The 72,089-nt window shown below is 29.0% G+C and overlaps 4 protein-coding genes across 5 annotated transcripts; 1 reads left to right on the top strand and 3 right to left on the bottom strand.

The window, feature by feature from the left end:
* Positions 1-36,341: 36,341 nt before the first annotated feature.
* Positions 36,342-39,771, bottom strand: LOC119671551 (cytosol aminopeptidase-like). 2 transcript variants are annotated; one of them, XM_038082245.1, is made up of 9 exons: positions 39,553-39,771; positions 39,361-39,482; positions 39,132-39,267; positions 37,817-38,322; positions 37,529-37,748; positions 37,224-37,473; positions 36,927-37,000; positions 36,680-36,854; positions 36,342-36,618 (listed from the first exon to the last, which is right to left on the bottom strand). In XM_038082245.1, the coding sequence occupies exons 1-8, from the start codon at positions 39,673-39,675 to the stop codon at positions 36,681-36,683; spliced, it is 1,605 nt and encodes a 534-aa protein (XP_037938173.1). In that variant the 5' UTR covers positions 39,676-39,771; the 3' UTR covers positions 36,342-36,618; position 36,680. The 2 variants fall into 2 exon arrangements, with proteins under 2 accessions (XP_037938173.1, XP_037938172.1); XM_038082244.1 differs by having other exon boundaries at positions 36,612-36,624.
* Positions 39,772-50,302: 10,531 nt separating this feature from the next.
* On the bottom strand, positions 50,303-50,818 carry LOC119667134 (corepressor interacting with RBPJ 1-like). The gene has a single exon (XM_038076422.1). The coding sequence runs from the start codon at positions 50,816-50,818 to the stop codon at positions 50,303-50,305; it is 516 nt and encodes a 171-aa protein (XP_037932350.1).
* Positions 50,819-66,643: 15,825 nt separating this feature from the next.
* LOC119667133 (serine/arginine-rich splicing factor 4-like) lies at positions 66,644-67,369 on the bottom strand. Its single transcript, XM_038076421.1, has one exon. The coding sequence runs from the start codon at positions 67,367-67,369 to the stop codon at positions 66,644-66,646; it is 726 nt and encodes a 241-aa protein (XP_037932349.1).
* Positions 67,370-70,622: 3,253 nt separating this feature from the next.
* Positions 70,623-71,972, top strand: LOC119671549 (pre-mRNA-splicing factor 38B-like). The gene has a single exon (XM_038082242.1). It carries the CDS (start codon positions 70,772-70,774, stop codon positions 71,873-71,875), a length of 1,104 nt encoding a protein of 367 aa, XP_037938170.1. The 5' UTR covers positions 70,623-70,771; the 3' UTR covers positions 71,876-71,972.
* The last annotated feature ends 117 nt before the right edge of the window (positions 71,973-72,089 follow it).

Genomic DNA, 72,089 nt, shown 5'->3' with positions numbered 1-72,089 from the left:
CAAAATATCAACCATAGTCGCAGTGCACCGCTCCGTTGGAAACTGATACACCGTTTAATCGTATTGCTATGATAAGATACTTTTGACAAATCCAAAAAAATAATAATAAATGTAAAAGTATATGTGCTGTTTTAATGAATTTCCACTCTAAGAAACTAGTATAAAAAACTATCACATAATATATTATAACTCATAATCACTGGAAAGAGCTATATAAAGTGCACTAAAAAAATTACTTAAAGGTGAAGTTCCACACCATGATTTTCATCACATGATGGAAATGGCTTAAAGCTGGTTTTCTTAACCAATTGTACATCAAATATCAGTTAAAGACAGTAAAGATTCTGACTTTTTCGAAAACATAAAACTAATATCATGAGAAAAAATAGCAGATCGCTAAACAATAGGCACAATTCAATGGTATTTTCTTAATAAAACAATATTAGAGGAAATGAATTCCTATCTCGCATTAACATATCACATACCTATATGACTACATCGAAACTTAGATAAGTATCACCATTTCTGCTATCACATGCAAGTCCCAAAACCGTCCTTACCACTTGTGGTTGAGAGAGTGCAATTAAAACCCTTAGCCCCACAAAAATTTAGCATAGAAAATAACTCCTGCGTTGATATATTATTGAACAATCTATTATCTTCATAGCAATCCTTACTATTCAGTATAAATGTTCAGAAACATATTTTCTAAAACAAAAGAAAAAGATTCCTATTGACAGACGACAGAAACGCAAAACTGTACAATAAGTGAACTTCAAATAAACTTTAAACAATTAACTGTTTATACCAGATTAACTCGATTAGCGTTCAATTATGGTACTGTACGATAATACAGTAGTATTATAAAATATGTAAGAAATTTAATTTAAAAATTAAAAAATTAAAAATAAAATACTTTAAAATTCAATTGAACTTAACAGAACTCTGGTAAGTATTTTATTTTTGTTGATTAATGAATATTTCTGAAAATTATTCGTTCCTTTGAATTGAACTTGCCTTTTCGTGGGGTTTGGCATCATATTTACCATTTTTATTTTTCTATTTATTTTCATTAAAATTTGCAACTTAATTTAAATATTTCATTTTTTTTTCTATCATCAGAGTTCAATTATTTAATTATTGTCATTTAATACTCATCACTGCCGTCAATTAAAATTTTTAATACAATTTTTGTTTAATTAAGCTTCTGATTACTGACTCATATTAAATAAAAATTCTCTACAGGTTACAGTAATTATTTTTTAAAAATATGTAAATTGAAACTCTTTGTCTTTACCCTACTGTTAAGCTCTGGCTCATATATCTGAATTATTACACAAATTTTTATCTGCCGCGCAACAAGCCGCCTCACTTGTTGTCGCTTATCATCGGTGTTAATCAAAATTGATTGAATTTTTTGTGTGACGTCATTGCAAGTACTTACCTTTTCAACCAACAAAAATCTTTTCTACACTTTTTATCTAACGAATAGGAGTGCACATACAATAAACGTATATGGTATGGTATGGTATGGTATGGTATGGTATGGTATGGTATATGGTATGCAAAAAATTTCCAAAAATAATAAACCGAAGAACTGCGCCAAAGGATCATTAAGGGAGTGAACTAAAAACTGCAAGATAAGCAAAAAACGTGTCCTGGCACTTGTTGCTTGAGCATTTGCCACTCGTCATCCGTGCAGAATTTTGTGAATTTTGTGAATTTGGTATAATTTTGATGGCACTGCACAAAAAGCTTATAAAATATGAACGACTGACTGTGAGAATGGCTGTTTGTGCTTATAAGTATGTATGAATTTTGTAATAATATGAGATATTGTATCTGACGACTGTGTGGCAAGACAGACATAAAGAAAAGAATTTACCGAAGATAAACAGCAAACGTTACACCAAAGGCAAGGCAAGGCAACATATGTAACGTGCCAATGGCTAAGGTATATACCAACTCACATATAACAAAGCGGTTATAGGTTTGTATATGAGTGTATTTATTAATAAGAAACTCATGTATATGTAAAAACATGTCTAGGATTTAACATAAATTTATGTACACTCTGCTTTTATTTCGCTTGGGTTATTCGTATTCGTTTATGAATCCTTGCCTTTTTGTCGATACCGATACCGATTCCGATATCATTTACGAATTTAAGAACGTTCCAAATTTCAATTTAATTCAATTTATTTTATTGTTACTGATTTTGGCGTCAAGTGTGCACATATTTTACTAGCGCTACACGCCCTTAACTATCTGCACTCCTAAGCGGTAACTACTGCTACTGCTGACGTTTTACTGCTGGCGACACCGACAAATCTAAATTCAATTTGTTTTAAGGAAATCGTTTGCGCTTATATAGAAACAATTTTTATGTAGATTTTTATGCGATATTAACTAAACTCACAGAACTCGCAGTTTGCATTTAAATTATAGCAAAAATAGAAACTCTCAAAGGACTTTTTGCATTTTAAGTATTTTTCAAAATAAGCACTTATTCTCTTATTCTCCTACTCTAAGTGGTTTTCTGGGCTTGCCGTTTCGATGAAAATTGTTATTTTATGCATTTACGCTCATGAATTGCTAACTCGAAATATAAAAGCAACATAAATAATGTATGTACGCGCAGTAGCATTCTTATACTGCATCAATCGTACCAAAATGAGTGAATCTACTCACAATTTAATGTAATTACGCATTCGTCTAGGAGCTTGTCAAAGGAGCAGAATTTGGGTTCGATCGCAGTACGAGTATTTCTGTCAGACAAAACGCCGAATAGAATGTCACTCAGTTTGTTTGGATGATTGGGAAAATAATTTAAAAAATTCTTTATTTTCATTTTATTATGTGTTTAAAAACCATAGCAACATTGAAGTAACCATAATGACCCTTGGTACTTGCCAGCACGCATGTGTTCCACTTACATTACCAATTTTCAATCGAATCGAATCGAATCGACTCGAATTTCATATAAAATTTTATATACTCGTACTTCGACTGCTTTAGAGCAATTTGTGTGCTGGCTGGCTCTTCTTGTCCGAGTACTTCATGTGAGTTTGTGTAATATTTTTGCCCATAAATTCAAACATTATTGTCTGCAGTATATTCATATCGAATTATTTTACAATATATTGTCTATTAAGAAACAAGTACCTTTTTATGAGAGCACTCTTGTGAGGAATATAAAGGGAACTCTTGGTTCGAGTGCAGCAACAAATTGATTCAAGTGGTAAACTGTTATATTTTCATATATTGTAACATAACATAATTGTAAATACTTATATTGCGTCATATAAATTTCATATGAGTATATACTGTCCTTTTATTACTATTATGAAATGACGTACATTGTTTTCATAAGATTGTAGATGCATATAATTACTTTAAATAAATGGTTTTTAAATAGAATTTATTGTTATTATTCCATATAATGAGACTAAACCTATATTCGAAACTATTATTTAAATAAATTAAACTGTAAATTGCAACGAGTAGGGAAAAATAGAACCAATATTCCTATAGCTATGTATGGCTTGTTTCAGTAATGTGTAGTTGGAGTCCTTAAACTAATGCAAAAAAAAATTGGAACTGTGTTATTTGAATACAAAAACAATGTGTTATTAAATAAGTCATATCACACCTTTGTTACTCATTTTAGTCAAATTTAAATAAAAATATAAAATCTTTAAATATAGTCTGTCTTGGCCAACACATGATCTACCAAAACCATACTATATTTATTATTTTCTCCACTTATATGACACTTTAAAACGAAAATGTCATATTGTCAGATCTAAGTGTCTCACATTTAGGTTAGGTTGGAGTAGCAACTTTATTTATCAAAGTTCACTTGAGAGAGATCATCCGTATGCTAAGCTTAAAGATGAACATTAGAGCTAGAATTCCAGAAATTTTGCGTAACTTTCCACTAGCTTACTTACAAACCATTATTTTTGAAGGAACAAACTTATCTAGCACATTCAATTTCAGAATTGTTATTGGTTTTAAACCATTTTCTGCAAAGATTCAATCACGGAGCGATGCTTAATTTTTTCTATCATTAAAAAATACATTGATAAGTTAAAGCTTTTGTTATTATGTTGACGAGAAGTTAATGCTTCGCTAACTTAATCAACAACTTAGTATTTATTATTTATATAGAATTTAATTCTTATAATTAGCGTAATATATAAATTCAAATAACTAAAAAGGTATTTCGAAAAGTAGCGCACTACAACAACAAAAATTATTTTTATATTATATAAATTATTCGAATTTTTGGCTGAAATGAATTTTTTGAAATTACTAACAAGGTATTTCGAAAAGTAGTCAACTACAACAACAAAAATTCATTTTATATTATTTTAGTTAATTTAATTCTTTACAGCTGTTTCGAGTATTGCCAAATATCCATCATCAGTGGTTTTGGAAATAATGCTTGTATTTATTTATTAGAAAATAATTTTTTTTGAGACGGAAGTACCAGGAATCGAACTCGTGCCCTGCCAAATTTGAAGCTCAGAGTCAGTGCACCTCAACCAACTGATCCAAAGCCGTACTTGACTTTTATGCTCGCATTTTTGTCTGGAGTTTTGTTAATATGTTGTGAAAGTTTTATTAACAAATTCATTTACTTAGTTTATATTAAAATGCACTTATAAACCAGCTGCAGAATAATTGAATTAATTATTTATATTTTTATTTTTAATTATTAAATTTTAATAATATTCTGTTTATAGAGGCATTATTTGTTGCATGATTTATATATTCTTTCGTATGTATAGAACCTAATCTAGGAACGTAATATTGACAAAGTCATGCTTATGTATGTTACTTCACGAGTCGCACGGGTAAGACCAATATTTTGTGAATATAAATTCACATATATAATATAAAGTACATTATATTGAATATAAAATAAAAGAAATTGTGAATATAAATTCACAAAATATGAAGTATTTTATAAATACTTCCAAACCGTTAAACTTTCGTATAACTATTTTTCTATTTTCTAATTTTCTGTTTTCGAATACTCTATAATTTTTGCTTCCTGAAAATAGTACTAATAATAATCGTATGATTTTCTCTATTCACTCTCAACCAAATATAGACACAAATTCTCTTATCGAGATATAACCGTGTAGATGAAATTCATAAATCAAAATAGTGAGACCATAAGTTGCTAAAAATTCAATTTAAATCATTTTTCCCATTTCCAAATATTGTACATATAAATTCATCCAAATCCTTGGCTTACCTTTACTTGTTTTCAAACAAAACAGTAATCGTCATACTTGGATTGAAACTACCGGAAATTGCTAGGATGCACAAGAACGTTATTTCGACATTTCAACAAAACAAGAACACATAAAGTGAAGCGGCACGTTACGTTCTGAAAAAAGGATTTCAAGTCATACGGGTGTTAAGTCCATACGGGCGTTGGCGTTCGATTCCAAAATAGCGTCAAAACAAAATTCTAATGAAATCCAAATACGCGCAACGGATATGTCAACGCAAGCTGTAATAAAAGGAATTGGAAGAACAAAAATACGATGTACTAAATTCCTCGCAGGATAAAAAATATAACTAGAATCCCAAAATTTACGGCAATTGGGCGTGAAAAAGGTGTTGGGAAAAAGGATTTCGCTGTGGTAAAAATTCAGATAAAATACACAATTTTATTACAAAATCAAAAAAAGTAAAATCAAGTAAAATAATGTGAAAGTCAAAAACAATGTACGATACAAGTGGAATTCAGTAAACTGCAGAAGCACGCGACTGTCACTAAAACGCAGTCACAGAACGAAACAAAATATCGTGGAATCGTGGAAACTCATAGGTCCAGGCACGGCTTGTGGCAAAGAAATTTCAAATGAGTTTTCCAAGTGAAAAGTGAGTGTGTGTGTGTGTGTGTGTGTGCGTGTACGCGTTCATTGAAGGAGAAAGATCAAAGGATTTGCAGACAGTTTTTATGGCGATGTAAGTTTATTATCACGACGCGCACTCACACACACCTTCTTTGAGGGATAACCCAAACAGAACAGAAGACCCAAATACGCAAGTTGACGTTTTTCCACTTTTAGACGGTAACGACTACGGCAACTTTGTGACTTTGATTTGTTTACCAGTGAGTAGAAATAAAGATATTGCAGCTCCAAGCAACATTGTTATTTTTATGTTTTCATTCTTTACTTACATTTTTTTTATTTGACGCAATTCTCAACTTTAACAACAGTTTACAGGATTTTTCCAGTTCATTTTTTTTAGGAAAATTTATCTGATTTTGTTTAAAAAGAGTTGAATAAGAAAAATGCTGTAAGATTATTTAGACTGACATTTTTTCGGGCGGGTATACGTATAAAGAGAATGTCATTGAGGTATAAAAATTTTAAACTTTTTATTTTATTTAATTTGATATTTGAGTATGTAGACTGACTTATTACAGTTTTTAAGTTCTAATTAGCTTATCACTGATGAAAAACTTAAACGCAATGTCTATTTTCATACATTCTCCTAATGGCACAAAAGAATCGTCTCTCTTATGTTTGCCCTTGGGCCTTACATTGTTTCGATAAACTAAACTCATAAAAAATAAAACTTTTATCTTGTAATTAATATAGAATCAATTAAGTTAATTACTACTACATATACCAATAGTATCATTTCAAAGCATTTTCTTTAAATGAATTGAATAGATTTAAAAAGAACTGCAGTATTTAAAACAACCAAAGAAATTTCAATCAAACATTTTCTTTTGTCTATTTAATCATGAAAATTTGGTTCAAGTATGTAGAAGAATATATGATTATATATTGAGGAAGTGAAGTTCAGAAAGTAAACTAATTTTTTTAAAATAGAAATTATATGACACAAAAATATGAGCGATTCAAAACTACTATGAATAAGAGGTACTTAGAAGCTTTCTAACATCTCAGCAAGAAATTTAGTCGTATCGGGTTTAATGGTAAATATTCTTTTCAGTAGAACAATCATATATAAGAACTACATCATTACTTTGACACAGTCAAACGAATGAAGCTCCAGTGTGGACTTATGTTAATAAAAGGAGAATGACACATACTGTTTCTGTCAAATTCCTTCAAAACGTAGAAATACACTTCCGTCACAAACAGACGTGGGGCAAGTCGGTACGGTGCGATATGTGACATTACGAGTAACAGATATGTTTGAATTAAGTACATCATATGCTTTTCAACACTGGAACATTAAGATTTTAATATCTCTTTACCTAATTTGATAATATATATGTGAGATCAGCTTAAAAATGTCACAATTTGATATATATATGATTAGAAATCTGCTCAAACTAAATTGAGCCTTAATCAATAAATATTTTTATTCATAATCCTTGTCAATATTATGACAATTGTTACTAGAAACATGGATTAATAGAGATAGGAAACAATACAAAATTTAATAAAAACTTAGATGCTTTGTGATTACGATTTTGTATATGATGGTCCCAATCTGTGGCACTGCAACAGGTCATTATTTGAGCTCTAGTAGGCTTTGTTGAGTGTTAGGCTGCCACTTCCTACTAATCTGACCTAGTTGCTCCATAAATGCTTATATCATTTTAATGATATATAAATTTTGATTTAATAGTTTATTTGGAAATATATATATGTTTATACATATAGTTATGAAAAAAATATCACACAGCATAAAGTCATTAGTAATCCTTTTATTTATTAAAATTTTTATGAGAAATATAGTAATGTAAGAACAGTAACTATTTTATGAATTATTTTATATAAAGAAAATAATCAACATGTTTGTACATTTTCGTAATGGATCTGAATTTTTTCGATTGTCTTTAAGAATTTTACAATGGCATCCGATTACAGTAACACAACAAACTTAAGATAAAAGTTTTTATAAATTTTAAGTTTCAAGAAAAAACTTTTGTGAAGAAAGTTTTGATTACGATGTGATGGATATTGTTGTCAAAATTATTTTAGAAAAAGTTGCAAAAAGTGTGAAAACTTTTTAATTTATTATCTCTGAATAGTTTTTTATTGGCTAATAAAGAAAATAATGAGATAAAATTCAATAAAAAAAATGGAAGAATCATTTATATCATTTAAATTAAATTTTTTTTAAAAGGTTAAAAAAAATCTTAAAACAAATATATTTTTCATTTCTATTTTATTAGTTTGTTTTTTGGTCAGAAACTATTGATACCGATCTAATGAAAAGATAAAGTAAATATTGGCTTCATGAAAATTAAAGATAAAAGTGTTGATTTCTAAAAGGTCTTTGGGCTAACTGCGAAGAATGTGAGGTCACTGAAACCTTATGGCCAAGTTTAGACAATAAAACGAGAAGCCTTTTATTGGAGTATTAATGAGGCACTGTGCCATTGCGCCTATGCTCCAACGATGGCAAGTTCCAAGTGGATTTTGCAGGAGTTGCCAAGATGAAGATGAGGTAGAATCTATCAACCACTTTCTGTGTCTCTGTCCAGGACTGAGTCGCCAAACAAGGCAACTTCAATAACTTGGGGATCGCTTTTTCATGACTTGAAAGAGACAACAAAAGCAAACCAAATGGTTTAATAAGGATAACAAAGTTTAGCAACTCACCTCTCCCGGCATAATTTTTGAGGGCATCACAATGGGCAATATATATTCCTCCGAGTGGGTATGCTGATAACTATTAGCAAAAAACAACTGTCTATAATAATTCTTAACATAAATTTTTAAAATTTTGTGACAAACTCCTATCGAATAAATTAAATTCAATTAAATTGAAAATCTAATGCAAATATTTATTTTTGTCATTCAAAAATTAAGATAATCCCTTTGATGAAGATTGAATCTTCAATTTTAAACAGTGCAAACATTTTTTTTATGCAATTACCTGATTTCACATGTATTTTGCATAAAATAAAACTAAATACTTAAAAGCACTTTCATATGTACAGAAAATATCAACAATTTCTAAACATAATATTTGACTTTCACTTTAATTAAAATTTTCACTTTAAGGATACCAAAAAAATGTTCAAACTTGGGGCTGTTGTAATTCACACATACGAGTATATGAGCAATAAGTAGTATCGGATCAATGACACCAGATGGGGGTAATAGATGATATGTAACTACAACTTGGCATGTTATCTGTATGATGTAGTATCGGGAGAATACAACCCTTTTAATGAAGTAAATATTTACTGTTCAAAGCTTCGCACTGATTTAAAAAAAATTTAATAGTTAATATATTCACAAAACTTGTGCATTCCAATTAATCCAAACACAAGACTTAATTATATTTTACTTTTACTCGTTATGTTAATTAAACTAAAATAAAAATTAAATAAAAATGAATTTGATAACACATAAGACACATGAGGCTATTAACTTTCGACTTTTGGCTGCAAAAAATAAAATCAAACTAAAATAACACTAATTAATTGCATTATTGAACTTTTGCTGAAGTAAATAGATATATGTACATTGTACATATATGCACAATATATAAATATATATAGAAAATAATGCATAAGTACATTAATGAGCTTTTATTCTATTTGTTGTAGTAATTAATTGTAAAATTCATTTCTCAAATATTATTTTTAGTTCAATATCAAACAGAAGTATGTATGCAAAATGATTTATTTTATATTTTAATATATTATTACATCTTTATTTAAATACTTTGTCAGAAAAATTAAATGCATTAAACAAATTTTTTAAATAATAAAGTTAGTAAATTTTTTAAATAAAGTAATCTGTACTATCTCTGATAAAAATTTAATTTTACTAAAGTTTCTTAAAATGGTTTAAATATTGTATATAATAAAACATGAGAAATAAAGTATTTTCGCTTTTTTTAGTATTACAATTAGATTTATTAAATTTTTTATATTATATTAAAATATCAGTACTTCAAAAATTTTATGTCACAGTGACACTACAATATTTTATTGATGTCGAAAAAACAATATATATATATAATAACATAAATAATGTTTGAAACTTCAAAATTAAACTATGAGGAATCAGTGTAGTATTTATGAAATTGATTATCTTTAAATTTTTATAAAAAAAGATCATAAAAGCAATTAAAAATATCGAATAATGCTAATGTGCCACTCAAAATAAAATTTTTTTAACTTATGTTTTTATCGTCTGTGCTATTCCTTCTACTGATTTTTTTTCGTTCTTAACAAAGAAAAAATAATATTTGATTAAAAACTAAATTCGGAAAGACTATCAGAAAAATATTCATTTAACAACTTTATTGTTTACATAGGTATAAATGCTTGAAGAAGAACTTCCTTCTTCTTTCTTCTATTATTCTTAACCTTACACTTTTATTTCAGAAAAATATTCATTTAACAACTTTATTGTTTGCATATACCTAAGTGCTTGAAGAAGCACTTCCTTCTTCTTTCTTCTATTATTCTTAACCTTACATTTTGTCAAATCAGCACTTTTGCTTCTGCTTATGCTCAGGCTTCGCATTCATATTTAGTCGTATTATTTAAAAATTTCAGTAACCTACTTGACCCTCTCTTGGGTCTTCCTTTTCCCTTTTATCTGAAGAACTTGCCGCACTCCATAATTCCCTGATTATTCGACTAGATGCAATACTAGTTCCTAACGACTTGTCAAAATTTATTGCTAATCTTAACAACTCTTGATTGAAGTGGTTTTGTAACTCATCCTATATTGTAACTTCATCCTACATACTAATTTCTGGCACTTAAAATTTACTCAATAATTTACGCGGTTCATTCCAGCTCTCAAATGAATTTAATACCGCTGAAGAGATCGTGTGTTCGTATATTTTACTTTTTAACTACCTTACACTATTCTTCAGCTTTGCTGTCCACATTAAATCCAGTGTAATATTTCTCATTTGAATTTACCATCTTAACTAATATCAGAACCCATATATTTAATGCTTTCCTATGCTCTGATAAGTACATTGCTGACTCACGTTGAAGTTCTCCATAAGTCTAAATGGTTCATTGCAGTTTTAACTATCAACTAAATTTGATTAGATTCATATAGATTGAAGCCTTTAACTTTAATATGAAAAATTTACTTCTACCTTAAAAATAGAAGTATAGATAGTCTACCAATCTGTGTTATTTATAATGGCTATTATATATTGTTCTGCTGATTCTGAAGTTAAATAATTCGTATAATATAATAATTTATATAATATAATTTATATAATATATAATAGCTACACAAACTAAATATATTCTTAATTTACGATAGGCTAAGGAGTAAAATAAAAAAGAATATTAAACAAAAAATCTCCAAAAATTCTCCTAATAAAAATATGACAGATAAAAAATATTAAAAATTATATTCTAATTCTTAAGAAAAATTTATTGCAATTTTTTAAGTTCTCATAAAAATATAAAACTTTACTATGTCTGAAAACTCGAAGTTATTAAATTAATTAACTTGAAGTTATTATTATTAATTCGATAGAAAAAAATATTAAATACATTTTTCTTAATTTTTAAAATGCTTTTTTGTGTAGAAATCTATATTAATTATAATTTATTTTTATATTAACACAATATTAAAAATAATAAAAATTAAAATGTGTTAAATGAAAGAAAATTTATGTTGGTAGTGTAGGTATTAGATAAATATGTAAATAATTTTTAATTACTTTTATTGTAATTTTAAAAATCAATAAATATAATATTAAATTTTCATTTTGAATTAATTTAGTTATGTTGTCCTAATATTCTATACAACCACAAAAGGTTTTATTATTTAAAAAAGGTGTTTAACAAGGAAAATTAACAAAAATTTTAATTAATTTTGTTAAATTTTAAAAACAATAAATAATTAAATTTATTAAAATTGTTTATTTGACTAAAAATATAAGTTTATTATTAATCTGGGTATAATTTATATTAATTTATGTTTAGTTCATTTTGTATGAAAATAATTTTTGTTAGTCAATTTTAACTTTGTTTAGTTTGGTTATGCAATTATCATAATTGTACAAATATTTTTCTAATTAATTTCAGTTATCCAACATTAACCCGTATAATTTTAAATTTATAAAGTCTATAAAGGTATATAAAAATTTTACTAAATTCTATAAAAACTCAAAATGATATTTTTATAATAAACAAAATTATCACAAAGTATTATTATTATATTTTAAAAGTGTTAATGGTATATTACTTTGCTTGTTTTAGTGATATCTTTCCACAAAGTCTATATCCTATAGTGCTATCTATAGACATTAATGTTGTTATCTCTAAATAAAATCGTTAACAAATTGTTGTATTAAAAATAAAGCACTTACATTTTGTTTCATAAATCGTTTCCAATTATTTAATTATAATTACATTTTCAAAGTTGTTGAGATTCAACTTATAATAAATAATTTAATTTATTAAGTTTATATCTTTTTACACCACAAAATTTCTTCTTCTCCTTCTTATGAAATTTATTTAAATAAAACGGTCATTGAGCACTTAATTGTTTTTAATTGTTATTATATATTTTAATCCAATCATCCAAACATTTTAATTTATTTAATTTAATATTTTTATTTTTTATAAAAACATATTTTTTGTTGAGTTTGATTTTTCAATAAGTTAAATATTATACTTAACACTTCAGTTTTTTTTTTATTTATTTATTTTCGAAAACTAAAATAGGCTGTAATAAAATAATATTTTAATTATCTTTTATTTTAATTAAATTTTTTTTATTTATGCCACTATTTTGAAGTTAATTTTTTAATGCAAACAAACACATATTACTTTGTGTTTTAATTATCTATTTAATTTTTTATTAGTTTATTAGTTTATCTACTTGCAGCACAACCGAACGGCTTTGGAAACTCGCATCAACTGAATCAAAACAAACAAAATTCGTTGATTTTATCGAGAATTGTGATTATTTTGTTAGCCCGAGACGCGTTGCAAGTTAATTCGATTGATATGCTGCCAAAGCGGCAATGTGGTAAGCGAACGTAGGCAAGCAGCATTTTGCCTTACACTGTAACACTTCTGAACAGTTGTGAACAGTTAGAAGTGTACACAAATTTTCCCCAATACTTTCGTTAAAACTGTACCCAACCCCAGCCTGTGAAACGCATGACTGTTCTCACTTGCTGCGTTTGTTTACAAATCGTTGCGGATAAAAATGCTCACTGTTGTGCTTGGCTAAGAATGATAACAGCCTCAACATGTGTTTTTCTTCTGCTTTTTTTTTTCTTCTGCATCTTCTATGTTTTTATCTACAGTGTGATTCCTTGTAAAGATTTTTTTCTTTCTTTTCTCAGCGAACGTAAAGTACGTTTGAATTGTACACGTACACAAATTTCTGAAAAATTTCTTTTTAATTTAAATAAGAATTGTTGCAGATATCATGTGCTTAAATTATAATTTTCGTCACGTGTAACACTTTTGTTCAGAAATTTCCAAATTTCATTGCATTTTCTGTCAAACAAAAGCTTCAATCTGTCGCTCGGTGGTGGGTAGAGGAAAGAAGGGCGCATTTATTGTCACTATTATTGTATCTATTGTCATCTATAGCATTGAACGTGGCTGCAGGTGTTTGACATTAAACGACTTTACTTGGATTTTTTTTTTTTTTTGCCACGTTATGTGTGCTCTATTCGTGTCCTTTCATTTCAGTCAGTCTACCAAACTTTCATTTGCTCTTGCATGAAACTTTATTTTCTTTTTTCATTTTCATTGTTTTCTTTTTTTTTTTGTTTTTCGCTTTCTTAGGTTTTTGTTTCCCGAAACTCATTGTTGCACTTTTTACCTGTTTGGGTACTTGGCAGTTGGTGCTGCTGCTTTTATTTGTTCTGCTTTTGTTGTGGCCATTGACATTTTATTTAACTTTTAGCTTACTTTTTTGTTATTAAATATCTCAAGTCATTTACTGACTTCTCTACATTTTCTGCACTTTTCTGTGCTTCTTCTTTCTTCTCAGCAGTGTCCTTTCGCTCGGATTCAATACATATTGTTTGCTTTCCGTATTATTGTGATAAGTTCTCTGTTAGCTTCACGTTAAAGCGTTGAACTTTATTTTCCAAAAAATTTTCACTTCTCGCCATTTGTCAACTGTCCAAACTTATATTTAAGTTAATATTTTTAACAAAAAGTTTGTTTCAGGTAAATAAAGTATGGTAACAAAAGAAATTTATTAGCTACTTAAATTTTAAAAAATGTCAGAATTGTTAAGTCTATCAACATTTAAATTGCACTGGCATTTAAGTATGATAAAGCTTCAGTTGTCGTCTAGATCGAAAAAGACGGTGACATGTCGCGGCATTTTTTTTCTGCTTCTAAACCGTAGACATTACAGGATTTCTAAGCAAAAACTCTGCAGGAACTGCAGCATAAATAAATGTTTTCATTGATAAAGAGCTATGCAAATACACTGTTGTTTTACAAAAATTTTTATGTAAAATAATCAGTTTAAGTCAACAATCTGAAGAAGAGTATAAACTCGCATCACCTTTATTTTTTTTTGTCGTTAACGACTAAATTTTATTTCGAACAATTTTTTGTTTTTGTGGCAAGGATTTGTGGAATGCCTACGCACTGACCACAATCCAGCACCCCGGAAAGTGCATGGACTAAACCACTCCTCCTCATTCCTAGACACCTTGTCCTACCCCGGGACTACGTTAGTGTTACTTCGAGGTTGGATCCCTATTAGTTATTTAAAACTTCCATCAGTGTGACCCACTACTGTTGTAGTGTAAGTAATTATAGTTAGTAATACTATAAACTCCTCCTCTACTTTCACATATTAAGATCTATTTATTAATTAGACTTGCTAAATAAATATGTTTCATTAATCTATATTTCTTGTACTGCTTTATGACATAGTTTCAGTTGAATCACTAATGCAGCGTTCATGATAAAATATTATTATTTTAAAATATTATATTATTATTTAACTAAAAAAACTCTTATTTTCTATTTCTGTTTGCATTAAATTCTGTCCAGATATTACATATTTTATGAACTCTTTCTTTCTTACACCAAGAACTCATCACGATCATATGAAATGGTACACATACTTTCTGTAAAAGTCCCTGAGAAATACGTCAATATAGTTGTTGTAGTTTTTATATTGCATTTATACTCAGGAAATATACTCAGAAATATGATTGGAAAGTACGTGACCGTCATTTTTTTGAAAATGGCCAATAATGATTCATATAAGAATAGTTTAAGTAGTAAGAATTGATTTTTATCCCTTCCGCTTGTATATTTCTTCCAAAATAGATATGTTCTGCTAATTTTGATAGTTTTTTTTTGGAAGTACCCAATAATGACTCATATAAGAACAGTTTAAGTAGTAAGAATTGATTTTTATCCTTCCGCTTGTACATATCTTCCAAAATAGTTATGTTCTGTTAATTTTGATTTGATTTTTTTTTCAAATATAATTATTATTTAAGAGATATTATGAGATATATCTAGATTTTAGTATAGTATATTAAAAATATCTAGATGTAATGGTTCATGTTATACTTTACTTATGAATATAATGTTCATTTAAAAAATTTTATAGTACATCCATCAATGCAAAAGTTTCAAGTGGAAAGTCAATAATATTAAATTATAAGCATTTAGAAAATGTACAATATATTTAAATATATAGAAACTTGTTGAAATTTAAGTTATTATCTATACTAATACAATTGAAATAGATCTTTACCTTTGAAATAATAAACTATTCAAATAAAAGCTTTTACTGAATTTATAAAATTGGATAAAAAAATTAATCTGAAAAACTTTTGGTACAAAAGGGAAAACAATGAAATTTATTGAATTTTTGATAGTTTATGGAATAATAATTTCAAAGATATAAACTTTACAGTTTGTGGTTACTTAAAGTTACTTTCACTAGAAAGAAAAAATACATTTGTAGATGTTATTCTGATTGGACATGGATCTGGAATATGAGTAAATTCCATGTGTTGTTGTTTTACTGTGTTGTAATTTCATCAAATAATAATATAATATTATAAAAATAATTTTAATTTAACATTCTATTCTATTCATATCCATTGTACATATTTAGTTTCAGAATTTCACAATTATTTATTGCAATATATTGAACTGTCTTATATATTAAAGTATTAGTTTATTTTTAAATAATTTTGCCATAAGTTCCTGCAAGTCATGCAATCAATTTTTAAAATCGTTAATATTTTACACTCGTTTAACTCTTTTAGAGCATTAAGTTTAAGTTCATTAATTCTTAAAAGCTTGTACCTAGAATCATTGAATATTCAAAAACCAAATCATTAAAATTGCATTATGTGGCCATAGACATTAACGTGCAAGACTTTGTTATGAACACAATAGAAAGGACTAAAGGAATAAAGTGCATTTGTCTACTAATCTAAAATGCCGTCAGTTTTTAAGAGTAATAATAAACGAACAAGTTTACTTAATTTTCCTTATATGCAATTTTTACGAGACTACAAGACTTTGCGCTCAAAATGTATACATAATAAAAGCATAAAGTTACACTGTGCTAACCGTGGCGAAAGGATGTCACTTGCATTAAGTGCAGGACACAAAATACTGTATACACTGCTTGCAGTTAACCAAAAGATGCAGAGCCATTAAGATCGCATGTAGTAGTTGCGAACAAAATAACTAGCAGCAACTTAAACTAGGCTAAGTGCGACTGCTATTCAATGCAGTAGTAGCAAATACTAAGAAAAGCTATTAACCTGCAAGGATATGTGAGAAAGCAGTAAAAACACTAGAAAACTTCCGTTTAAATGCCAAAGACAAAAGACAAAGGCACAAGTAAACAAAATGTAAATATTTAGCTTTCGCTGGAAAATAGAATTTAAACATTTTAAGAGTTTTAATAAATTAAGCATAGCCATAAGCAATAATTGCTTATATACGTTCGCTGCATAGAAGAATGTCCTTTGAGCTCACAAAAACATTTTCAACGTTACTGTTTCTTAACTTTATGCAATAGCAGTGACATACTTTATATATATATATGCCAGTGATTGTCATACTAACATAGCCATTGTCAGTATTGTTGTGTTGGATCTTACTTACGTACATGTTCAGTAATTACGATTTTTGATTAGAAGACAGACCTCGACGACCTCTGTATATGCATGTATACAACCTCCTCTGGATACGCGCGGTTAAGTACACGATATTATGGCACGTTTCCTTTATGTCGCCTCAAAGGCAGATATTTCAGTTTCTTTTTGGTGGAATGTTTACTTTACGTACATTTTAGTCTTTTTTGCAATTTTATTTTGTTTATTTTTCATTTATTTGCCTTTTGTGCGTGTATCATATTACGTCTATTTACCGTTTCGACTTTTTTCGAGGCTTTCACTTTGAAATTTTTAGCCAACATGTGTTCGAGAACATTGACATTTCTTCGCAATTAGTACGTGTAACTTCATTTTATTTTTCCTGAATGCTTTGTAGCTTTTATTCCACTTCGATCAGGAAATAAAGGCAGGAATATGAAAAAGTCAATCAAACCAAACGAAATTCCAATTCGTCTATGAAACTCAATAAGGACATACAGAACAATGGCATACCAAAGCTATTAAAAAATTCTGCTAGGCTTTGGCAGTCATTTTACATTCACTAAGTGCTTCATCATTAACAGAAAAAAAAGGAAAGAAATTGTGAAAAAAATTTCAATTGAAATATTTTAAACTGAAAGTACAAATTTTTTTAAATGACGTAAAATTCTAATTAAACGCATGCTTATCAACACCGCGTTATCAAATCTCAGAATGGTTACATGCTCCTCGGAGAGGTATGCAGATCTGGGACCAATTATTGCTTAGTCTGATGAAGTGATAAACAAAAATCTAGTCCAGGTGTGGAGAGAGGTTATGAAGAAACCTCGCAGGTTTCTAAAATAGATAGTAAAAGTGCTCAAGTGCACTGACTCAACTAGTCTCAACATAATAATAAAACTAAAATGAAACCAACAAAACACTTATTTTTTATTTAACTGAAATTATTAAAATAATTCCTTTGAACTAAGTTTGTTAAAATTTTCTTATTAACATTACTAACTAAACAAAATAATTAAAAACATACAAACAAACTTTACGAATTAAGTAATGGCCGGATTGTTGTAAGATACTTACTATTCCTTTTAAAAAGTTAAAAAAAGTATTTTTTTCACTTTTCAACTTATTTGAAATTAAAAATTCTGGAATATTTATTGTTTTTAAAGGTCTGTAAAATATTTTTGTGAAAAAGAAAACTAGCATAAAATTCTATTTGAGATTTAAAAAGGAATGCACTTAGTAACGTGGAATTTAAAATGCATTTATTTAAGCTGCTTGCTAATAATATTTTATGATTTTATTCTGCACAAACAGACAGTCTTTTCAAATCATCCCTCCCATTTAAGACAGAAACGCAATTCACTTCTTTACTTAAGTCATTGAAATCACTGCAGGAATAATAAAAAACCCAAAATAAGAAAATGTCTAATTAAGTAAGCCAAGATACTTTAATGGGAAACTAAGAAGTAAATACTAAATGAGTTTGTTTTACTACCCAAATAGCAAATAAAATGATTTAATTACAAGAAACCAGACGCTGCCTTTAATACCGGCTAACAAATTTGCAAGAAGTGGAATAAAATATTTATCAATCATAATTGAAATCAGATATAAACGTAGGTTTCTCATTAACATAATCACTTTGAAAGCAAGGTCAAGGCAATAAAATTACTATAAATTAAAAGCGTAAAGCTGTCTTTACTTTAAGAAAGTTTCTCTAACTGAGTTGAGTTTTAAAGCTATAAATTGGTTAAATTGATTTTTATAGCTGTGGTTTATTTAATAGTTCCAATTACTCACAAAAACAAAAAGTTTTAATGAGTAACATCAAAAAATGACAAAACTTGAAACTTATGCATAACAGTCTATAAATTAAGTGTACCTTTATTGAAATGATTATTCGTTTCAATAAATTTGCAAACCACAAATTATATGTGAACAATTAAAATAGTTGATTTTTCGAAAACCAATTAATGAAGAATGTTTGGTGTCCGAAACAGCGGTATCACCCAAGAACTCATCAAAAGAGACCGTGTGAACACTGCGAGGCTTACTGCAGTTCTACCTTTCTGGTCATTGGTGTGTAGGTACCCACACAGAGAAACTCCGCATTCCTCATAATCTTCACTGCAGAAGTTGTGAAAACCTGTAAGAAAAAGAAATCATAACACATTTTCTCTATGAATGCTTTGCTTTGGCGTCTAGAAGATATAGGTTCTTAGGAAGATACTTCTATGATAGTTTATCAGAGTGTTCATCGGTGAAGACGAGAGACTTTCGGCGGGATAAATTCGGGAGAAACTTCTCTACAGTATCTGCAGTTTGAGTTGGATTGAATTTCTAACTTCGATAGGCGATAATTCAATCTACAGTGACCGGTTAATAGTCCCGTATTAATTCTCAGGTTATTTTTTGATTGTGCTATGCAATCTTTGAAACGGTTTACGTTGTAAGTCCCTAAATAAGACCTTTAAATTAATAAAATATATTAACTAAAATACAAAAATACAAAAAAGTTTTTCAATCCACTTTATAATGTATTACTTTGCATAATATAAAATTTTGATTAACATCATCTTCATTTACTAAATCAGTGATATAAGTGTACGTATATTATTTAGTTTAATTCAATTGTTGAGCCCTTATGTCATTCACTAACTATACAATTCCATTAAAATCAGTTTATTTGAGTTAAGAAACAATTAATTTTAACTATTGTAAGAAGACTTTAATACCATTAAAGTGCAATTAATACCTAAGCAAGTACTATATTCTGTTTTAAATAGAAAGAATTTTAAAATAAATACCAGACAATATCCTTGCTCTAAATAACGTGCCAGCGTACGAGTATTTTGATGCGCTTATCTTTAGTTATAAAAAACAATGTGTAACCCTTTTCCATTATCCTACCAGTTAACAAAGCATGGAATATCTTAAATCATTATTCTGATGACTTTATCGGTGAAAGTAATTTAGCTTTTCTATATGAAAACGCGCCAATCTGCGTTAAATGTTTTTAACACGCACGCACACAACTGCTTAGCATGGAGTCAAAATTGAACGCTCGCAGGCATGACAGTCAGGCATGACAAGCAGGCATGAAGAAAAACAACAAGGCAAGCTTATAACCATAAAGCAAAGATTAATTACTTAAAAGATAACACGCTGTCGTATGGCTTAGTGAAAATACTGCAAATAGTTATTGTAGAAGAATAGTTACTGCTGTAGTGGAGACAGTGTATGTAACTGCCTTACTGCTACAGAAATATAAGTAAGTAAGTAGATACTTCAATTTTATGCCAAGCGTGGCGTGTAACAAATTGTTAAAATATACGTGGAAAATTCTTTATCTTTGAGGCGATAATAGCGGCTTTTGTTTCAAATGAAAGATATCAAGTACATAGCACATAAAAAATACAGAATACGGAATATATCAGAATTCTGATTTATGCACAAGTCAGTTAGAAGAGTCTGCAGATACACAATATAAATATAAATAAGAGTTCCTGTTAATTTTAAATGTTACATAAACACTTTAAAGTTATTTTCATGTGCTTTCCCATTAAAATAAAATTCACTTTTTGCCTCAGTGTAAAATCGGCACACACATTTTTGTACATATTTATAATCTTTATTTTATATATACTATAAAAAAATTAAATTCCAACTACTGTACTATATTTCAGAACTCTTCTTCTTTACTAATTAATTACACACGCTTAAAAAATCAGCGAAATTTCATACGAATTCGCAGCTGAACCACACTCGACGTATGAGCAATTTTCCAAATTAAAATCACTCATACGCACGGAGCTCCCATTTTGCATTGCATTTCCAGGAAAAGTGCAAAAGAAAAACAAAATGCAATGTATTTTTTAATTGTTTTAATTTTGTTTTCTATTTAACAAACAATTTAAAATGTAAACAGTTTGCATATATGTTAAATGCAGTCAAGCAAAATGTTGTGTTTCTAATAAAAGTTCAGATCAAAGTTGAGTTTGTATTGCAATAAACTGCATTGCATTTAAAATATTCTACACAATATTTTGACTAAACAAAACTTCAAACATTTTATTGTTGTTTTTGTTCATATATTTTCACTTAAAATTTTAAGTCATTTTATATAAATTTATTATGTATTCAAAACGCAAGTTTTATTTCAAATTTAATAGGAAACATATGAGTTTATTTTATATAAAATAATGCTAAAGCAATAATTAAATGAGAAATGAAAGGTAATTTAATGCCATTATAAGCTTATAAGTTAAATGAAGTAAAGTAAAATAAAATTAAATAAAATAAAATAAAATCTGCTCTTTACTTCAGTTTATGCACACATGGAAGTTAGCATTTAATTTTCTAATCAAACGCAGGCTTAAATATTTTTATTTAGTTACTTTTTTTTTATTCAAACTGTATGGTTTAAAAACGACACTTAAATACTTTACTTGCCCAAGTAATACAATTATTAAAAACATAAAACTTTATTGACAAAATTTCACGTCCGACTATACTACATTTATACAAGAATATATAATATTATTTTATTTAGTGTGACAAATAGGAATAATTTACATTAAAGCTACCAAAACTGCATTTTTTTGATATTTTTGCTGCAGTTAGCACTTTTACCAGTTTTTAAGGTTATTCAGCATGATTTTGCTACTATAAACAAACACTGCTCATTTTTGATTCTGTATTTGTGAAATTCTTTATATGATTTATATAATTAAAACTTTTGCCCAAACTTAGTGGAGTTTTGTCTAGCCGAGAAACTGTAGAACATTAATTGGTGTACTGACAGACCACTAGTCGCATCACATGCGCAAAAACTAAACCTAATTCGCAGCGATGTTTGTAACAAATACAACAAGCCGAATGCAAAGAAACACTCGAGCATCTGTTCTGTAACTGCCTGGGTTTTTCGAGAACTCGACAAAAATACTTGAGGGCTGTCAGTTTTACCGGACTAAAACACATACCTGAGGATTCTGCTGAAATCCTAATAATATACGCTAATAACTCGCGCATCCTAAGCCATGCACACTATCACTTAAAACTTAAGGCTCTGATCTGGTATCGCAATGGTCTATGCGTGGCCTATTTGGTCTGCAGACATAACCAAACCTAACCTAGTGGAGTTTTTTCAAAATTCTTCTCAAGTTTGTTTCTGATATATATTTGAGTAATAAACACTTGTGTGGCTGGTGTGACGTATTTTATTTCGTAATTGACTTGAATTTCACTGCGAATGAATGCGACAATGGCTAATTTTTTTTCAGCATCTTAGATCTTACTAATCTTACTTTCACAGAAGCATGATAGAATGAACACCAAAACGTAGATTGTTGGCACCAAACCACTATTAAACAAAGATAGTAGCTCTAGTCGTAATGGCCTTATATTGCTGAGTTCAAAGCTAGTTAATCACAGAAAATATGACAAAGATGTCATCAGCATGCAAGTAGAATCAAGATTCTGTTTCTTTGCACATAGTAAACAGCGCAAGCTGTGAAAATCTATCAGATAACCCACCAACACTTCGTTTTTTTCTAAGTATCATAAAATGGATACCGATGAATCTTCCCTTCTTCGAGTTTCTATTCAGAGCTACCATCGATTTAGCTGAATAGTTTATCTTAATAGTCCTTAAAAATATCAGACTGTCCGATATTTCTTGGAATTTTAAATATCTTTCCATCTTTCTATGGGTTAAATGATTTGTGATTCTTGAAGAGTGTACTCTTTCTACTATGTCTCAAAAGTATTTTCGATCTATGTCGCTCCACTTGAGATATAAATATAGTTATAGGTGACTTTTATGCAATTTTTTTAAGATGCTTAAGTAACACTTAACAAGTACTCAATTACTAAAGCGAAGTGATTGATATATTGTACAAAATAAAAAAAGTTTTTAATTTCACTAGTAGTAAGTGATAGAGCTTTTTTTTGTATCAAACTAAGATGAATATCTGATAATTCAACTCTGCTAAACTAACTTTTGGTATTCGTCAAAATAAAAATATTTTTTTTGAAGAAGCTATTAAATTTCAAAGCCATATTAATGCATATATAAACTTATTTCGTTCAATGCAATCTAATGCTTAGATAAAAATATGACCTTTTGAAATCAATAATTAATTAAAAAAGATTTATGAAATTTCTTAGAAGATTAAGGTTTCTATATTTACTAAAAATATAAATATATATTTTCTTTGTTATTTACTCAAACGAATTTAAAGATATATTTATTTAAAGTAAAATGCAACTACAATCACATAAATCCTCTTAATTAGTATTTCTGAAAACTGTTTAGAAATAATTAATACTTCAAAGAAAATAACTCAAAGTTCAGATGACTTTTATTTCAATTTGTTTGTTTATGTATTGTTATTTTAATAAATCTTCTTAATAATTAAATAAATTACAGATACTACTAGGGTATTTAAAAGAAATTTAAACTTTGTAATGAAAGCAATTTTAATGAATATTACAGAAAGTTTGATATTTCAAACAGATTAAAATGCAAGAAATATTTCTGTTTTAATTTAATTTGATCTTTGTGTTTTATAGTTTAATTAAAATTTAATTAACGAGCATATTGTTCTCTTGATGCTACTTCAAAAACTGTATATTAAAACTGTATATATTAATGTATATTAAAATCTCTACAAAAGCAATATATCTAATTTATAATGGTTTTTATAGATATTGTTTTTTTCATCCGGCTATAGGTCACTTTTTGTTATAAAATTCAAGATTATAGATAAATTATTTACTGAGATACTCAACCAGCATATATATACTCATATAAGGTACTAAAGATTCGATGGAGCCAATTTATTCTTTTTTTTTGCGGAAGCTGCAGTTTTTTGTTTACAATTAAATCTTGCAATTAAAAATACTTTTAATTTAAGTTGCTTAAATTGAAAGTTTTTATACTAAAAATTCTGTATTCATTTTTATCCAAAATTTTTTATGGTTTGTAGGATTTGCACGAACTTTTTCTTTCCCAAAGATACATGTTTTGCATTTTCAACGCAGCAGAATAATAAATTTTTATCGCAAAAAATTCTAAGAAAAACAATTTTACTCCAAAATGCATTTTGCAACTATATCGTTACTTTCGGTATTCTAGGTTTTGCATATTTATTGCAACAGCATCCGCCTCGTATCCTAGCTCAAAGAAAAATATAGGCGAAAATAAGCTATATTGCATATTTTTGTAAACTTTTCATGTTTTTCCAAAAACACTTCAATTAAATTGCAAGCATTTAGAGTGAAAAATTCTCTAAATAGAAAAAATTGAAACAAAAATGAAAAAAAATTAATACCAATTAAAAAATGCCAATTATATTTCATATAAAATAAAGAACACAAATTAGAACTGGAAACCAAATTAATTCAATAATTATTTTTACTACTTTGCTGAAAAATGATTGTTACTTGAGAATATAGAAAAATTTTTACAATTACTATAATTAATATTTTTTTAAAGTTTATTTTTGACCATGTACAATATTGATATATAATATATGAATATATTGAATCCTTTAACTCCTAGGAGGAGCATAGGGCCGCAAATTATTATTTATTGCGGTTTTAGTTAATCAGTTGATTTAAGATTGACAGATGTTTGCCCTACCACATTCGATTCTGGTGTTGGGGCTGCTAACTGTTGCCTCCAGACCGACAGAAAATATTGTGACAGTACTCTTTTTGAAGGTATGCAAGAGCCGCCGTTGACTAGTTACGGTTCCTCCGCCACCATCACTTTTACAGATTCCGGTCTAAGCATGCAACTCTATCCACAACCTATGGCCTCAAAATATCCATTGGGTAGTTTACAAATAAGGGTTTTTAAGAAAGCGACCATATTCCGAAAGTTTGATCCGCGGGAGGTATTTTATTGTCGTCCTGCCACCCGATAACAGGAAAGGCAACTGCTATCCACCACCATCTGCGACACGTATACAGCCCGGAGGAAGGCTGTATAATATATATAATAATATTCATAATTTTAAAGAATCAAGAAACTTCAAAATTATTTGAAAATAACTAAAATCATTACAACTTAAAGTCTAGAAGCTTTCATGGAAACAACATTTTTAATTGTATTTTAATTAAATTTTTTAACTTTTTTCAAGTCGGGCAACTACCAAGAACTGAGAGTGTTCAAAAATGTAAATTAAATGTATTTCATTTCCTGACATGAATTGCCAGCATTGCGTTACAAGTGCAGAGAAACCACTTCATTTTAACATCTGCACCAGCACCAGCACCAGCACAAGGACATGATGCAATGGTTTCCGAATTAATTTTGTATGATTGCATTTATGAACACAAGTAATATTGGCTTCTGGTAGTTTTACTCGCAAATATTTGCAGGCAGATGAAAACTCACACCATAGCCCCTGGGAGTTCCAAATTTTAGCATGCATACAAATTGGGAGCCAAAATAATTGAATAATTAAAAATGTTTAACCTTGGAAAAATGTCTATATATATTGCCTTGTATGCATTTAATTGATTAAAACTAATTACAAATATATAACAATTTAACATGTATGGTATATTGCTTATTTATGTATATCAACAATTAAAATACAGTTTAATACCAAATTAACATTCATTAATTTACTAATAACTGAACTGCAATCTCATTTAAATAATTACTCAAATGATTAATAAAGTTTATTTAATGTTAAATAAATAATAATTCATTTAGGTAAATAAGGATAAACATATTTCGTTCAATTAATGTAATCTTCCAACAAAAATAAATTTATGTAAAAAAGAGAAATAGATGCAATGAATTGAATTGATGAATTGATGAAATGAATTAATTCAATTGACCCATATATAAAATAAAAACAAACAGATAGAATGATATAAAATTCAACAAAATCGAAAAAATATAATTTTATTGGAATCTACAATAACAAATTAAAATTTTTTTTTAAATCACAATACTGACGTGATTTTAAATTGCATGTCAATTCCAAAAGGAGTTGTTAATAAAATAAATAACCACAGCTACCTTATATTCTTTAATTTATCTATTAAAATATTATAATAATGACATAATCATAATTTGATAGAACCAACAACGATACTGCCATATGCTCCTCCTAGGAGTTAAAGCATTAAATATATAACAACGATACAGACTTTCGACCTAAAATGCTTTGACACTGATCACTTCTCCATAACTAAATCCTTCTCATGCACATATTACTTTCTTATATCCTTACGTCCTTCTCTACACTTATGAAACCAGACTTTTGGTAGCGTCCGACTCTTTTTGGGTACCTTAGTTTCGTAACCGATTTAGATCAATGTTTATATTTTGAGCAAATAGCTCTAGATAATAGTAGAAATTGATCGAATTATTTCTTGAGATATCAGATTTCAAGATAAATAATAGCAGTTGATTGTAGTTTCCAACTTCAATTAAAAGTGATCATGAGATCACACAAATTTTTCTCATTTCAGATTTTCCTCCCAATATGACACTATGTCACAAAGTTATATACCTATCTTTTATCATAGCAATGTTACACTTTGGATTTAATTGAAATTGTCACTTTTGGTTTCCAACCAACATATTTCAGTTTGGGTACCTCTTTCCCAATGTGACATTATGTCACAAATTTTTTTATACCTCTTGTTATAGTAACGTCACTCGAAAGATTTAGGAGATGTTTATTTACTTGTTACATAGATCGTAGCGGCACCTCGTCAACTGCTGAAAACTAAAAATTTTAATTATTAGAAAATAATAAATAAAAAAGTTTCGAACAGTAGTGAGCTACAACAACAAACATTATTTTTATATTATTTTAAACAATTTAAATTTTGGATGATCATACATACAGCTGTTTTAGGTGTTGCCAAATACCCATCGTTAGTGGTCTTGGAAATATTTCTTGTATTTAAATGTTTATAAATAATTTTTTTGTGACTACAAGTACTGGAAATTGAACTCGTACCCTGTTAAATGTGAAGCTCAGAGTCAGCGCACCTTAAGCAACTGACCCAAAGCATTACTTGACTTCGCAGTTTGGAGTTTTGTTCATTTTCTGTGTAAGTTTTATTAACAAATTCACTTATTGTGTTTATATTAGAACTAAATCATAAAAATCCCACAAGATTTAAATTTTTTTTATAACACTCATAATTGAGTAATTAATTATCTTGACATTTGGAAAAGAGTTTTCAACCTACAAAAGTTTACATCCAGTCATATTATTCATCTTATTTACTATCCTATGAATATCCCTTTTTATAAGTCATTAAATCGTATTGAAAAAAAATTCTCTCTAGTAAAAGTTTAGTAGTATTTTCACCTCTGGTATTTTCATAAAGCAAGCTTTACTATTATATTTACAAGCTCTGCCATAAATAAAATTTTATTAACAAAAATAAAAATAAATTTAAGTTTTGCAATTTTTACGAGTTCAAAAGATTCAACGAATCTACTTAAAATATTTATATTTCTATACTGAATTATAAAAGTCGGACTGAGTGTTTTCAGTGCAACACTCAGAACTTAAAACAAAAGCAATCCACAATTTTCCAACAAAATTTATATTAAATTCATTTTATGGAAGAAAAAAGTTTAAATATATTTAATTTAATTTAATTGCATTAGTAGAGATCCATGAACTTATGATATCTTAAAACTGTACGCCGTCCTTGTATCTAATAAGTCACTAAGTACGAATTGATTCCAAATTAATTATGGCTTCTTTTGTGAAGGGTTCAGCATTTTTTATACAAATGCGATTTTAATTTATTGATTTTATATGTATTCACACTCTTATATTTAATTAAAATCATATAGTGTTGCACTTGAGTATCTGTAGTTTACATAGTCGTATAGTTAAAGTATCCGAGTCTATAGATATAGTAATTTATGGTATTCATATACATGCAGGATATTATTGTAGTACGATAACCTTTTGTTGGAACATTTAAGTTACAAAAATATTGTTAGTAAATGTTGTTGGTTTGTATAATTGATTTCAAATTTTTGAAGTAACTAATGTTTCAAAGGGTCAGACTCTTGACAAATATATGTTATATTATTAAAATTATATTTTCAAAGAAAAAGACCTTTCTTAAGCAAAATAAACACACTGATATTTTTTAACGCTGAACTTGACCTGTAAACTGTCCTTTGCCCAAAAACCGATCATTGAGGCATAACTATAATCTAAATAAAGTATGGAACGTTGCCTCTTCGACAGTATTGGGTAACGCATGATTTGTGTAAGCACGCAGAATCTTTTTTAAATGTCACTTCTCTTTATATCAAAATGCTTGAATACTTAGGGACATAAGTTTGATTTAAAAAATATGTGATGGCTAAAGTTAACATTAACCCGAATGACGAACTCCAAATATATTAATGGAAAAGAACCATCGAATCTCATGTCCTTCTAAGACGTCACAAATAGTAGTGATTCCCTTTTATGGCTATTTAAATGTTAAAATTATCGTACAACTTGTTTATTTGTAAATTATTTAAGTTGGAAATATCTTTCATCAGCAAAGACAATATTCGTCAATTAATCGTGTTTATGCAAAAGTAGTAGCTTCTTTGCTCTTTAGAGCCCTTAGAGTCTTCTTGTTTGTTTGCAAATTATTTAAGTTGGAAATATCTTTCATCAGCAAAAACAATATTTGGCAGTTAGACGTGATTGAGCAAGTGTAGTACCTCTTTCGCTCTTTAGAGTCCTTAGAGTCTTTAGAGTCATCAATAAAATCTTGTTTTTTGAACTTATAAGTCTAAAGACTTGAGCTTGAATTTAGGATGGGAATATCTTTATTTTTCATTGCAACGTGAATATCTTTCAATTTAAGCCCTAACTTTTGACATTATTTCAGCAGAAGATTATATGTTTTTCGATCATCTTCACTGGTCAGCTGTTCACCTATTTAAAGTCGATTGCAGTATGGATTTAATTCAATTTTTTATTACCTTTCAAACTAGCTTTGCTGTAGATTAGAATTGTTTTCGATTAACATCATAACTCAATTAAGAATATTTTTATGGGTCATTGCAGCCTTCAATTCATTGTGATTTCGTTCAATTTGTAACTATTTTTGCAGTAGATTAGAGCTCATTTGAGATGATGCTTAAAGTTTTCGATTACCATCGTTACTCAATTGAAAATACATCTATATTCACATCTATAATACATCTATACATTTAAACCTTAATTTTCCAAAATACTGCTGCTGTAAATCTGCTAGAAAACTAAAGTTTCTAGACTACTTTCACCTAGAAAACTTTTTCAATCAACATCACAGCTCAGCTGAGCATCTATTTAGCTTTCCTTGTAGCTTAAATTTAGTTTAACTTGAAACTATTTATTCCAAAATAATTCTGCCACAGATTGCAATTTTTTTCAATCTCTATCACAGCTCAGCTGGGCATCTATATATCTCTACTTGTAGCTTGAATTTAGTTTAATTTCAACCTAAATTTTCCGAACTAATTCTGCCCCAGATTGCAGATTTTTTATCTTTTATCTTTTTTTATTATTTATCTTACACTACAGTGCTGATTTCGTCAAGTTCAAGCATCAACTACTCTGAACTACTCCACTGCAGCATTAATTTTGTTGTGTGACTTTCTCGACCACTTTTGCCGTAGATTGTTGGTCTTTGCCTTCACCAACACAGCACTAAATATTTAAATTTCTTCACTAACAAAATTTAAATAAAAATTTGTTCTATTTTTAAATTCTATTTTAATTCCATTTCTTAGTTAATCAATGTCTAATTATATCTATTTTTATACTTTAATAATTAAATATGCCAAATACTACTTGTGGGTTGTTTTCGTCTCCATTTTCTTTATTTTTAGGTTGCAGACTGCAAGAAATTAAATTAAATTAAAAAACTTTTCTTCAAATTTTTTTCCGCTTAATCATCAATTTAAGTATTTTATTAATATTCAATTAAGTTAAGTTATTATAAAGTTGAATTCCCTAACAAAAAGTTCGCAAAACATTTAAAAAGTTTATTGCCACAATTGGTTCGAAAATTAATGTAAAAAAGTGAGATTTAAATTCGTTTAACTTTAGAGCTTAAGAACCACGAAGAACCACGAAGAACAGAAAAGAATTCTGCACTTTGCTTTAAGTTTGTATGTTCCTGCGATTATATTTGCGAATTCAATTATGAAGAAAATATATGCTCACTCGCAGAGGCTTAAAGCAATTTGGCTTAAACAGAAGTTTCCACAAAAGCACAATTCTGAAGTTGTCATTTCTTGTTCCGCTTCCGCTGTGATGTACATAAACTTAATGCCTTTAAAGAATTTTCAAAAACGCTTTCTTTCACGCCAGTTCAGGAAATGTGTGAACCAACTTTTGCCAGTTGGGCGACGTGCTTGTACCTGACATCTAATATTTTTATTAAACTGCGAACTTGTCGTGTCGTGTCGTGTACACCCCGAAAAAAGGAACAACTTAAGAAGTAGAAAAAAGTGTGGTAACTAGTGTAACTGTGGTTCCTAATAAACAGTTCATCAACCCATATTACCGGATTTGGAAATGCCATAAACACCACCTGTCGATTTCAGTTATGAATCCCGCCCCCTACTTCTCCACATTTTTGCTCTAAAGTTTGCAACACGTGTGTGAATTTCTTATTATTTTTTTTGGAAGCTCAACAATAATAAGTCACGTTTACTTTATGCTAAACGTACATTTATTCACAACCATAAATCTAAATATTTACCTTCATATAAATTTACATAAGCCACTGTAATTTTAAATGCTGCATTTAGCTGTCAATTTAACAAAAAATATATTTTATGTAAATTTTTTCAATAAACTTTCGCAACTTTTTATTTGTTTTATTGTTTAAATTGTCTCGAAAATAAATTTGCAATATAAATATAAGCTGTGCTATTATATGTGTATTCAATGGGGGTGTGATTTGTACAATAGCATAAATACAATAAAATAATATTAATATTGATGTACGAATTATTTTAAAAACGTACGGAATTCAAAATAAGTACCACGGTGCGTATGAGTAACGAATGAATAATTCATTTATTGCCAAAAAAAATTAATGGCAATAATTTTTTTTTGACAATTTTCACAAGTAGGAACACATGGCCAAACTATATTTTAAGTTTTACAATACGATTTTTAAACTTAAAATTTAAATTGTATGGTCGTTACCCACCCAGATAATTTAAATCTGTGTCATATCGACATGTAACATAAACAGATTCTCGGAAATGAACCTTGATACAACCCTTTAAAATTACACGACCCTTGAGATCTATAGAATTACGGCAGTGAATGTTTACTCTCTGGCTAATAAGTTTTTATTTATTTGAGGAAAAATGCAGTGCGACCAGAATAAATCTACAGTATTTGGATCCCTATTGTTATTCTACGTAACTTTCTATGCCGTGAGGGCTTAACACTACGGTGCTCAAAAAACACACGTATTAGTACAAAGTATCAATTAACGCCTTATTGAAATTTCAAAAGACATTTTCGCCGGTACCAATGAAGAAATGTGTGAAAAACATAATTTCCATCACGGTTTGATGCGTGGCCTACCTACTACCTCTGCTGATCTTTGGATTACAGCACCCAGTGTTGAATACGCAATTCCACGCCAAATGAAATCATTCTTCCCGCGTAAGTTTAAAAAATAAGTAAGAAGAAATGTGTGCAAAACATAACTTCAAACTTGGTTTTGTGCGAGTCCTACCTACTACCTCTGCTGATCCTTGGGTCACAGCACCCGGTGGTGAATACGCAACTCCACATCGAATGAAATCATTGTTCCCGCGTGAGTTTGGATATTAACCACAGCCACTACGAGTCCAACCTCAACTGGACAGTATAGACGAAGCTGCGGGCTACTGACCTCCGTAGTAATAGATTTACACCTTATCTCGCATGCCTTATCTCAAGAATACTCTAATCCCTTCACCGCAGGGGGCAGATATACAGTATATAGTATAAAACCTTGATTTTTAACACAAGGATTAGTATTGTGTAAAGTTTCTTTTAATAGAACTTGTATGGATCCACAATACAACCACCAACAACGTGAAGTTTTGCTATACCATTAGCAAAAAATACGGTCAGTGCTTTCTTTTATATTTTTGACAAATTGTCTTTTTTACATATAAAAATCTTTTATACATCTTTGCCAAGAAAATGGAAATTATTTTTTAATACTCATTTTATTAAATCCATATTAATGAAAAGTTTTGCGTTGAGTTGGAAATCCATTTTTACGTATTGTAATTATAAATATTCGCATTATTCTCAGATGTTTACAGTGTATTATCTTCTAACTGTAGACTGAAAAAGAATGATTACAGCATCTTTCGATTCGGTGCCCATTTCACAAAATCGACAGACATCTTTATCAAATCGAACCTCTATAATTTAGTGATACCGCATTTTCTATTTCATGTTAACTTCATTTAAGTCCCTTTTTGTGAGCGAATATAAAGGCTCATGGTGCTTAACTCCTTGAAAAAAGTATTTGAAATGAATTTCAAAAATAATTATTTTATATTTTATAAAGAAGTTCGAAAAACAACAGTGAACTACAAAAACAAAATTTTAATTAATTTTAATTAATTAATTATATTATTTTAATTTATATTTTACAATTTCAACTTAGTATCAACATTTTTAGCAATCCTAAATAGTTAGTTTTCAATTATATATTTAAATAATATTTAATATTATTAATTTAATAATATTATTGTTTAATGATTTTGTAATTATAAATTTTAATAATGTTAAATTAATGTTTTATTTTTATTAAATGCCATAAATTAATTGTAAATATAGATTAAATGAGATATATTTATAATTTACATTTTTATTTTTATATTCAGCATTTTATTTATTCCAATCGTGAAATTTCATTTTTAATTACGTCAATAAATTTTTTAAATTTTTCCTAGAAATTAATTATAAAGCACTACACATTTTACCATTTGATTGACTTTTTAATTGTTCGTAATTAATTGATAATCTCATTTGTATACTTAAATAGATTTACTCATAAACAGATTTTGGATAATAATATCAAATATTGTATCTACCTACACTCGGTATATGCCACTGCTAATTATGTTTAAGATCGTTTTGAGTAGGTGTTTACATACAATGCTATTTATAATCAAAAAAATATACTCTGTTTATAACATTATTTCTAGACCATAAACTACAAATTAATTGACTAGTGACTACATTTAAAATGTTCAATTAAACAGTTTTTTATTTAACTTAACGTTAAAAATAATTCAAATTCAGTAATAGATGTCGACAATATCTATCTACAATAATTCTTATACAGAATCGTTGTATTTCATTAACAGAAGCATAATATCTCAACAGAACGAGGACTCTTTTAATGAATTAAACAACAAAGACTGACTCTAGAGTTATCTAAATATTTCTATTTATGTTATAGAATAAATATTTTGTGAGTAAATTCTCATATTTATTTATATGAAAAAAAATGTATTTTATTATTCTATTCTATTATTTATTTATTTATTATTATTTTATTTATTATGTATTATTTTTTTTATATTACTAATTAATACATTATTATCTATTATTTTTATTATTTATTATTATTCTATTATTATTATATTATGTATTCTATTATTTTATTAATCTATTATTTAATATACACAAGTTTGCGTAAAAAATTTATTCGTCCTTTATTACTATTCACTTTTGTCAATATTTTAATTTTAGTTTAAATATTGATCAAAAATTCTTAATATTATTTTTAGTTTTACAATTAAGTAATTGTTTTCGGCAGCCTATGTCTATAAGTGGATAACCTCACTTCATCTTAATAGATGGAGAGAGTTGAGCACTTGTAGACAGACCAAACTCATGTTACCAAAACCGTGGGCCAGAGAAGCGATAAAGGTGCTTAGCTATTCGCGGAGCACCCTAAGCTGGCTGACCTCACTAATTACTGGACATGGCAACTTCAAGTATCAGCTCAGAAAGATAACTCTTGCTGAGGAAGACACTTGCAGACTATGTCTAGAAGAAAAGGAGACAGTGGTGCATATATTGTGTCAATGTCCAGCACTGGCAAGTAGGAGGAAGACTGTCTTGGAACACCATTGGGTTGGTGACGACTTGGCAGGAAACCTCAAGCTAAATGAACTGCTTGCATTAACAAAAGATGTAGTTATGCGAACGGAAGCCACTCCAGCTTTAACTCAATAACAACATCCGAGAATAAAAGGACCCTAGTCGTTTCGTGGTCTACTTCGACTAATCCTTCACTTCAGTGGGGCCACTTGTTGGACAGTGCGCTGTCCCAACGACCCACTATATATATATATATAAGTAATTGTTTTCGATAAAGGTTTTATTAGATCAATTTTTCTATAATAAATTGAAATGAAAATCTCAATACTAAGAACAGAAAGCTTTTATATAACCAAATAATTCGACCGTCACTTCTATATGGATGTGTAGCGTTCAGAGTACATTAGGATGAATGACATCCTTAGGGACTTTAAGATTGATCCGATCAAAAAATACATAAAGGATAGAGCCCTGGAATTATTTACGAAAACTGATAGGCTTACCAACACCGCAATATCAAATCTCAGAATGGTTACAGGTTCCTCGGGGAGGTATGCAGATCTGAGGTCAATTAGTGCTTAGTCTGATGAAGTGATAAACAATAATCCAATCCAGGCGTAGAGAGGGGTTAAGAAGAAACCTCGCAGTTAATAGAGAGTAAAAGTGCTCAAATGCACTGACTCAACTCATAATCTGTAAAAGCTTCATGAATATTAAATTTATATATTTTTAACATACATATATTTGTATAATTAGATATTTAAAAAAAAATTAAATTAAAATATAAATATATTATAATATAAATTAATATGAAAACATATTATGCTTTTTATGTATAAATTATTCGTGCAATGTGAAGAGGCGTTGAAAGCGAATGAAACGACTGCTGTTAAAATTTATTAAAATTTTATTTTATTTTAAAAGCAATTATAAAATAAATGAAATCTAATAAAAAAAGTTCTTATGAAAATTCATTTCCAATGAAACATATGTTAATTTACTAACAGGAAAATCACATCTAATAATATTCAATGTTCATAAAAAAAATAAAATTTAAAATTGGGAACAAAATAAAATTATTTGCGGAATTCCCTGCATGTGTGAGTACTGCGTTCACAATAGGCGAAAATATTCTGGTAAAAAATTTTTTGGGTAAACGATTTCAGATATTATTGGCTGGTTTTGCATGTCTGCCAGATAAATGCGGACTGAGCTGTCAAAATAATTTATATTCACTTTGTCAGTTGCGCACTGTAATATAACTCAATTTATTAAAATTCCATGGAATTACAAGGAATGATGTATGTTCTATGAAATTTGGAAAATGTGCGGAATTGCAAACATTATATTCAGGTGTGAACATAAACGCAAAGGTAACATAACGTAGTTGCAAACTTACCAAAAAATATCTTTCTATCTATTTAAAGCACATGTAATAAAGTTGTGAAAATATTCAAAATTGAATTCGACTTTTCCATTGCAACAAAGAAACTTTGAGAACAAATATATATATACATATATATTAAATTCAAAAATAAAATTTAAATATATTAACCATCTTTTTTAGTATGAATTTCCCAATATTGCGTTCCTAGATTAGGTTCTATACATATGAAAGAATATATCAATCATGCAATAAACAATGCCTCTACAAACAGAATTGTATTGAAATTTAACAATTAAAAATAAAAATATAACTAATTAATTCAATTATTCTACAGTTGGTTTATAATTTCGTTCTAATAAAAACACAACAAGTGAATTGGTTAATAAAACTTTCACAGCAAAGTAACAAAACTCCAGAAAAATATGAGAACATAAAAGTCAAGTACGGCTTTAGATCAGTTGGTTAAGGAGCGCTGACTCTAACCATCAACTTTGGCAGGACCTGAGTTCGATTTCTGGTACTTGCAGTCTCAAAAAATTATTTACGAGTAATTAAATATAAGAATTATTTCCGAGACCACTGATGATGGGTATTTGGCAATACTCGAAACAGCTGTAAAGAATTAAATTAACTAAAATAATATAAATTGAATTTTTGTTTTTGTAGTTCACCTCTGTATTATTGCATTTTTTGAAATTAAAGAATTTATATATATAAAAAGTCATTTTATTACACATTAAATATATGTTTCAAAAAATGTTCTAAAATATAATTTTGATAGTTTTTCACTTACTTGCTGAATAACCAAAATTTAATTAACTTATAATTTTGCATAAAATGTAACAAAAAATTTTTTTGGCTTTATATTAAGTAATGTAGGAATAATTAATGATTTTCTCTCCTCATAATAACCGCTTTTTTCTACTTAAGCTCAGACATTTTGCAATGACAACGAATTTGCATATATACCACACTTAACAGACATGGGTTCAATGGACTCTAGTTAAGAATATTACTTGTAATTAGCTGGTCCTGCATTAAAAAATCAATTGATATTAAAAATTTAATAATTAAGAATAAAACGTACATTATTTGAGCTTCATTGCATCCGGGCAAGCCAATTGATATAGGAATTGTACCATGGTACGCGTAGGACGGCCAGTCATGCGATCCTTCAACAAATACGGTATGGTACCAAATTTGGTTAACATGCCCACACCTCGTGTATCTAAATGTGCCCAATCCACACATGGTACAAGTTCCTACATTGCATTCAAATAAAAAGGAATTTTACTTATTTTAATATTTAAATTTCAGTTAAGATAATAACTTACATTAAGGACAGCAGCTGCCAAACATGAAGACGCAGGTCCAGTTCCATTGTTGCTAATATCATAGCTAACATTATCTAGTAAATTTACAACTGTTATTTACATAATTAACATGATCTAGTAATAAATAAATTTCCAAACTATTAATAATGTTAAAATATTTGAGGTATAAGTCTGCATACAATTGGGTAACCATAAAAATACTAAATTCGTGCACTATTTCAACCATTACAATCTCTCTAATTGTGCATTAGAGTCTCTTTAATTGCATTTATATTTTACTATAATATTTGTACTTACTAGTTACAAGTTTCTTATAAAATTGCCATAATGGAAAACGCCACACACGATCCCCAGTTAGTGAACCTGCTTTCTGGAACTGCTTCCAAATGTAATGCGAATTCGAATAAATACCAGTAGCGCCACCGCCTAAGGTTTTCTTCACGCCGTAACCCAATGTGGCAACATCCACAACTAAGCGAGGCTTATAAGTAACCTGCCCATATAACAATGGGTCTGCCATTATGACAACACCAGCTTTATCGAGATCCTTTAATAATATACAATTACCAATTAAATAATACATATATGTTTATAGTACTTACCCTTACTGCCATCGTTTTACCATTTAACAATCTTATTATATCGCCTGGCTTAGTTGACATACCGGATGGCATATTCTCACACAATGGTATAACTGCTGATATGTTAATAGGAAGTGACAATGCAGCAGCAGCTCGTATTGTTGCTACAATAACAGCAGCCCCGCTCATAGCTCCTCGAAATTCATCCATATCTTTGCAACGACGCAAATTGATTGCACCACTAAAAGACAAAATTAAAGACAAAATTATCCTTACAATTCGAAAAAAAAAATAATTGTATTGCTTTACCTATTGAACGTCATGCCTTTGCCGACTAACAAGATGGGCTTATCTTCTGGCGCGGTACCGCAATAACTAACTTCTAAAAGTATTGGCGGTTCACATGAACCTTTAGCAATCATTAAAAATGAATTGAGCTGGTGGGTTTCAATCCAGTCCATTGTTCTTATCTCAACAGTGACACCACATGGACACAGTGCATCAACTGCATTTTGTGCAAAAGTAGTTGGCGTCATTAAATTAGCTGGTGTATCACTAAGTCGACGTGCTAAATTTTGTGCTTCGGACTTAAATAAACCACGTGTCCACGCATCCACATCGCTATGGTCATACAATTCTAATTTAGGTGTTATTGTGCGGTGTTTTTTATCCTTATGTTCATGGTATCTCCAAATAGCTAAAGAACTACCTTCAGCTGCCTGTTCTGGGTACTCCATTGAGTCAACATAAATTTCTCCGCAATTAATTGCTTGCAAGCTGCGGGCACCAACTGCTGTTGCTACTCGAACATTTTCCTTTTATTTAAGAAGAAAATTATTTTTGAAGTTATGCGAATCTTGAAAATATATCACTAAAAGGTCAACATTAGAATTGATATTAATTGCAATCAGATAGATGCTACGTATCATTCGGGTAAACAAAAGACTGACGACATCATTTAATTTTGCACTAAAGAGAGCTTATACCAAACTCAGAATGGAACCAGGAAAAGATATCTTATTGACTATATCAATAAATATATGAAAACTTTTGGCCAGAGTAATACGAAAAGCCATACATAGTGTTTAATGGAGGAAAATTGTAGAACAAATGAAAATTCATTCAAGATGGTATAAATTTTTTTACTGAGATAAGCACAAAAACCTATGACGAATGAAAAGAGGAATGAGGAAGAATTATGAAGAAAGTGATAACGTAAGCTATTTGGAATCGCTAAGTGATGACGTTAATGATATCTCTACTAATATAATTCAAATTTTAATAGTGCGAAAATAAATTTGTTTTCATATATTGAACACAATTTTTTTAGGACACGTTTCTGAGTTTGATATATCAACTTAAGATATAATAAAATGATTACTCTCTATTATAGTAAAAACAGAAATATTAATATATTAATAATAAACATTTAAGTAGCTTCCAAATGGAATGCAACTACCATACATATAAATTCAATATAACTGCAGTAATCCAAAGTCTATTAGAAACCAAATTTTAAAAAATATTTTTTTGACATATGTGCCCAACTGTCAAAAAAAATATTAAAGTAAATTTCTAGTTTCTGTACTGACTATGGATAATATGTTCACTTCACCGTACTTACCATTCCCTCGTCAATCATTTCCAGCTCGTTGAACCCTATTCCTTGTCTTCCAACGCCAACAAGCGCTACTGACTGAAACTCCATATCAATGTTATTAAATACCTGACCTACTCCTGTTTTGCCACTCATTTGACACCTATGCAAAAATATCATATATATGTATACGCAATATACAACACGTATATATTTAATAACATGTTTTATATTATCTTATTAACGTTAGACTTACATTTTAACAAGATCAGTAATTTTTCCCTTAACGCGATCATCAAACTTTTCAGCGCTACTAGTAAGCACCGGTTGAAGACCTTCTTCTTCTATTTCATACAAACCCAATACGATTCCTTTTAGCTATAAAATGAAACACATTATTTCAAAAATGTATATTTATGGGAATTGAAATACAAGTATTTAGTCTTACCTTACTCTTTCCACTACAATCCTCTGCAAAGGAACGCGTTTGCAATTTTGATTTAACGAGACTTAAAAGACGCTTTTGGCAGAGGCTCATTGAGAAGAGAGTCATTATAGGATTTAAAGACATTTTGCTTTTTACTAATTAATTTTTATTACTTAAAATTTTTTTTTCCAATTTTTTTTTGTCTCAGAGAAGTTTTTTGAAACAATCTTTACACAAGTTTAAAATAAAATGAAACGTATATCTACATTCTTCCTTTTAAGTTTACTTTAAAACTTTCATGGTAAATTGATTGATATAAAAATCAAATTTCTTTAAAAAAAAAAATTTTATTTATATAAACCAATCCATAATTTCACTTTCTAAGTAAATCCACTTTCTAAAGCAGTCCTTAAGATCAGTTTTTTTTTGGTTTGTATATAAACTTAGAAATTAACTACTTTTATTATCTTTTTATTCTAGTTCAAGACCATTCCTTTCAATTTTTTTTTATTTTTGAAAATAAGCAGAATTCTCACGGCGCTAGATTCGAGGAATATGGTGCTCAACGAATTTCTGGATTCCATTAAAGCTTAGTAAAGTTTTTCTTCTTTTTTCAACAGTATGAGCTAGGATGTGATATAGTCAGTATTGAAGTACCAAATCCTTTGACCGCCTATAGCTGTAACATCACATTGAGTAGATATAGATAAAATTCGAAACCTTTGTGCAAAGTAAATTTAGCATAAATGCAAAATATTTTCTTAATTGAATTCGTGAATTTGAAACCATTTTACACATGACCTACTAGTAGAGGCAAAATGTAAAGTTAATTGCTTAAATGTGTGCCATCATTAATTAGAAATCTTTTAAAGTGCTAAGCTTTTAGAAATTTGTGGACGTGCTTCATTAAAAAGGTCGCAGAACTGTAATAACGTTTGCGCTGTATTGGATGCTCCCATGGCATATTTCCGAGTACATGCACAATTCGTTGCGGTCGCTTACGGTCTGTGAATAAATTTATTTCACCTTTCAGCAATCACATCGAATCACACCGCATTTCCAGAAGCACACATGCAAAGCAATAAACTCAAATAAATGCTTTTGCGAATACGAGTACCATATATGCTTCCAATGAACAACCTCACAAATAAATTGCAATATGCAGATATATTCACCTGTGCAATACTAAATAGGGGAACCAAATCAACTACAATTTTACAATTGAGTTTTCAACCTCTTGCCCCGCAAGGGTATGAAGACGATACTGAACTGTACGTGTGCATGCATAAATGCAAGCGTGGATCCTTTCCAGCCACTTCACCAACTTGCATGTTTTCGACTGCAGACAAATGTTATTGTTGCTGTGACTTTAATAGTTATTCCTGGAATTCACTCTTTAAATTCAGCTCACATAAACTGAATCCGAACGGAACAATAAAATTGCACAGTTTTAAAGTGTTTCAACAACTTTGACATATCGAAAGGAATAAATACTTTATCACCAAAAATATTTGCAACATTCGAATGCTGCTCAGGTGAATATAAACAAGTGCCAACAGCAAAGCAAACGTCCGCCCATTTTTCGGCTACTATTTTTATATGGAAATGTTACTCCAATAAAAAAAAAAAATAAAAAAAAAAATTAATTTCGAAATGCATTTGGTGTCACGATAAATATTAAATATCAAAAGTTGTTGTTGTTGTTGTTGTGGTTTGAGTTAGTGCTATAGCGCACTTTTACTCTTTTATGGCTTGGGGGCTTATAACCACCCCACACTAGCTTTAACTATTATTATCATTTATTATTATCATTTATTTATCTTATAATTGATGACGGACCGTAGATCAGAATATCTCCCTGTGCATCCTAAGGTGGACTTAAGGTTTGTTAAAGCGGGGTTGGGCAACATATCAACTTTTGCGAATAATTTTAGTGCTCTGTCCTTGATATATTTTTTTACTGAGTCGATCCTTAGATCTCTGTGCATATCTGTTGCCTCAAAATACCAAGGAATCTCTAATTAGTTTTCTTAAAGTCAGATAAAAGTATTGAAAGAAACAAATTTAGCTCTTCAATTTAAAAATAACAGAATTTTTTTTTATTATTTTCTATTATTACCGTGATACATTTTCATTTTTAATAAAATTGCGCTAATAATAAATTTAAATTAATTTTTTTTTTAATTTTCTTATTTTCACTTTTCATCTTCGACTCATAACAAAAAAGTCAATCAATTTTCCAGGAATAAAAACAGGAACCAGGAGCCTCTCGATATGAACAATGAGGCAAAACGTTAAACGCTCAGTAAGGCTTTATTCAGTAAAATTAAAATGCAATATTCCCAATATTCCTCCATTGATTCCACATTTGGTGGCCAATTACAACACCTAACATACTGCGTCGAACACATCTTTATTACAGCGCCCCACTTGTCCGTATATCCTCAAAGTTGTTAACACAAAATATTTACACTGCAAAAGTTGCTCGACAATTTGATGTTTGTGTATGTATGCGTGTATATGTGTGTATGTGCATGACAAATTGCTTCCGGTAAACCCATTTACGCCACTTTCAGTAAATTTATATATACACGCTACATACATTTTTCACGGAACCTTAAATTATTGAGTGTTTGCGAGTGTTCCTTTATAGACTTCTCTGTGTACTCATGTACGGAAACTTACGTTACAATTCTAAACAGGAATATTTTTCGTCAAATCATTGGCTAAATGACTTATCAATTTTGGATTGTAAATTAAATGTTTTTTTAGGACTAAATTACTTCAATTTCTCAAGGAAGGTTCGAAAAAAAATGTGGAGCAGAAGCAGAAATATTCTTGTCATACACAAATATATATTATCCTCTTTGTCTATGTAATGAAGCCACCAAATAAACTAAAACATCAATCTAAATTTTTTCATAGTTCTGCTTTGAGATTAGAGGTAGGTAATAGAGTAGGGTGCCATTTTTATTGACTGGCAATGTAGTTGGCAGTTAAAGACATTGTCTGATTTTAAGAATTCTTCACCATTATATCAAACCTAATCAGATAATATATAGCGGAACACGAGGAACTGACACTCTTAACTGTAAACCCAGTTAAGAGTGTCATAGAAATATTGATGAAATGAAAATGTGGACATTAATGTTTCTATATAATATATTAACTTATATACGCTTAAAAGGTTAGTGCTAGTGCTATACATCTAGATTTCTTACAATGAATGTAGTTTAAAAACATTTAATAATCACGAATAGTTTAAAGCGGATAGTACCACTAACATTTTTTTAAAATAAAACTCTCAGGGAAATGTGATTTAAATTTTTTTAGGGGTGACTAAATATTTATTTAGAATACGACTAGTACACAACATTGTCCCAAATTCATCATCCTAAGCCATCAATTATAATAAAGCCAACTTTTGTCTATAATCATTTATATCATAAACTAAATCTATAAGCAAAGTCATATTGATTGAATTAACATATAATTCTATTAAATGACTTGCAATTCATATAGGAAGCTTTTAAAGTTTCACAGCTGCTGCTTTTTTTAGTGATTAAATTGTGCTATAAAATGCTGTTTCATGATTTCTGTTAACTTTGCAGTATCTACAATATAAGTTATTCCACTAGTAATTACACTATACGCTATTGATAATGACTGTATTAACATTTCAGAAAATTAACTTAATTACACATTAATTACTAGTGATATTTATCACATCATTTTCCAGTCAATCAGTGCAATTACTAATTAAATATTTTAATGAAGCTAAGTACCAATAATCACTTTAGTATATTCACATTGACCACAAAATCAAGGCTCTATAGTCACCTCTTAAACAAGTCCCTTTTAATAACTAGTTAATAATTTACTAGTTAGCAGTTGAAGGTTTTCTAATGAAATGGGTGTTAGATGTATTAACTATTCATAAAACAGTAATGTGAGATTTCAACCATACAGTTTCTGACATGAATACCGTAAAATTTTTGGACAGCCATATTGCAATTAAATCTCTGTTCGGCGTTGCAACTGCTTCTGTTGTCAGTTCTTTTCAAACATACCTAAGGTGTCTAGGCAAGTTTATATCCAATTCATAAAGATCCATACTCATAGAACCATCTGTCGCAACTGAAAACCTAGTAAACTTAATTAAGCAGGTACACTGTTTTCAGAAACCAACTTTTCGGATATTAGTATCTCTCTTGCAATGACTATAGTTGGAATGTAACACAAATATCTAGGGTTAATAAGGAAGTCCGGATAAGATGAAGATTTTTGTTAGATAACAAGCTCAACTAGTTCAAATTCGACAAAAGTTTTATAGGTGCGCTGCTTCGATTTAACTAAAACAATATTAGTAAAACAGTAACAATGATGATAGGCCACTGTATTGGAAATGCATGCAATAAGACTTGGTCTACCCTCTAACAACTTTTGTTTTTAGATAATCACTCTTGTGGTTTTATGGATGAGGAGAAAAATGTACTCCACCTTTTATATCAGTGCTAATCGTTGGCTAGAACGATTCAAAATATTTAGGGACAATTTTCTGACTGATGTGACAGTACTATCATCTTAAAATTAAGCGATTGGTTTCTCACTACTTGTATCGCAAATTTTGAAAGGTGCGTTGTTCCTTCGCTAGATACTACTAACTTCTGCGTTTAAATTGGTTGTTCGTTGAATTATACAGACAGCGTCTCTTCGATAGTAACACAATGGATCATTATTTGTATTGAAATGAGATTCGGTAGATACTCCAACCTAACGTAACCTAATTTGTAAGCTCCTTTGATTTAAATTTCTGTTGTTCGTTGAATTATACAGACAGCGTCTCTTCGATAGTAACACAACGGACCATTATTTGTATGGAAGTGAGCTTCGGAAGATACTCCAACCTAACGTAATCTGTAACCTAATCTGTAAGCTCCTTTGATTTAATTTTCTGACTATAGGACTGATCTACCTTCTATCTTATTATTATATTAAGGGATGTGGCACTGCGACAGTCGGGTCTAGTGTTCCCCCTTCTGAGTTTAGATTAGGTCTCTAAGCCGTGTTATGTCAATAAAAAGTAGTGTAGAACCTGCTTTATAGAGTTTTATTGCTTCTTCCGTTAGAATTTACATTCCCTACCTTCAGAATATGATTAATTGATACATGATTCACTTTTCTGTAGTAGGGAGCCTTCAGTTCTGTGTTGATTATTCTAAAACTTGTACCTATATCCAATTTTTAGTAAATTTTTCCTCGAAACACTTTTTATGTTTTTATGTTTTTAGTTATGAGGGAAAACACAAAAATACTCGTATTTACACATGCAAATAATGTCTACACCTGTTGCTGCCTTAACAATGTTTCCCCGGTTTTCGCTCGTTTTGAATATTCATTTTGCGAATTGCTGGTTTCACTAAAATCGTCAGCGTTTTTAAATTTTATTGGAGACCAAAAATATATGTTAGTGTATTGTTTCATTAATTTTTTTCCTATTTACTTTCTACTCGTCGAGTATATTTTATTTATTGAGCTAAAATAAAAAGCCAACAACTGTCAGGCGAAATGCAATATAAATTTTGCAATGCGGCAATCAAGCTTTCAACATTGATGGATGAGTGGTGGTAACGCAGTAACTCCTACGCACACACTCACTCACATGCACACACAGACAAACTTACTCATTCCTTCATAGTATATACTATAGTTGCGCACGTCACGATACGCATTTGCACTGCCAGTATGTGTGCTGCGTATGTGAGTGTGGGTGTGTGTGTGAGTGTGTGTGTGTGTGAGTGTGGTTTGTGCAAAGGATTCATGCAGTATCCTTGCTTTCCTACGTACTTACTTCATTTGAGTCGCATTCAAAGCACTCGCATTATTTTTGAAAATAAATGCGAATGAATAATTTTCTTCAAATGCAATTTTTTCAATTTAATCACAGAATAAGCATTAATGAAGCCTTTTATACCTTAAAAAGCTTGTGTGTTTGTTTGTTTGTTTGAGTTTCATTTCCTGGAGCGGGGCACGTTGACAGCCGGGCAAAGGTTTTAAGTGCGTTCACGCCACGCTTAGTGAATTTTTCCGCAAATTCTTGAAAAGCAATTTTTATTTTCGTACCGCTTGTCTGCATTTTTGACCCAAATAAGTTTCCATGTCATGTTTACTGTTTGTGCTGTCTTGATTAAGTCAAAATGAATTATTTCGCCCTTTTCAACATAAAAATTAATATTTTAACGAAGTAATATGCGTGAACGGAATATGTAATTATAAACAATTTGCCGTGCGCAGAGACGCAGAGACGCTCTGTTAACGCAGTGACCCCCCGCACGCCAATCAATCATAAGCTTAACAGGCGATAGAGCGAAGGACCGAAAGACCAAAGGAGAGAAGTGTACAATATTTGCATGGCTATTTCCTGTTTACTACCCGACCTTTTACATGCCTCCATTTTATGTAAGTAGTAAATAACAAATTGTTTACTTTACAGTAATAAACATAAAAATGGATTTAGTGGGTGCGGTACTGAGAAAAAAAGGACAAAGAGTATGAAATTCATTCAGAGAATTATTGGCATTTTTTTTGTGTTTATCTATAAAATTTAATTTCTTTGGTTCATTTTATTACCTCCATTTGTAAAAAATGACATAAAATTCTAGTAAAAAGACTCTCGGTTAAAAAAATAATCCTTTCTCCTAATGATTTTTAAAATTTATTTCCTTTTTCAAGCAAAATCTTACAACGAGTACATACCATAAATATAAAGTACATATCCAAAAAAAGTCAAATAAATATGAAAAATAAAAAAAATTAAAAAAAAAATGTAGATAATAATTTATTTTTCATGCTAATGGGCCTTAAAATTATAATTATTATGTTGAAGAATTAAGCACGGCAATCTAGAAATCTATTGTTATTCTTTCTTGGCATTGAAATGTTTCTCCTAGCCCGACTTCCTCGATAAATTGTTGTATTGAACCTACTTCACCGAGGCTTATATTTTTATCCAATATCAGATGCCCACATAAGTATTTTCTCTTTTTATGCTACAGTGCCAAGCAGACTCTCATCTCATGATATTGAGTCCCATTCGCGTCCCTGCAAAGCCTACATGTTCTACTAAAGTAATTTCTAATATTGTCAGACAATAATTAAATCTGAAATGCACTGTTAAAACTCCTAAAATGATTCTTGTTTCCACCAAATGTTACATGATTTGATTTGCATTGAAATCCTACACATAGCCTTTCTTTTATATATTCGCAGTGATTCCTTGTAAGCAGCTATTATTGCCGGAATATCTTTCATATTATAAGCTAAAATTGGTCTGATAACTACTTTTCGCTACAAGTCCATATTTAAAAGTTTTGAAATGATCTAATTGGAATTTATTTGTCCGTAAAATACTATATTGGTTATTATAGCCGTGTACGAGTTTCAGTAAATTGATAATAAATTTAGGGAAATAATAAATTATGTCAGTATGGCAGCAAATGTTGGTATTTACCAGAATTTCGCATTGGGTAAATTAGTTGTTACCCTTTTGAAAATTTTATAAGATGATAAATAAATAAATATATAAATTGAAAAACTTTTAACCAAAAAATAATAAATAAATACAATAAATAAATATTTACAAAAATTTTTTGCAGTGCAAAAAATTCCTACGAAATTTTAATTTACTTTACCCCCAATTTACTCGAACTCGCACACGGCCTATGTAGACTGCATTACTAACTCGCTTAAAGCAGTGATTTATTTTTATATTAAAACTTTAGTGTCTTATTATGGACTTGATTATTTCTTCTTTAATAGTCAAACTTGCTCTGACATTGCTAATATTTTTGGCCAATTCCTTTAAGAATCTGTCAAATCGGGCTGATAAGACTTATTTATCAGTTAGTATTAAGGCAACCCCTGATTGGTTTATTTTTTAAAATAGATAGTTGCCCCAGAAAACAGAACATGAACTGATTGCAAGGGTCTCTAAATTCAACTGAAATATTAAAGTCTGCCTCAAACTACTAATTATTCTTCTAAAGTATTCTTCCTCTTTATTAATAGATTTCGTCAATATAAAAAAACGAACTTTCACTCTAACATTTGTATTCGTACCGGTCGTTAAGTACGACAGTAAATATTTAACATCTTAGAAACTGGTTATTCCCACTATTTTTAAATTTTAATCTGCCCCCACTATTTCCCACATTCTTGTTCTTAAAATTGCTGCGGTTAAGAGTAATGAATTGTGCCCCTACATTTTGTGCTACTCTTATAATGACAAATAAAGAGCACAGTGTACCCACATTTTTTTCGTTTTTAGAAAAGAAATACTGGGTATACCCATACACAAGCCAACACAATAATAATTTCTGTTTTTTATTTGATATGAACGGCAAGAGCACTGCTTACACCGGAGTGTGCTCAACCTAAGTGTACGATATTTCTTCTGCGTGAATACATTCATTTTGATATACAAACCACTTTGTGCATACCTGACTGCAGTGAAAATAGATTTATAAATTGCACCATAATTTCCCCCAACAACCTCCAGAGCAGCTCTGTAAGCACTTGATTTATGCAAACGTATGCATAAAACCGAACCACTTTCGCCATGTTGAAAGGGTTCAATAAATCCTGATTGCCGGCGGAGGGAAGTACATTTTGATAAACTCCATATTCTAAACTGCAAATTGCATGCAGGAGCACAACTTATTGATAATTAATGGCCCATGGAAACACCGTTTATGGTGGACGCGTAGCACTTGTAGGTGGGCAACTGGTGTTGCTGCTTCGTTCTGATGTTGGTGATTCTGATTCTCTCCTTGGGGGGCCAAGTCCAACAGGTTGTTGTGTCAACTTAATTAGTTTTATTTAATGTTTTCACAGGCGCGCTCCAATAATTCAGCTGTCGATGAAATTATGGAAAATTGATTATTGCCGTGTTTGGATTTTGGGTAATTTATATGTAATTTGTTGTGTTTGGTCTGGATACATTTTAGGCATATTAATTTAATCAAATTATTAAACAAATTACAGTAGAGTACATGACAGGCTATGCTAATAAAATTACTCAGACATACATTCATTCACATTCATTTCATGCTCTTCAGATAATCACAAATAATCAAACAAATAAACAAAGAACGAAATCCAATTAATAAAATTTATTGTCGCAAGCTATTAAGTCGAATGAGTCATTATTAATTTATGGTATTTTATACAAATATAAATACTAAATGGAAGCTATTAAACAGAATTAAATAAAAATTTTCATAATAGAGAATTTTGTTTTTTTTTTTGTAATGGAGTTAACTTAATTTTATGATTGTAAACTTCATTTAAGTTTAAACCTATTAATATATTAATTAACTCAAATTGCTTCGAAAAATATCACAAAACTAAACTCCATTCAAATCTTACAATACACTCAAATATTTAACCCAATTCAATCTTTTCGCTCTGACTTCCATAATTTCTGATATATTAGTCTGATTAACTGATTTTACTTAGTTAACTAGTTATAGCAACCACATATCGGTCTTGACTGCATTCAATATCTTCTATGACTTACGTCTAAAACTGACACTATTGGTTGTAACTAATGTCACACTATGACATCTTACCCAGTATTCGATATTTCTGCCTAAAAAAGAATCGCCTTCAATATTGATGCCAGTTACTAATATCAAGCTATGGCCAGCTACTCAGTGTTCGATTTTTATTTCTGTAAGAAGGTATGTTTCCATATATCCAACTATTGCTATTTTTTGTATTTTTTATAACAAGCATATCATCCGCAATCCTTAACACATCTCCTAGACAATCTCTTCTTTTTTCAAAATCCCTAACGATTGCTTATCGCTATACTTTATTGTCCATGTTTTCTCACCATATAATAAGCTAGTACAATAAGTGACTTGTGAGAAAGTTATGTTTGCCTATCAAGAGAAAGTTTTCTTTCAATAAGTGACTTGTGAGAAAGTTATGTTTGCCTATCAAGGGAAAGTTTTCTTACTAAACCTATGGCAACATCTATTAGCAAAAGCAATTTCTACTGATGTTAATGATATGTAATAAATTTCTAAACAAATCTATTCGATTTCAAAAATACGGTTGTCGAAAACGTCGTAAGCTTTGAAGTCATTTGGATAATATGTAAATTTTTTCTATTCATGCAATCCACTAATGAGATACTAAGATTTTCAATTAATCTAAATATTATCCCACCCCGTCTTCTTACTCATCTTATCAACAATGTTGTTATCAACAATGACACCACCACAAAAACTAAAGACCAAGAAAGATCGGAGTCTCAGTTTAGCCCCATCTTACATTTTAATTTAGTTGATAATCTATATGCTTATATTTTCAAACCTCAACATAACTTTGTATTATTTCAATTCTTTAAATCTTTAAGCCAGTGATTGAATAAGGTCTCAATTGAAAAACCCTTCCATAAAATTTCCTATGTCGGTACTACTGTTCTTGATTATTTGCGTGGTATGTATATTCTTTACAAACATATGATTTTAAAAGTAACATATCAACAGAAATAGCTTTTCTTATCTTATCACCTATATTTTGTATTTTATATCGATTAATATTTATAACAATTTTTTAATAGAGAAAATAGAGACATACGATTTTACAAACAATAAACATTTTTTTTATTTATTTAACATTTTATAATAAAAATTGAATCACGCAATTCCACTTCTAGTATTTAACATATTTAGTTTGTAGACAAAATTGATGTTTATTGACATCAGTTTGAATCACTGGAACTTGAGCTTGAACTGGAACTAGAACTGGATCGTATTTCAAAGTGGTTCGAACTTATACTGGAACCAGAACTTATTTCGAAGTGGTTTGACGAGTGACAGCATTTTTTGTTTTCTTTAAAAATTCGTTTTTCTTCTTTTCTCCTTTGTTTCCGCAAATCTTTCTCCATTTTTCTCACATTCTTCTCATAGTCTTTCTGTTCTTTTCTCACAACTTTCTTTTCATATTTTATTTGTTTTTCTGTTACTTTTTTCTCATACTTAATTTGCTTTTCCAACATTTTTTCTTGATGTTTTATGCGTTTCCTTTCATTTTTATCATAGACTTCGAGTCCAACCACAACGTCACAATGCTCGCATGTATTACTAAAGGAGTTCATTATATCTTCTACAATAAAACCAATCTCTTTAGCTTTATTACTTGGTTCAATAATAGGTTGATAATCAACTAATACAACCTCAACTTTTGAAGTTTTTGATTCTGATTTCTCCTTTGACATTACAAATTTTCACTTTTTAAAAACTTTTCTAATAATTTTTCATGATCAGTTAATTAGATTTATTTAATTTAATTTAATTTAATTTGATTTAATTTAAAATTACTTGTTGTTAGTAGTATTGACTGGTGACTAATAGTAAACTGTGAACGAGTCTGATATATAACAACCAAAACAAACCTTTATTCGTTATCAACAAAGTATCATAACTCTCCATATCTAATCTTCTACGCAAATTGCTGGGAATACTATGGGTACTCATAAACTACTTCATATATAAATTTTTAAATTTTAAAAATTATTTTAATTAATACGAAATCTATATTATGACCTTTTATTCAACTTATAAAGCCAGATCCAGACATAAATATTGTACGTGGGATTAATAAAAAACTCATTTAATCTGCAATTATTCTTAAAACAGGAAATAAACTCATTATGATCAACAGACATCTTCATAACATCTAGTGGTTGAGGACCACTTCCAACGAAGAATTGTGGCTGCTGTCGAATCAAGTCAACAACAACACTATGGTGAAGAAAGGAAATAAAAGATATAAGAAGATACGCTCTATAAAGAATATAATGATATCATATGTTGATATGATATAAAACCAAAAGGCTACTTGGTGCCACAACAGACAGCAAACGGCTTGGAGTAGACTACTGACTAGCACAGAAATGTTTGGAACAACTTGAGGAAACTCTAAGCAATACAATTTATATTTATTATGATTTTATTTATGATAACTCTATTATATACTATATGTGTAATATTAAAACGCAGGGTTGTAATTACAATTTAATTTTATATGATTTTTAATTTATTTTAAAATTTAACATATTATATATGTTTTTATTTTATGTTAACCATAATGATTTTTTAAAAATTAATTATTTTAATAACAAATTTCAGTACATACTTATATTTTAAATTAAAAACATTATACGAATAAGTAGCTTCATTTATAATCATATATCATCTATTTTTATTTTTTGATTATATTTAAATAGTTAATATAAACTATAAACAATCGTACCATAAACACACACACCGACTTTTGTCAAGAAAATTTAGAAATTAAATGGAATTGCAAAAACTATGAATTCCTTGACCAGTTACAGAAGCGATTTCTTAATTGACAGCTTTTACAATCATAAGCAAGTCCTCTCAAAATCGGATGACGATGTCCATGTGAACGTTCACGAGAGCGGCTACGTGAACACCTATGAGTTCTTAATAGAGATACACAATGACACGAACGACAACTACGATGATGTTGATGTTTCTTTGCTCTTTTTTTAAGCAAATCATTATACAGATTTGTCATCATATCATACTCACTATCATCTGAACTCAAGTTGGAATCGCTTTCCTGTGTTCCTTCGGTATTTCCTAAACTGACTCGTAATTGATGTACGGCTTTATTTAGTAGTTCTTGAGCCTCGAGGGCTTTCCAAATAGCATCATTAAGAAAATTTAATGTTGTTATGTGGACGGTAATGTTATTGCCTTCTTTTTCAATACTCGTATTTGCATTGACTGAACCTTGTGATGTTTGTGGCTGCTCTTCTAAATCTATACAGTCGATCGTTATTGCTGTATTTTGCACTGAATCAGTTGCTGTATGTTTTCCAGACATCTTCACTATATCTCTGTTTATATTATACTACAATACAAAATGTTATTAATATAAGTTTATACTATTTCTTTCTTTTTCTTTTCAACATTTGTTTAATACTTTGTTTAACACAAACAAAATATTTTTATTTTTTGCTCTCAATCTCACTTTTTGTGAGATATCCACCTATCAAATTTTTCTCTTAACATTTACTCTTTACTCAAAAGTTTTTAATAATAAATTTTGTTCATCATATATACTTATATAAGTTAAACCCACTTTACCTTCCATGTATATCAGAGATACTTTTCAACTGAAAGCCTCGTCATCTCGTCTCTCGCGATCTAAATTTGTGCAAGGCATACGAAAACGTACTGAGTTTTCGTATGCCGCTCTCATTTGGGTTCAACTACAACTACCGGCATTAATTAATTATACTAATGGCACCAGCTGTTTGTAAACAAATCTAAATACATTTAAACAATATAGTGAAATTCATTATTTACCTACGAATTTGCACATGTGATGAAATAGCTGAACTTATCTTTCAAATCCAATTTTCGAGGCACAGTCAGAGCAGTTAAGGTTCAGTGCTAGTGACTTAACAGTCAATACAAAATTTTCAACAAAATAAATCAAAAAAATTTTTATATCGAATAAATTATTTAAATATTGTTAAAATATTAACAATATTTTATTAAAAATATTAAACATATTTATTTATATATGCAGTTTTTAATATCAAAAACTACAAAATTGTGTTCAGATGATGTGCATAAGTGTAAGACCCAATATTAAATTATTTATATTAAATATATCAAATATAAATAATTATTAATATTTAGCATAAATAATTTATATGAAATAAAATATCTGAAATTATTTGAAGATATATACTTCTACTCTCCAAAAAATTGTGTTCTGTTAATGTGCTTAAGTGAACGATCTACATATGTCAAAACTCCCCATGAAGTGTTGCCTCTTAATATAGTAATTTTAAAATATTATGTAAATATTTATATAAAAAAAATATATTTTATAAAAAAAAATTGCAATTTATGTTAGTGATTTTATATATTATTTGATAAGTATTTAAAATATATCAAATCCAAATAAAAAATCCAAAAACTTACTCCAAAAATATAGTAAAATATATTACATATTATATATGTTAAAATATATTCATATTTAATTGAAAAGTCTTCACATTTGAAAGTGATTAACTATGAAATTTTGAAATTTAAATAAAACGATTTTATTTTATAAAAACCAAAATTACAGTTTAAAATTAAAAATTTTTAAATCAAGATTTTTACCATCATCAAGAACTTGTGTTATCACCATAGATTTAAAAATATATATATAAAAGTATGTGGTAAAAATAATTAAATTACAAAATTAATCTAAACAAATGATGAAACAATACTTCATCAAATTACAATTGTTTTTTATCCATCTACAATACTCATATTCTGCAAAATTAATGTACGATTGTGAAATATTATATATCCATTAAACATGTGTTCCAAATCATAAACATAATCACTAATCCTATCTTGATATTTAATTGGTAAGTTAGTTTTTATTTTTATATTACTTTTTAAAGAGTTAAGTTTTCTTAAGAAGAAGAGTATACTTATTAAAACAAATGCTATTTTATTAATATTAAATATCTATGTATATTCACTATAGGCCTCAGTGAATCCCTTGGGATCGCCGGTATAACATAACCGAACCTATATTAAATAAGAAAATATAAAATTATTTTAGGATCGATCCCTTAGGATCGCCGGTATAACCTTACCTAATCTATAGGTATATTAAATAAAAAAATATAAAATAATTTTGCAGTAAAGAAATAGTGTATAATATATAGTTATGACTAAAAGTAGCTAAGATATTGTCGCCTGCGTTACATCCCAAAGAGAAAAGTTTATCTGAAGTGACAGAATGTCGTCCCTAACTGAAATAGAACAACTTGAGGAAACTCTAAATTATGAGTGCAGTATCTATACAATTTATATTTATTATGATTTTATTTATGACAACCCTATCATATACTATATATGTAATATTAAAACGCAGGGTTGTAATTACAATTTAATTTTATTTGATTTTTGATTTATTTTAAATTTTTGATTTATTTTTATGTTCTTATTTTATGTTAAACATAATGATTTTTTAACAAAATATTATTTTAATAACAAATTTCAATACATATTAAAATTTTAAATTAAAAATATGACACGAATAAGTTGCTTTACTTATAATCAAACATCATCAATTTTTATTTTTTGATTATATATTAAATAGTTAATATAATAAATCGTACCACAAACATATATACCACCTTTTAAAAAGAAAATTTAGAAATTAAATGGAATTGCAAAAACCTCAGCACTTATGAATTTCGTACACAGTTAAAGAAGCAATTTCATAATTGACAGCTTTTACAATCACAAGAAAATCTCTTCAGAATGGGATGACGATGTCTATGTGACCGTTCACGAGAGCGACTACGTGAACATCTATGAGTTCTTAAAGGACATTCACAATGACTCGAACGAGAACTACGTTGATGTTGATGTTTCTTTGCTCTTCTTTTAAGCAAATTATTATACAGATCTGTCATTATATCATAATCACTATCATCTGAACTCAAGTTGGAATCTGTTTCATTATGAGCCTGCCCTTCATCTCTATCCTCTAATCTGCTTTGAAATCGTAGGTCACCATTCTGTAATTGTACATTGTTCTCCTGATGGTCGTTTTCGTGTGTTCTTTCGGTATTTCCTAAATTGCCTCGTAATTGTTCTATAGCATTATTTAGTGATTCTTGAGCCTCGAGGGCTTTCTGAATAGCATCATCAAGAAAATTTAATGCTGTTAGGTTGCCGGTTATGTTATTGCCTTTATTTGCAATACTCGTATTTGCATTTACTGAACCTTGTGATGTTTGTGGCTGCTCTTCTAAATCTATAAAATCTATCGTTCCTGCTGTATTTTGCACGGAGTCAGTTGCTGTATTTTTTCCAGACATCTTCACTATATCTCTGTTTATATTATACTACAATACAAAATGTTATTAATATAAGTTTATACTCTTTCTTTTATAAATATTTGTTGAATACTCAGAGACCAATTTTTGTTAAACACACAAAATGTTTTTATTTTTTCTCTCAATCTCACTTTTTGTGAGATATCCACCTATCAAATTTTTCTCTTAGCACTTACTCTTTATTCAAAAGTTTTTAATAACAAATTTTGTTCATCATATATACATACCATATATAAGTTAAATCCACTTTACCTTCCATGTATATCAGAGATACTTTTCAACTGAAACTCTCGTCATCGACCTAAATTTGTGCAAGGCATACGAAAACGTACTGAGTACCGCCTCTCTCATTTGGGTTCAACTACAAATACCGGCATTAATTAATTATACTAATGGCACCAGCTGTTTGTAAACAAATCTAAATACATTTAAACAATATAGTGAAATTCATTATTTACCTACGAATTTGCACATGTGATGAAATAGCTGAACTTATCTTTCAAATCCAATTTTCGAGACACAGTCAGAGCAGTTAAGGTTCAGTGCTAGTGACTTAACTAGTCAATACAAAATTTTCAACAAAATAAATCAAAAAATATTTTATATTGAATAAATTATTTAAATATTGTTAAAATATTAACAATATTTTATTAAAAATATTAAACATATTTATTTATTTATGCAGTTTTTAATATCAAAAACTACAAAATTGTGTTCAGATGATGTGCATAAGTGTAAGACCCATTATTAAATTATTTATATTAAATATATCAAATATAAATAATTATTAATATTTAGCATAAATAATTTATATGAAATAAAATATCTGAAATTATTTGAAGATATAAACTTCTACTCTCCAAGAAATTGTGTTCTGTTAATGTGCTTAAGTGAACGATCTACATATGTCAAAACTCCCCATGAAGTGTTATACCTCTTAATATAGTAATTTTAAAATATTATTTAAATATTTATATAAAAAAAATATATTTTATAAAAAAAAATTGCAATTTATGTTAGTGATTTTATATATTATTTGATAAGTATTTAAAATATATCAAATCCAAATAAAAAATCCAAAAACGTACTCCAAAAATATAGTAAAATATATTACATATTATATATGTTAAAATATATTCATATTTAATTGAAAAGTCTTCACATTTGAAAGTGATTAACTATGAAATTTTGAAATTTAAATAAAACGATTTTATTTTATAAAAACCAAAATTACAGTTTAAAATTAAAAATTATTAAATCAAGATTTATAATTTCTTCATGAACTTGTGTTTTCAACATAGATTTGAAAATATACATATACAAGTATGTGGTAAAAATAATCACATTACAAAATTAATCTAAACAAATGATGAAACAACACTTCATCCAATTAAAATTGTTTTTTACAAAATCATCCATCTACAATACTCATATTCTGCAAAATTAGTGTACGATTGTGAAAGATTATACCTATATCCATTAAACATGAGTTCCAAATCATAAACATAATCACTAATCCTATCTTGATATTTAATTGGTAAGTTAGTTTTTATTTTTATATTACTTTTCAAAGAGTTAAGTTTTCATAAGAAGAAGAGTATACTTATTAAAACAAATGCTATTTTTTTAATATTAAATATATATGTATATTCACTATAGGCCTAAGTGAATCCCTTGGGATCGCCGGTATAACATAACCGAACCTATATATTAAATAAGAAAATATAAAATTATTTTAGGATCGATCCCTTAGGATCGCCGGTATAACCTTACCTAATCTATAGGTATATTAAATAAAAAAATATAAAATAATTTTGCAGTAAAGAAATAGTGTATATAGTTATGACTAAAAGTAGCTAAGATATTGTCGCCTGCGTTACATCCCAAAGAGAAAAGTTTATCTGAAGTGACAGAATGTCGTCCCTAACTGAAATGGAACAACTTGAGGAAACTCTAAGTTATGAGTGCAGTATCTATACAATTTATATTTATTATGATTTTATTTATGACAACCCTATCATATACTATATATGTAATATTAAAACGCAGGGTTGTAATTACAATTTAATTTCATTTGATTTTTGATTTATTTTAAATTTTTGATTTATTTTTATGTTCTTATTTTATGTTAAACATAATGATTTTTTAACAAAATATTATTTTAATAACAAATTTCAATACATATTAAAATTTTAAATTAAAAATATGACACGAATAAGTTGCTTTATTTATAATCAAACATCATCAATTTTTATTTTTTGATTATATATTAAATAGTTAATATAATAAATCGTACCACAAACATATACCACCTTTTAAAAAGAAAATTTAGAAATTAAATGGAATTGCAAAAACCTCAGCACTTATGAATTCCGTTCACAGTTAGAGAAGCAATTTGTTGATTGACAGCAATCACAAGAAAATCCTTTCAGAATGGGATGACGATGTCTATGTGACCGTTCACGAGAGCGGCTACGTGAACATCTATGAGTTCTTAGAGATTCACAATGACTCGAACGAGAACTACGATGATGTTGATGTTTCTTTGCTCTTCTTTTAAGCAAATTATTATACAGATCTGTCATCATATCATAATCACTATCATCTGAACTCAAGTTGGAATCTGTTTCATTATGAACCTGCCCTTCATCTCTATGCTCTAATCTTCTTTGAAATCGTAGGTCACCATTCTGTAATTGTACATTGTTCTCCTGATGGTCGTTTTTCTGTGTTCTTTCGGTATTTCCTAAATTGCCTCGTAATTGTTCTATAGCATTATTAAGTGATTCTTGAGCCTCGAGGGCTTTCTGAATAGCATCATCAAGAAAATTTAATGCTGTTAGGTTGCCGGGTATGTTATTGCCTTTATTTGCAATACTGGTATTTGCATTCACTGAACCTTGTGATGTTTGTGGCTGCTCTTCTAAATCTATAAAGTCTATCGTTCCTGCTGTATTTTTCACAGAGTCAGTTGCTGTATTTTTTCCAGACATCTTCACTATATCTCTGTTTATATTATACTACAATACAATATGTTATTAATATAAATTTATACTCTTTTTTTTATAAATATTTGTTGAATACTCAGAGACCAATTTTTTGTTAAACACACAAAATGTTTTTATTTTTTCTCTCAATCTCACTTTTTGTGAGATATCCACCTATCAAATTTTTCTCTTAGCATTTACTCTTTATTCAAAAGTTTTTAATAACAAATTTTATTCATCATATATACATACCATATATAAGTTAAATTCACTTTGCCTTCCATGTATATCAGAGATACTTTTCAACTGAAACTCTCGTCAGCGACCTAAATTTGTGCAAGGCATACGAAAACGTACTGAGTTTTCGTATGCCGCTCTCATTTGGGTTCAACTACAAATACCGGCATTAATTAATTATACTAATGGCACCAGCTGTTTGTAAACAAATCTAAATACATTTAAACAATATCGTGAAATTCATTATTTACCTACGAATTTGCACATGTGATGAAATAGCTGAACTTATCTTTCAAATTAAATTTTCGAGACACGGTCAGAGCAGTTAAGGTTCAGTGCTAGTGACTTAACAGTCAATACAAAATTTTCAACAAAATAAATCAAAAAATATTTTATATTGAATAAATTTTTAAATATTGTTAAAATATTAACAATATTTTATTAAAAATATTAAACATATTTATATATTTATGCAGTTTTTAATATCAAAAACTACAAAATTGTGTTCAGATGATGTGCATAAGTGTAAGACCCATTATTTAATTATTTATATTAAATATATCACATATAAATAATTATTAATATTTAGCATAAATAATTTATATGAAATAAAATATCTGAAATTATTTGAAGATATAAACTTCTACTCTCCAAGAAATTGTGTTCTGTTAATGTGCTTAAGTGAACGACCTATGAATAAAATCCCCATGAAATGTTATACCTGTTAATATATGTAATATATATATAACAAAAAAAATGTTTTACATGAAAAAAAATTACTATTTATGTTAGTGATTTTATATATTATTTGAAAACTATTTAAGATATTTAAGAACCCACAAACATTCTCTAGAAAAATAGTATGTTGTTAAATAATTTGTATATTTAATTTAAAAGTCTTCATATATAAAAGTAATTAAATTATGAAAACTTTGAAATTTAAAAAAAAATTTTTATTTTTTAGAAACAAAAACTAGAGTTTAAAATTAAAAATTATTAAATCAAGATTTATAATTTCTTCATGAACTTGTGTTTTTAACATAGATTGAAAAAAATATATATAAAAATATGTGGTAAAAATAATTACATTACAAAATGAATCAGAATAGAAGATGAAACAACACTTCGTCAAATTACAATTGTTTTTCACCAAATCATCCATCTACAATACTCATATTCTGCAGAATTAGTGTACGATTGTGAAATATTATATTTATATTATATATATTATACATCCAAACATGAGTTCCAAACCAGGTTTAAATATAATCACAAATTCTAACTTAATATTTCATTGGTAAGTTAGTTCTTATTTTCATATTAGTTTATAAAGAGGTAGGTACGTTTTATATTAAATATATATATCCACTATTTGCCTAAGTGGATCCCTTGGGATCGCCGATGTAACCTAACCTAATCTATAGGTATATCAAGTAAAAAAATATAAAATAATTTTGCTGTGAAAAAATAGTGTATATAATTATGACTAAAAATAGCTGAGATATTATAACTTGAGTTACATCCCAACAAGAAGAGTTTATCTGAGGTAAAGAATGTCGTCCCTAACTGAAATGAAATGAGACAAATAGTTATATTATTTCTGACTATATAGATTTTATGTGGGTCTATGGAAGAATAGTGAACCCTAAAGTCCTATATCTAGTTTTAATACTGCGATATCAGACTTTCTGTCGTTCCTTCAAAAAGATGTATATTTTCCATTTGGTTAGAGCAAAAATAAAAGCAAAAATATAAGCCATCATCAACGTGCAAATACAAATGGCAACATCATCTGTTAGCCTTGTGCGATTTTCTTAGCTTAATGGAAGATTATAACGCGATCTCATTAGATCTTAGGGAATTTTTAGAATATAACACCCTGCTTACCTTAATGATTTTACTAACACGTTGTTGAATCTTAGTTATAACACAGCACTCCTCTCCATATATCTCATTTCCAATTATTCCAATCGTATGCTCACTTCTTGAGGTTCACCTCTTGAATGTTTTATAAGCTAATATAAGCAAATATTTTTTTAAGATACAATAAATGTTATTTAATGTGTCAATCATTTGGTAATTCTCCAGAAAAAAAGTCAGAAAAGTGTCATCCCTACCACACCTTTCTATAACTTCTTTTCTATCAAACATCAGAAAAATAAACTATTTATGTAAACAAAAATTATCACTGATCCTTATGCAGATATGAGATTACAAGCAATATTGAGACATTCTCTTCAGAATTTATTTAGAATTTCTGTTAAACCAATTAAAAGATTATAATCATTCCCCTAAATAATGGGCCAAATAATAAATTCTTTCGAAACCTTGTCGTAATCTTATAGGCATTAATACTATTTCAATACAGTTCAACCTAAAATTTTAATTAGACAAAATATAAATAAATTCTTCTTAATTTATTTAAAATACTATTTTTGTTAAGAGAAGGATTCCCAAAATTTTTATAAGGAAATTATGCTGTCTACTATATTAATGTTATAGAGTAGAGAGGTAGCTTACAGGCTCGTAGCATAGTCTCTTTTTAATCGAGTATCAGTTAAAGAAATTTAAATATTAAAATTAAGTTTAAGAACACTTCAAATATAAAAACTGGGAGTATTAGGTAATATTCTTATTAATTAATTTCTGTTTTGTTTGTTGGTTGCAGTGGCAGGTCATCAAAGACCTTTCCATGTACCTCAATTAGTGATTTTTCGACGCTCTGCTACCACATTCCTCACAAGAAACCATAAAAAAGAAGAATATAGACTAAATCCAACCGGTCAAATATAGATAATCTTATGTCTTTCGAATTTACCAATGAACAGTTGATAAGCCGTCAAAGTAATATCTCCCTAAAAACCTATTTCTTCTGGTCGCCAAAGCTGGTTATTCACAGAAAAAATGATTAATGGTTTGATATTCCTACAGGTTTCTACAATTCCTACAGTGAGGATTATGAGGAGTGCACAGTTTATCTGCATGAACTCCTATACACCTATGACCAGAAAGTATTATAATCAGGTTTGCAGTATTCACACGATCCCTTTTGAAAAGTTTCCAAAGTCCAGCTTTATTGTAGATGGACCATGTTAACCTGAAAGTTGATTATGAAGATATTATAATCATAATATGTAAATTTCAATTAATTGTTTTATATTTTTCATACGTTTATAATTTATATACTACAAGAAATCTACGATATGGCCTGAATCGTATATGTTTTTTTATTAATACAAATATTTTTAGTAGAAGACCAAACATTTCTGATGAAAATAACAGAAAAATGTATATATTTTCTAAACACCAAAAACTTTAATGAAAATACATAAATTATGTTTTCATATAATACCTATACTTCATTTCTAACTTGACCAGAAATTAGGAAGTTATTCTAATCAATAATTTGCGATAGCTTTCTTCATATGCACAAACTATTTGAGGTTGTCCAAACTAAATATAAATTTGTATGACCATCGCAGAGCTGGAAAGGATTTCACAACAACACGAAACGATGTCGACTGCAACTGAGAGAGAGAATGAATTTACAACGTGGAAAACAATGGCCAACACGTATCTCATTTTGATTCGCTTGGGTCGGGAAAATAAAATTAGATAAGAAAGCTCGCAACTATAAAAGCAGCGCGAACCGCTACATGTTTATCAGTTCGTGAATCCACTGATTGTTGTATTAACAGCAAGGAATTCTAAATTTGGAAAAATTTACGTTTAAGCATTTATAAAATTTAATGCAATCTATAAGCAAGAAAATGTCTGAAATGGAAATCGAACAAAACACAGCAAAGACGGCTGAAGCTACCGAGACCCTTAACGATAAGGACAACAATGAAACCCAAACTCCTGAAGTTGGCAAAAGGAATAAGAAATCCATGAAATCCGTTAAAAAGACTATTAGAAAGGCTTACAAGGCACAATGGGAATTGAATATGGCAATAGAGGAGTTAAATGAAATATTGATGCAATATTGTGATGATACTGAGGGTGTTTTCTATTCAATGCCGCGTAGATTTAGAAAACGGATTTCAAGTACAAACTCAAGCTCATCTTCTACAAGTTCAAGCGAATCCGATGAAGAGGAAACCTTTACCAATTCCAACTCAAAGGAACAACACCACACGAAATCCAGAGGAGTTCCATGTGATAAGTCTTCAGCACAAAAAGATGATCCTACTAAATCATCGAAATCTAAATGCTGTCCTGAAAGAGATTTTGAAAATCATAGAGATTTCCATTTCAATTTTAACTATGGCCGTTTTCCAACAACAGGATTTGGACCATCTATGAGCCATAGGGAAATGGGATTTCCACATACTCGTAATTTTGGCCCGTTATTTATGAATGGCCCACGACATCCATTTGGTTTTCATCACCAACAATTTATGGGCAGACCTGGCGGACTTGGCGGACCATGTGGAGGTTTTGGTCGATTTTAATGGAAAACTCTTTGGTTAAAGGAAACCAAATGAATTATCGATGTAGACAAAATTATCATAACTACGAAGTATACATCAACCTAATATATAAAGAAAAAATAATAAAAAAATAAAAATAAATTATTAAGTTAAATTTTATTGAATTATTAAGCAAAAAAAAATATTTCAAAACATATATTAATAAAAATAATTAAAAAAAAAATAAAATAAAATGTTTTTCATTTATTCTAAATCTTATTACAAAGCATTATTCAGTTGTATTTATAATTTTTCATATATAGAGTTTAATAATATTTTAACTTTGGACAAAGGATACTACGGCTTTCAGACCAATTAAATCAAGTTACTCATATTCTTCAGTTTTAGTGTATCTTTTTTTCCAATAAAAATTTTTAAAAAAAATATTTTTAAAAAGGTTTGAAGTCAGAAGATACCTATCTATATTAGATAAATATACAACATTATAGAGAAATGGGAAGTACGTTTTTTTCTTATTTTATATGTGCTAAGATCTATTCCACCTATAAAAATTTTAAAAAATTAAATGTACATTATATTTTATAGATTGTGCGAAAATACGATATCTTCCTCACAGATAAAAAGATCTCATAAGTAAATAGTCTACTATCTAAGAAATTATATGTGGAATAAAATTTACGAAAGATTTGTTTTTTCTACAAATTAAAAGAATTTACGTTGTTTAATATATATATGTATTATAATATATATTCGCCTCTTGCATTGTTTAATGCAAAACATAAGACTACCTATAAATAAATGAAAGTTAGAGTAAAAAATTTATATATAATCGTGAATACCCTCTTAAATAGCGAGCTACGACCCTCAGGTCGAACACCCGCTTTTGGCGACACCTCATTGTTGTATATTACATCGTCGGTTAACACGTTTAAATCGATTATATTAAAATGACCATTCTAAATATTTCTATCTAGTTAGCTATGAACTAGAGATATACATAACATATATTGAATAATAAACATATGTTTTCCAATAATCATACCACGTATGATTTCCAAAACAGCTATATGGTCTATTATAAAATCTATAGATTTAAGCCTATTATTTCTTTTATTTATTGTCTATCTATATTTAAATAGAATACAAACATTTGTAGTTATCTTGTAGTTATCCATCGAATAAACTGTTCTAACATAAGAATTATACTAATGAAAATACTAACAAAAAAACCAAATGATAATGACACTTTCTATAGAAATACTCTTTCCTCCACTGAATAGATTAAGGTTCTAACCTTAAGTAATAAATAGATTCTAATTATTTTGAGTATCTCTTACTAATTTTGCGATTAAGCGTTATATAAATATGCCCACTTTGACTTAAGTGGCTAAGTTCTTTATTAAACTTCCTCTCTGTCAGAATAATCGGTAAAATAAACTTTTGAAATAAATATAATATTATAAATAAAAATCCAATATTTTAAGCAACGAGAATCATATATTAAAACCTATTAATCCTTAACGTAAAATATAAAATGAGAAAATAATTTCCCGGTCAGAAATAGATCCCACGGAACAGTTAATTCACGTCTCAAATTGTGGTATCATTGTGGACCAACACAATTGGGTACGTTACGTCTTTATGTGTGATAGACTGCCACTCATTAAATGAAAAATAGTTAACACCCCAATGAGATATTACAGGTAGTACCAAAATTCTTCTGAAGTCTAAATATAATATTAAATAATCTATACCATTGGCATCCAATGGAAGTCCCTATGCGACTTTATTTTCTTATTAAAAATTTGGATATAGTTATTATAAGAAAATTGTTTTCCTTTAATATTCAAAAATGTTACAAATACGAGTATGTAAATCTGCTCAAAAAATGAAACTATATCTTAATGTGGAACCGATACTGCATTATAATTCAAATGTACCTCCAGATGTTTTTTTAAGACTAGCTGCAATAACATAAGTGAAGCTAATAAATTATTTGTCTGACAGTTAATCATATAAAAAAAAAATTTAAATAAATAAAACCCAAGCTTTGTTTTTAATATTTTTATTAATAATTAAGTATCTTTCTCTTAAATAATAATTTTTTTTTTATAATATATATGTTGAAGAAGTGTATACGACTTGTTTTTAAATATTTTTATTTAAATGTTTGCAACAAAATTTATTTAAATAAATTTTTATTTTTAACCGTTACTTTTCAAAAATTTTTAACCTTGTTTTTGTTTTAAATTGTTTAACGATTTTTTTTAAACATTTGTATTAATTTTTATATATATATATTTTTAATAATTTTTATTTATATATTTTGAATAATTTTTATTTATATACTTGTAATCATTTATTTAAATGATTAAATTTAAAATTTAATAAACATAATTAAATGTTTTTATAAATTTTTGTTTAAATATTTCTATTAATTATTAAATTATTAAATAATTTTAGAGGTACCATATTTTTTTTTTTATATAATAATTTTTTAAAATTTGCTTTTCAAATTCTGCTTTTAGTTTATAAAATAACATTTTTTTCTTTAAATAAAATTATTTTTCTAATAATTTTATGTTTATATACCGTTTTTATTTTATATTTTATTTTAATTTAACTACTTTTATTATTTAAGACTGAAAAGTTTTCGGAAATTCTCATTTAAAATTCGCGCGCTGTATATTTTTCGATATTTTAAGTTTATGTAGTTTGGCAGCACTGTCCTTAATTACTATGCCAAAAATGAGCGCGATCTGTCAGACAGTTCGTTTACGGCAGCTGTTGAAACCAGTTCACCTCAGTAGTGCGTTGCGAAATGTCTTCGACGGTCGTACGACCGTCCTGGAAGGCTTTGTACCACTCATAAACTTGAGTTTTCGATAAAACTGATTCCCCATAAGCCTTTTGTAGCATTCGCAACGATTCTGCACACGAAATTTCGTTCGAAACACAAAATTTGATGCAAACTCTTTGTTCAATATTTTTTTCCATTGTTTTTTTCGCAACGCACTACTGAGGTGAACTGGTTTCAACAGCTGCCGTAAACGAACTGTCTGACAGATCGCGCTCATTTTTGGCATAGTAATTGTCCTTAATTTCTGCCAAACTACATAAACTTAAAATATCGAAAAATATACAGCGCGCGAATTTTAAATGAGAATTTCCGAAAACTTTTCGGTCTTAATGTATTATAATTATTATAATTGTATTTTCTATTCATATTTATACATATTTAGTATTTATTTATTTAATTTATTTATATATATATATATATTATATTATATTATTATATATATTATATTATTATTATTATTTTGAATTAATTAATTTTTTATTTTAACTTTTAATTTTTTTGTTTAATTTAATTTTATTTTTATTTTTTTTTGTTTGTATTTTACCAACTTCTTTTTAATTCCTTCATTTCATATTTATTAAAAATTATACGATTATATATTATATTATATTATACTTTTTTCTAAAAATATTCAATTATAGGCAAGTGTGCGCCAATCTTGGAATCGTTGCAAACATTGGTCATATGAACGAGTTTTCGATTGACTACGTGAACGACTACGCGAATGCATTCTAGTATGGTGGCGTCCATGTGAACGCCCACGAGAGTGACCGCGAGAATGTCCACGCGACCGACCACGAGAATGTCCACGAGAATGACCGCGTGAACGACCACGGGAACGTTCACGAGATCTGGATCGATCATCCCGATGATGACGGCGACTGCAATGGCTGTGTTTATTTCTACCGTCATGTTTTTTATGTTTATTAAGCTTATCACGCCCATGCTCCATCACAGCTACAATTTCACAATCACTAGAACTTGAGTTGGAACTAGAGCTGGAACTGGAACTGGAACTAGAATTAGAAGTATGATCAAAATTAGAAACAGTTGCTTTATTTTGATTTCGCCTTTTATGACCTCTAGAACTACATCGTTGACGTCCACCATGATGGCACCTTTTTATGTCCTTGGACTTATTTAACAATTGCTTCACAGCCTTGTTCAGCATATGTTGTGCTTCGTGTGCTCTTTTCATCGCTTCCTGAAGGAAATGTAAAGCAGCTTGATTTACTGGACTTACATGGTTTACGGCTTCAGTTATTTGTGCCTGGCGCGTACCTGAGTTCTCCACGTTCGGCATGACTGCAGCTGCGACAGCTGGAGAAGATTCAATTGACTTACTTTCTGTTGACATCGCTTCAAACAAAATCAATCTGTGCTATTTCACAATTGTAGTAAATTTCTTTTCAAAATAAATGCAGAATAATCACTTTTATTCACAAAAAGCACAGTAAGTCAACTAACGACGCTTCCAACTCAGCAGATGCCTTTTATACTTTCTCCGCACCCTGCTTTGTACTCAATCCAATAGAGCGACATTCGGAAAATGTTTCTCTCGGTCAACAAAGAATTTTATTTATTTTTGTCTGGCACTCACACATTGAAAAAGTATCTACAACGCTTCCACTGGCGTCGCCGGTTGTTTGTAAACAAATCGAAAGATACTTTTTTTGATAACAATAAATTTCGCACTTGTTTTGTTTGTTATGTAACTTCGTAGCAACTAAATAATAATGAAGTCGAAGCTATAGGGCTTCACATAGATTAAAATGTAATTATGATAAAATATTTTACCTATGACGAAATACTTTTATTTTAAAATATTGACTCATTCATACAATTTTCAAATGTCGGTGGAAAATGATTGATAATGTTTTTCTTTAAATTTCACTGTTTTTTTCAGTCACGTACCCCACTTTTATCTAAATCCAGACGTCCAGAACTTTCGATACAATTTTCATATCAGTGCACATAATTTGCAATTGCATAAATTTATGAAATTGAAATCGTTTTCCACAGCAGTTGATACAGTTCTTGAGCGCTACATGCTTTGAGCTCATCTACTTAATTCATTGCACAAGTTAAAGTTTATTGCATATGTGACATAATCCACCCGCAATCCATTCTCCCACTACGACAAGGACAACTGAATACCAAAAACAATATGGTGATCTATGCAGAAGTCTCAAGAACCAGTTTTTTATATAGATGCATTAGATTTGATAAAATACGATACTATAATGAAGATGAAGATATATAATGAAGGTCCATTGATAGATCACAAATACTTGCATTGACAAAGAATTAATATTATAGCCTACCAAAGAGTTAATTAATAATAATGCTATGAAAATAACATATATGCTAAAGTCAATGCATGTAGTAGCCCATAATAATACTTACTATGGTAAATGCTCAGGGTATATATTGAATAGAAAATTAATACGTCTAAGTAGACATATGTAACGGACCTTACAATACAAAGCTGAAAAGAAAAATAATGAAAAGTACTACAGCAAAGCCAACGACCACAGATGTACTTCTGATATAACGACATAGAGACAGAATAAAATTGCTGTGTAACTCTTACTCTATAAAGAGAACTTCACTTGCTTTGGACCACATAATCTTTATGTAAAAATTCGTAAAACCATTTTTTTTTGAAATATTGAAAAAAAATTAAACACATTTGAAATATATATAATATTGGACATGAATCTATTTAAGAAATATGAAATATAATAATAAAATAATGATTTGCTGGGTCTACATTTTGAACTAATACAACCGTTGTCACTAAGAGTTACTCCTAATGGAATCCACTACCCAGCAGATCAAAACAGCATTGCAAAAACTATATATATGAGCAGTTAAAACATTTTCAAAATTTAGAAACCATTAAGAACACGTTGTGATCTATTATGCCGTAAATACTTCAACAGTCCACATATGGTATAATTTAATGAAATATTTAAAAATTAAAATAATTCTAAATCGGTGATGGTAAAAAAATGAGACTTTTTTTATGTACTTCAAAACTGGACTTAGGAAGCTATTTTATTTTAATAGCTATATCCTATATAAGTATATATATATATATATATAAAATGTATGTACATATAATTTCGAAAAATATTTATAAATGTCCTTAAAACCGAAAGTAGTTGTTTGTCGCACTTGGATGGGTTCTAGCATGAGTCATCATTTATTATATTGAGAATGTTGCACAGTAAGTAAATTATTATACAATAGAAATAATTAAATAATTAAATTCACAATTTGATAAATATATTACATGAATACAATGTTTATAAAATAAAAAATATATAACAATTTGATTTTTCACTTTTTTAAACACTGTTAAACAGACATATATTCCCAATATTTATATGAGCAAGAAATACAAACATACCAGAATATTGTAATCTCTCTAAAATTCGATATATCCAATCAGTTGAAATTTTAAAATCTTCAAAAATTTTATTTATAACCTATTGAAAACATTAACTAATCAATGTTATTACGGTTGTCTGTGATAATGTTGAACTTAACACCAATAGTCACTTAGATTTCAATGAAAAAATCGGTGACTTCTAAATCTAGCACACGCTCTTCCAATTACCTACTCATTCTACAGTATGAGAGAAAGAGAGAGAGAGACACATATACACAAGTTAAGTTGAATTAGATCGCCCTCCTACTGAGCCCAAATTAAACCGTTGTAACAACCCATAACTCTAGTAAAGTTTTTTAAAATATTATCCATCGTTTAACGCTTTTTAACAATATATCAAATGATAGTAACATTGAGAGCGAAACACTGACCTTAAAACCAACTTCATCCAGTTGATAGTAACCTCATGTTTGTATTTTTTTTATTATGTACTGATCAGGAGCAGAGAAAGTATTCAAATTAGATTAAATATTAATTATTATTAAATTCAACATAAATATTCACAACAATCGATATGATTGTAATATCTTTTTATAAGAAAAAGTCTACTATTCTTGTACTACAGACTTAAATATCATATAAAAGATCCTCAGCATCATTTATTATCCTACTGGCTAACAGCTAGCAGTTGGTGCTCAATCACATTAAAATAAGCAGAAACCAAAGTGCCAACTATGGTACTAAAAACGTAAAAATCCATATAAAAACAAACTGTATAAGTTTATAAAAGCTTCTACTAAAAAAAACATTTGCACAAACATTGATAATATTTGTTGTAAATTTAAAATTAATAAACAATTATTAATAATTGAATTATAATTTTTAATAAAACAGAGTCCATGACTCTCTGTATTCTAAATAATTTACCCGCATCTTTCAACATTTGTACAATAGATGTTTACACATATAATCCACTATGCGCCACTATCGAAATATCCAGAAAGAAATTTGATTTAACAAAAACAATTTGTGCCCACAGTGCCCACAGAAATATGTCAACAAGTGTTTTAAGCTCCCAGCTCAAACACTAATTCATATTGTCTCCAGCGGGTATTCTCCCTCAACTGTTTTTGTTGACGCAAAAAACAACGACAAAAAGTGTTTATCTACTCAGGCAGAGTCAGTGTCGCTGGTATAAAAGCAGCTCAATTGGAAGCATGAAAATCAGTACGGCAATTACTCTTACAAGAGACAAGTGGTTCTTAAGAGACGACACAAAAGAAACGTTCTGTAAAATTTTCCAAGTGAAATAAACAATATTGTGAAATTGCTTTAAAATAATATTAATTAAATTGAAACGCTATGGCTGAAAAAGACGCAAGTCAATTAGCTGCTGAGCTAAGTGCTAGCCTTGAAGACTATGCGGTATCCGAACAACAACAGGAGCCACAGTCAACCCACAAAATCAAGGTTGATAAAAAAACATCAAAATTATTGGAGAAAGCCATCAAAGAAGCGTACAAGGCTCAGAAAATGTTGGAGAAAGCAATTGAACAATTCAATATTCAATTGCAGCTAAACGAAGTAGAAATTGGAAAGTCAGGTGGAAAGTGTAAACGCAGTAAACATCATGGTGGCAGAAATCGTTCGCGTTCACGTTCAGGTTCACGTGGACGCAAAAGTCGTGATGCCAGCAGTAGCTCAAGTTCATCTTCCAGTTCGAGTTCCAGTAGTTCAAGCTCAAGTTCAAGTTCCAGTGATTCAGAAGTTGAGAAGAAAAAGAAAGGTGGAAAACATTGCCGCAGACGACAACATCATAATAACCGTGATCGTTCTAAGTCTAGAGATCATTCTCGTGGACGTTCACGTGGACATTCTCGTGGACAATCTCGTGGACATTCTCGTGGACAATCTAGAGAAGAGTCTAGAGAACACTCAAGAGAAAATTCTAGGGAAAATTCTCGTGAAAACTCACGCTCACGTGATACTGCCGTAAATAAAGAAAACAAAACTCCTGACCATCATCGACGTCATAAAAGTCGTTCAAAATCTCGTGATCATTCACGTACCAGAGCTGTTAAACAACATAAAAAACATGGACGTAAACATGGACGTCATGGCCGTCACCGCTCACGCTCACACTCTCGCGACAATTCTCGTTGTGGCAAAAGGGCACATAAGCACCACAAGAAACATCATGGAGAACATAAGCACAAACATGAACGCTGTCGTTCGCGTGCAAATTCCAGATGCGACGTAGAAAGGAAACATAAACATCATCATGCAAGTCGCCCACATTCAAGACCACGCCATCACGGTCCCACCGAATTTGCACCATTTTTGATGCCAGGTGGTATGGGTTTTCCGCAATTGCCACATTGTCGTCCTTTTGATGATTTTCATCGTTTTCCATTTGGTGCTAATCGTTGCCTCACCAGATTGGGTTATCATTCAAGCGGCTTTTAAGTATAAATACTTCTTTTGAAATTTGAAGAGGAAGAACGAGCAAAAACTCTACGATTAATTAAAAAAAAAAATTCTTTAAAAACAAAAAATTCTTATTTGACAATTAAAAAAAACTTTAAAAAATAAAAAAAATGTGATTTGGTAATTAAAAAAAACTTTAAAAAATAAAAAAAAATGTGATTTGGTAATTAAAAAAACTATTTATTCAAAATTA

This window comes from Teleopsis dalmanni, chromosome 1 (genome assembly GCF_002237135.1).
Source record: "Teleopsis dalmanni isolate 2A chromosome 1, ASM223713v2, whole genome shotgun sequence".
NCBI classification, from domain to species: domain Eukaryota; kingdom Metazoa; phylum Arthropoda; class Insecta; order Diptera; family Diopsidae; genus Teleopsis; species Teleopsis dalmanni.
The sequence above is the reverse complement of the archived record's forward strand: the minus strand, read 5'-3'. Positions and strand labels throughout refer to the sequence as shown.

Excerpts from the sequence above, each read along its gene's own strand:
- LOC119671549 (XM_038082242.1), top strand. The coding sequence starts at position 70,772 with ATGGCTGAAAAAGACGCAAGTCAATTAGCTGCTGAGCTAAGTGCTAGC.
- LOC119671551 (XM_038082245.1), bottom strand. The coding sequence starts at position 39,675 with ATGTCTTTAAATCCTATAATGACTCTCTTCTCAATGAGCCTCTGCCAA. Across the intron at positions 38,323-39,131 it reads AAATGATTGACGAGGGAATG|GAAAATGTTCGAGTAGCAAC; the intron begins GTAAGTACGGTG and ends CTTAAATAAAAG. Across the intron at positions 36,855-36,926 it reads TGGCAGCTGCTGTCCTTAAT|GAACTTGTACCATGTGTGGA; the intron begins GTAAGTTATTAT and ends AATGCAATGTAG.
- LOC119667134 (XM_038076422.1), bottom strand. The coding sequence starts at position 50,818 with ATGTCAAAGGAGAAATCAGAATCAAAAACTTCAAAAGTTGAGGTTGTA.
- LOC119667133 (XM_038076421.1), bottom strand. The coding sequence starts at position 67,369 with ATGTCAACAGAAAGTAAGTCAATTGAATCTTCTCCAGCTGTCGCAGCT.